Here is a 72,089-nt window from a genome sequence, read left to right on the forward strand (position 1 = left end):
GGGAGATACTGGATCTGACCGCTGTATGGGGAGACAAATCTGTTCTATCAGCACTCCGTTACAGAAGACGAAATGCCAAAGCATTTGAAAAAAATCTCCAGGCTATGATACAGAGTCCACAGCACAGTGCTTTGTGACAAGTGTAACGGAAAGCCAAAGAATCAAATGGACGCTCATAGAGGGAGGGAGGAGGTACTGAGGACTCCAGCTATCCCACAGTCCCCAGCAGTCTCCGAAAAGTATTTGCATTCTTGGCTGAGCTCCCAATGCCTGTAAGGTCAAACACATTGTCCGGGATGGTTCAGGGTATAGCTTGTTAATTTACCCCCCTCCTCCCCCATGAAAGAAAAGGGAAAAAAAATTTTTCTTGACTTTTTTCAATGTCACCCTATGTCTACTGTATGCTGCTGGCAGACGCAATGCTGTAGCAGTGAACAGCAGTATCCTCTCCCCTCCCCTCCCCGGTGGCAGATGGTACAGTGCAGTAGGACTAGTAGAAGTCCTCGTCATCATCCCGTGAGTGCTCCTGGCTGACCTCAGGTGAGGTCGGCCGGGGGCGCCTGGGTAAAAATAGGAATGATTCCCGGTCATTCCCAGTAGATGGTACAGAATGGCTGGTAACTATCTTCATCATAGCAAATGGTGGCTGAACTCCATCAGCCCCCTCCCTTTCATGTGTAAAGAAAAGATTCTGTACTGCCTGGACTATAATAGCAGCAGGCTCCTGGGCTCCTCTCCCCCGCACTGTTTAATGTCCCACCTGGACTATCATAGCAGCTGGAGGCTGCCTCCCCCTCATTTTATCTCACTAAGTCAGTGTTTCTTATTCCTGCATTCTTTATTACTTCATCACACAAATAGGGGGACACTGCAACGGTAGCCCAGGAGGGTTGGGGAGCAACTGGTGGGGTTGTTGCAGGGGCACCCCCTAGAATGGCACATAGCTCATCATTTCTGCGGGATCTGACACGGAGCAGCTGTGCTCTCTGGTTCTCTGGTACACTGGTTCTCTAGTACACTTGCCCCATATTCTAGGCAGGACTGACTCTATTTTTAGGTACCATAAAGGAGGGATTGACTCAGGGAATCATTCCCATTTTTGTCTTTGCGCCCTCAGCTGACCTCACCCAGGAGCACCCATGACAGCAGCAGACGGTACAGAACGACTGATAACCGCCATCTCATCACCAATTTATAATGGCATGGCAGCTGGTACAGAACAACTGATAACCGTCTCTGGTATCTTGCAAAGGCAAACGAATGCTGCTGTGTAGCGCTGCAGTACCATGTCTGTTAGCAACATCCAGTAGACATACGGTGACAGTAAAAAAAAGCTGAACGAGCTCCATGGTTGCCGTGCTATGGCGTCTCCCAGTGCAATCCAGGGGAAAAGGGCACGAAATGATTGTCTGCCGTTGCTTTCGTGGAGGAAGGAATGAGTGACGACATTTACCCAGAATCACCCACGACACTGTTTTTGCACCATCATGCATTGGGGTCTCAACCCAGAATTCCAATGGGCGGGGGAGACTGCGGGAACTATGGGATAGCTATGGGATAGCTACTCACAGTGCAACACTCCAGAAATCGACGCTAGCCTCGGACCATGGATGCACACCACCGAATTAATGTGCTTAGTGTGGCCGTGTGCACTCCACTTTATACAATCTGTTTTACAAAACTGGTTTATGTAAAATCGGAATAATCCCATAGTGTAGACATACCCAGAGAAGCAGGAACTGCTGAAAGTACTTGATTAACCATGAGAATGAACCTGCCTCAGCATCTTTTTTGTTTAACACTACTAAAGAACAAGTTTTCAGTCCTTAGAAACAGAAACAAGATGTTTTGTTAATAAACCTGTGAACTGATTAGCAGCAAATTGCAAATGATTCTCAAAACTATTTTTCCAATATCCTTGAAAGCTTAGTGATCCTCCTGCAGTCCCCTCATGGGCAAAACTTCCAAAGAGCTGAATTAGGTGTCTTTCCTATATAACAGGGGTTCTCAAACTGGGGGTTGGGACCCCTCAGGGAGTCATGAGGTTATTACATGGGGGGTCACGAGCTGTCAACCTCCACTCCAAACCCCACTTTACCTCCAGCATTTATAATGGTGTTAAATATATTAAAAGTGTTTTTAATTTATAAGGGGGGTCTCACTCAGAGGCTTGCTATGTGAAAGGGGTCACCAGTAAAAAAGTTTGAAAGCCACTGCTTTATAAGGAATAGTGGACTGAGGCATTAACGGGTAAAATGCCTGCCAAGTATCATGGATGTGATAAGTGACATGGAGTCTCTACAGGGAATTACAAGTCTCATCTTGTAACCTGCTCTGATTACATTGAGTCTATTATGCTCCTCTGCTTCTGCACAGGAAGAAGAGTAGTTTATTTTAAATGTCCGGAAAGAAAAAATATGATTTAAATGTTTTGCTTTAATTTCATTCTTATATTATTGTCAAAAAGGTAGACAGATACTAGAGAACAGTGAACAAGACACTCAACAAGAAAATTAAAAAAAAGAGACATATGCAGTGCCTGATGGGTAAGAGGGTCTGATAGTATAGGGCTTTTTAAAATGACTAAATAGAACAATTTTTAAAATAAGCTATGGGAATAAAACAGCAGAAAAAAGTCAAGCCCTCTCTGAAGGTTGATAGGTCATATTTTTTACTACCTTTTAAACAAGTAAAATCCATTTATTTATGCCTGAATACTAGTGACACCATAACAAAATTTTCAAAAGCCTTCTCAATCCATCACTAACTTCAAGCACTCAGCAGCTGATCTCCCAGTGATTTGCAGCATTCAATTTAACCATTTCCTCACTGGTCAACCTCTATTACAAAGACCTTCCACCATTCCTTCCATGATAACTTTCTCAATGTTATTTTCATCTCTATCCTTGATGTGACTAAAGTACCTAAGTTTACGTCTGTTGGTTTCTGAAAGCAGGGTCTGCTTCTCTGCAATCATATTTCTAATATAAGCATTTGTCTTCTTTTCCATCCAGAACATACACAAAAATCTTTGCCAGCCCACCTCTCAAAGGCTTCAATTTTCTTCTTGTCAAAGCAGCATTAATTTCCCATGATTCACATTCATAAATCACTATGGAAAAATCAGGCTTTTCACCAATTGAACCTTTGTACATTTCAAGATGCCATGGCTTTTCCAAACATTCATAAGGGATGCCATGGCAGAGCAACCCATTCCTAGTCTTCTGGTTTCTTAGGAACACTTTCTTGGGTTAGATATATATGACCCCAGATAACTGAATTCATCTACTGTCTTTACAACTTGACCATTAATTGTGATGTCCAATTGCATTTTAACTGTGAAGTGTTTGAGCTTGCAAAAAAACACAAAGAGAAAGACAATGGTTTGGCAGCTGAAGAATATGGGAGAGCATAAAAGAAACTGAAGAGACAGATCCAAAGGCAGACTAGAAGAGACAAGACTTTATAAGGACAAAATGAATGGTACTTGAGAATTACAAAGACAATAATAATACAAAAGGTATGTTTACAGTGGTCAGACTTCTTACAAAAAATGTTTTCCCTGTGATAATGAGGTGTCTTTGGGCTTTGTAGTTCCCAATGGAAAGCCCTGTGGGGTCCCACTACACCCTACCCAGGAGCAGTGAAGATGGGTTCTCCAAGCATGCCTAGAGAAGCCTCACAGAAGCAGTCAAACACAGCCCAGCAGGCTCAGCTAAAAGGAGCTGCAGGCTTTTAGCAGCTCAGTTCCCATCTAGGACCAGAGGGGAAAGGAAGGGCATGTGGGCGCTTGAGGGATAACCACAGTTGGTTCTGGGTGTATTTGTTTAAGCTGGGTTTCCAGAGACAAAGAGGACTTACAAACCTTAACCTCAAGGTAAGGATGAACCTAAAATAGGCCAGGTAGAAAAAGGCCAAGGGAAGAAGCAGAAATATACTGGTGTACCTTCTGTTTTTAGGGTCCCTGAGTTAGAACCTGTAGTAGTGGGCAGGCCTAGGTTACCCTGCAAGCCACAGTGGCAAAAATCCCAACAAGGGGACAACCCTGAAGAACCTAGCGAGGATGACGGGATTGTCAATTTATTTAACTCTTTGCTACCTCTAGAAGGGGTACCACCCTACCTGAAAGGAAGGATTACTATCCTGGCAGCCACCAAGGAGCACATTCTGTCTCCCACCCAAGGGAGACTGTGGAGGAGACCTGTGAGCCTCCAGCAACTGAGGAGGTGAGGGGGAGACGTTGTGGGGTTTGGCTTCAGCAAACTCATGGCTGCCCTGCGCAAAGAACCCTGGGACTGCAGCAGGACGCTGCCCAAAATCCACGAGAGGGCACCACAGGAAGCAAGCTACCCCAGCAAATTGGACTATAGCGGCCACACCTCAAACTGAAGGGACGCCAAGGCAGTGGATTCAGACTCCCTACTTGGAGTTCCCCCCATTCAGGATCAACTCAGAGGGCACTGGGCTCAGTGGAGTGGGCAGTCCTAGGTCCCCCTGCTCCCACTGCCTGAAAGACTGAGGCACCTTGACCAGAAAAACAAAGGGCTGGCAGGCAGGCGCACCAACCACTAGCCCACCTGGTCCTCCAAGCAGGGCCGTAGCAACAAAGAATGTGGCCCCCTCCGAACATATGTCCGGGGCCCCTTACAATGCAGAAATGATAAAAAACTAAACAACTAAATTAATAACATTTATCCGCCGACCGCCATTATGAACGCAAATACACATTCTTTGAATGGGTCCAACTAAAATTCGAAACTGACCGACAAACAACTGATGTAGCCAATAGCATTATGATGTATCATAATGACTTCACGGTTTTGTCAGTAAAAGCGACATGGATTGTGCAATAGCGTCAATAAATGTCACTTACCTAGTTATACCTTACATTTTTTTTTGCCACTTTTAGGGGCCCCCCTTCCTTTCAGGCCCCCTCCGGTCGGAGGGTACGGAGGGCGCTCGCTACGCCTCTGCCTCCAAGCACCCTGTTACCGACCTATAATACAGGATGTCAGAGAGTATGGAATCAGAGCCATCAATCCTGTGAGAGCAGGTGGTGCATGCTATTATGAAAATGAAACCTGGGAAAGCACCAGCAATAGATAACATATCAGCAAAATACTTAAAAGTGTTTGGTGACCAAGGTCTACATTTTGATTCATCCCAAACCATTTTTCAGTGACTTAAAAAAAAAAAAAGTCACAAGTTTAGCACTTGTATTAAGAAGGAAAATCCATTCATATAGCTTTTGTCTCCAAAATTAAGTAATACTATTTGCACTGGGTAAGAATTGCTTTTCCTAGGTCAGCAAGAACACTAACATATTAAACTACCAGGAATTTCAAAATTCTGCCAAGTTAGGCCTCAAAAGCTCACTGAGCTAAAGCAAACAGATGTTCTATTATGCAGATTGGCTACTGTAAGTATTTTTAACTTTCCTCATGGTGAAATAATTTGGCAGTTCTTGGGGTTGTCCAACTGGATGCTTTTGTCAACATTGCATTAAGAAGCAAAGCCGTGTTAATACACGAGGAAGACAAAACAAAATTCAACAAGGTAACAGATTTCACTTTAAAGTCCTCTGGAGCATACTTGAAATCAAAATAAGTAAATGATTATAAAAGACATTGTGCATGAGCTTTTGTTTCTATATGCATTATATATAAAATTTCTTAGGATAATCATTAAAAGCACTGAGTTCTTTTGCATCAGTTTTATTAAACTAATAACTATAGACAAGTCAAACTGAGATCAAAATGCTGTTGAGCATTCTCAGTTTTCAACTACCCTGTTCTATTTGCTCCCTGTGAAGCATCTGACAGGATACTGGACTGGATGGACCATTGGTCTGACCTACTATGGCCATTCTTTTGTTCTTACAGTCTAAATAGACAGACAAAACAAGTTCAGAGACCCAGACAAAAGCTCCATCTTATTAAGTGTTACTAAAATAAAAAGAGCCTTTAACTGTAATGGATCAGTGTTGTGGACCTCACAGAAGCAAATAAAGAGTAGGCAGAAAGAACAGCTGCCTTGTGCGGTGGGATTGGGAAAGAGTTACGAGTGTGGGTATGGCATCAAAGGACACATGAAAATGAGAGATAAAGAACGAGACAAAGTGAAAAGTGGGATCCCATAAATTTGCTTCTGCTTAATTTCAGTGAGTCCCTCCCTATTTCTTGTAATATTGGTGAAGGGGAACAACCCTTAAAGAAACATTATAGAGATTGTTAGATCTCAGTTAAGATCATTAGCCCAAGTCTTTCACCTGTGATCATATGTAAACATTCCCAAACTTCCTGATGCATCCAAAAGCTCCAATCTATAGGGCCCATCCTGCAAAGACTTAAACCAGGCTTACCTTTACATAGGGTCAGTAACTCGACTGAAGTCAATAAAATTACTCACGGTGCATAAAATTAAGCATGCAAACAAGTCTGTGCAGGATTGGGGTCTAAATCTAAAGCAAGAGATGGGGTTTGAGGACTGACAAACAGGAGCTCGAGTTCTAGTCTCTGCTCTCATGAAGGCTCTCTATGGTATGTCACTTCTCTTCCTCAGTGTCATCAGAGTGCTGTAGTTTGGGAATATTAGATGTTTGTAAAGCACTTTGAAAATAAAAGGCTTTATCCAGGAGTCCTTACTCAGGCAGAACTTCACTTCAAGTCACTATACATTCTGCCTAAACACTTCAAGATTTGGCCCAAAACATAATAAGTAAGCATAATTATTTAATAATCACAATACCAGTAGTTAAGGATAATTAAAAGGCTAGTTTTATCGCCTCCGAATGAGTCATGAGAAGATCACTGAAATAAAGTGGCCTTTGTTTACATACTGCCTTTAAAGTTAAAAACCATTCTCAAATGTTTTGATCAAGAGCTCTAAATCAAGCAATATTTCAGGGGTTCTCAAACTGGGGGTCGGGACCCCTCAGGGGGTTGTGAGATTATTACATGGGGGGGCATGAGCTGTGAGCCTCCACCCCAAACCCCACTTTGCCTCCAGCATTTATAATAGTGTTAAATATATTTTAAAATGTTTTTAATTTATAAGGGGGGTCACACTCAGAGGCTTGCTATGTGAAAGGGATCACCGCTAGAGAAGTTTGAGAACCACTGCAATATTTTGTTCGTGTCTCCTTCTAGTGGCAGAATATGAAATAAGTCACTCAAATGCACTTTTGTTATTTCTTAAAACCTTGCAGAATACTGCAGTTCTATTGTCACCTGTGCTGAGGGGGGGTGACTTGCTCTTATATCAAATTATTGATTCAGAGAAAAAAACCAATAACACTTGGAATTGAAGAGGCCCATGCACTCTGCTCCCCACCTACCACCCACAGAGTTAGAATTCATGTTGTTCATAATCTGCCTTCTATTCCTGGAATAAAGGCAAAAGTGCTCCAGAATCTTTTCTGCATTTGGGGCTGCTCCTCTCCATGAGTCTAACTGCTCATTCACTAGTAGCTCTGGGTAACTGCTCCATGAACTGATTGACTGATTACGGGCCATGGTTGGTAAATCTCCTGTCTCTGGCAGCCATCACCTACATTTTCAGTTCAGCCTATGAAAATGAAGCACTCTGGCTGTAAACCCCTGGTGAGCTGGGTTCCCATTTCAGCTTCTATAGCAGGGGTATGCAACCAGCACGTGTGCTGAAGGCAGCACGCAAGCTCATTTTCAGTGGCACTCACGCTGCCCGGGTCCTAGCCACTGGTCCAGGGGGCTCTGCATTTTAATTTTAAATTAAGTGTCTTAAACATTTTAAAAACCTTATTTATTTTACATACAACAATAGTTTAGTTACATATTACAGACTTATAGAAAGAGACCTTCTAAAAATGTTAAAATGTATTATTGGCACCAGGGCCGGCGCTACCCTTTAGGCGACCTAGGCAATGGCCTAGGGCACCAGAATTTTGGGGGGGGGGCGCTATTTTGCCCGGGGGGCGGCACGCAGGTCCGGTGGACCTACCGCAGTCACGCCGACGGACGGTCCGCTGCTGGAAAGGCTCCAGTGGAGCTGCCGCAGTCATTTCGGCGGACGGTGCGCTGGTCTAAAGGCTCCGGTGGACCTACTGCAGTCATGCCTGCGGCAGGTCCACCGGAGCCTTTAGACCAGCGGACCACCCGCCGGCATCACTGCGGCAGCTCCACTGGAGCCTTTCCAGCAGCGGACCGTCCACCAGCATGACTGCGGTAGGTCCACTGGAGCCTTTCCAGCAGCAGACCGTCTGCCGGCATGACAGCGGTAGGTCCACCGGACCCGCGGGGAGCGGTGAAATGGCCGTCCGCCTAGGGCGTCAGAAACCCTGGCGCCGCTCCTAACTGGCGCACACAACCTTAAATGAGAGTGAATAAATCAAGACTCAGCACAGCACTTCTGAAAGGCTGCTGACCCTTCTTCTATACTAACCCAGCTCACGTGGCCCCCAGCCAGGAGCAGAGGTAGGAGGCTACTAGGAGTTCTCAAGAGACATGGGCTGTGTGGCTGCAGGACTAGGGACACAAAGCTGGGCAGCAGTGGCTCTGCAGACATATCACGTTAAGATCACTGGGCACCAACTGTGCTGAGGTCTGGGATGGCCCCCAGGCCTCGGGGAGGCAGCTCACAGCCTAGGACCAGCCCCCCAGTAAGTCTGTGTCTCCCGCTGTCCCCCTGCTGTGGAAAGAGCCCTGGGGCCACATCGCCCTGATGCCGGCTGACTGCCCCGCCCCTCGCCTGCGCATGCCGGCTCTCCCTCCCTCCTTCCAACCACCGCTCGCCTGGCACTCAAGAACGCCCCTCTCCTGCCGGCCAGGCCCAGCCCCTCCGCCCAGAGGGCCGCCCGGGCCCGGGACTGCCAAGCGCTAACCGGGGCCAGTTCGGCCTGGTGGCAGCTAGGAGACACTTGGAGTCTCCCCGCAGGCGGCCCTGGGGCCGGATGAAACCTCCAGCAAACCGCCTCCCCGCGCCCTGCGGGCTGCAGCCCGTTCCCTGCCCTAGCAAGTGGCTGGAGCAGGACTTCGCTGCTCCGGGCCCCCCTCCCGCCGGGAAGGATCGGACCTGAGCCTGTGGAGGCGGGACCTTCCCGCATCTAAGATGGCGGCGGCAGGGTCACGTGGTACGCGCTGAGGCTCTGGCTGGCGGCCGGGTGCGGGACATGGCGGCGGTGGCGAGAGCGGAGGAGGAGGAGGTGGGTAGGAGTCCCCAACAACGGTGCAGGTATCAAGTGTCTGCGTCTGTGCTCCGGCTTCTCGCTGCTGCCCGGCCTGATGAGTGGCGGCGGCGGTGGTGTTTGGCTGCCCCTCCTGCCGGGGGCTCGCCTCGGGCAGCCTGAGGCTGCGGTCCCGGCGCTTCTTCGCCTTGCTGCACCCTGTATAGCACCAGAGCCCCGGGCGGGGCTGGCGCCGGAGGGTGTCTGGCCAGGCGGGAAGCGGCGCTGGGCACGGCGGGACAGTGAGGTGTCAATGACAGAGGGTGAGCGGGAGCCCTCACTCCTATTTTCCCGCAATATTTACACCAGATTAGGCATCAGCGCTGCCTGCGTCCCCGCGCAGCCCTGTGGCTGTGCCCCCACCCTAGGGCAAGGCGGCAGTCATGCTCCCCGCGCTTCAGTCTTTGCTTTCTCTGGGCTGGCCTGCAGAGCGTATTGGAATCGAGACTGAACGCTGCTGGGAGCAGGTGTGGTGATCGCAGACATGCTGCTGCTGTGTGAAAATGATAGCGAGACAGTACATTGCTTTGATGTCATACTGCCTGTTCCCTCTTGGGTTAGCTGGTACAAAGCTGGGCTTGGTTGAGCCTGCTTCAAACTCACTGCTACCACCTGTTACTCCTGGGGGAATTCTATGCCACTGCATGTGTACAGAATTAATTTTCCCCACAGATTTCTTTCAGAAAAGGGAAGCTACAAGAGCAGTCAGGCCACTCCCTAGTAGCACAGGGACATTGTTTCAGTCACCTGGAGTAGCTGGCAGAGAGGTAAAGCACTGCAGGGGTGGGAACACCCCAGCCAGTGGCTCTTACCCTAAGCAAGGATCACCTGCTAGTCCTGTCTGGGCTGGAGGCAGGAGAGGATGGGACTTCCTCTTCTCCTGCAAGGAGTGGCTGAGGCTGTGTCAGACCCACCCCTAGAAACCTCCCCCAGCTGTAAGAAGCTCAGCATCCTCCCCTGCTTACTGCCCCCATCACTCCTTAGCTTAGGGGGAGGGGCCACTGTATGGGGAGCTGTTTGCTCATCCACCCAACCCCTGTGCATCCAGACCTCCCATATCCAGACACATGCAGTACATCTAGAACTCCTCTAGCCCTCCATACCCAAAAACAGCCCCACTGAACCTCAGTTCCTACATCTGGAGTCCACTTGGACCCAGACCCTTTGCCTCCGGACACCTGCACCTAGACCACTGTCCACTGGGCTGCCTGCTCCCACCCCCACCCACCTGATGCCCTGCATCACCTGAACCCCCAGATTCAGACCCCCACACCACTGACCCCAACTAGCTGTACCCAGACCCCCACACCCCAGCTTCCAGATCTCTCTGCTGAGCTCCAGCCACCTTCACCTCAAAGCCCTTGTAGAGTCCTGTTGCCCCTACACCTGGAACAACCCCACTCCCAAACGAGCCTCTGTGAGCCAGATCCCCCCATACCTAGACCCCCCCACTGAGCTGCCTGCACCCAGATTGTCCCACACACAACCCTCTCACTCCACACCTGGATCCCCTCACACTGAGATCCTGTCTGCCCACAACTAGTGCACTTGGCACAAAAGAGCAGGGCCCTTGGGTGTTTCTGGGCAGACCTGGTCTTGTGCTGTGTCAGGGTCAGGTGTAGCCTCACTGCTGAGGCCATGTCTTGGGAGCGTGGGATGCTGCAGGTGGTCTCCCAGCTTCGTGCAGCCAATGGCCTGTGCTCCCTCTGCCATGCTGGAGCCTCTGCATTTATTTATTAACAAATAAAGCTTAAAGAATTTTAAAATATTACGCACATAATTTTTATTTTTTTGGCGCAGAATGCCCTCAGGAATAACCTATGGATCTGCTACCTTGTCAAGTTAGCACAGACTCATAGAAATGTTGGGCTGGAAGGGACCTCAAGAGGTCATCTAGTCCAGTGGTTGTCAACCAGGGGTTTGTGAGCCCTTTCAAGGGAGCCTTGGAGCCCTGCAGTTGAAGATCCGATCCCTGGTGCCTCACCGGTTTCCCCCACAGGGCTGAAGCTGGGAGGCATGGGGCTGAATCCTGGAGCCCTGGTACTCCCGGTGCGGCAGAAGCCCTGAGCCCATGGGCGGAGTTGGGGACATGGAGAGCATTGTTCCCCTCCTGCCAAAAAAAACCTGCAGCACAAGAGCACAGCAGCCCTGGGGCAGCCCCCCGCCCATCTCCTCTCCCTGGCCAGGTCGGAGGTGGGAAGCTGGAGCCAGGCAGTGTGAGGCAGCTGCTGCTGCTCTCGCTGGTGCCATGGAGCAGGCAGGGGCAGCGTTCCCTCCGCTCCTTCTGGTTCCCCAGGTTGAAGCTGCTCCTCAGCTCTCAGCCCCTTTTGCTCCTGCAGAGGCAGCTGGTAAGAGCCCACCCAGGTGGGGAGACCTGGCTCTATGGCTGGCAGACCTCTCCGGGAACAAGGATCATAGGGGAGTCCTCACAGCAAACAGCCCTTAATACCCCTCTCACTACACCCTGAGCTACCCCCTGCCTGCACACCACCCCTAGCACCCCTCTCCCTGCACTGAGCTTATTCCTCTGCTTACACACACAGTTCCAACTACCCCTCTCCCTGTACCCTAAGCTATCCCCTCCCTGCACCTAGCCACCCCATGTGTGCATAGGCATTGACTTCCCCTCTTCCCGGTGGGTGCTCAACCCCGTCCCTGCACTGCCCTCACCCTGCCCCCATTTCACCCTCTTCCCCCAAGTCCCTGCCCCTGCGCTGCCTCTTCTCCTCCTCCAGCACACTGTGTCCCTGTCAAACCTTAGTCCCAGATTTGGACCTTAGCGTCCAAAATATGGGGGTTAGCATGAAAACCTCCAAGCTTAGTTACCAGCTTGGACCTGGTACTTGCTGCCACCACCCAAAAAATTAGAGTGTTTTGGGGCACTCTGGTCCCCCTGAAAAACCTTCCCTGGGGACCCCAAGACCCAAATCCCTTGAGTCTCACAACAAAGGGAAATAATCCTTTTTCCCTTCCCCCCTCCAGGTGCTCCTGGAGAGATACACAGACACAAGCTCTGTGAATCCAAAGAGAGTGACCCCCCCTCTCCGTTCCCAGTCCTGGAAATAAAAGCACTTTCCTCTTCACCCAGAGTTGAAAAAATCCGGTTTCCTGATTGGTCCTCTGGTCAGGTGCTTCAGGTGAAAGAGACATTAACCCTTAGCTATCTGTTTATGACAGTCCCCACTCCTCCCCCTCCCTCCTGGAAAGTCCTAAACACCATTAAGCAGCTGTTAGGCGGCAGGGTGATGGGAAGCACTGGCGTTGCATGTGGGGGGTGGAGAAGGGGGCTTGGAGGGGGGAGCTTGGCTGCCGGTGGGTGCAGAGCACCCAGTAGTTTTTCCCTGTGGGTGCTCCAGCCCCAGAGCACCCACAGAGTCAGCGCCTATGCCTATGTGCATACAGCACCAGCTACACCCTCCCTGCATCTTGAGCTACACTGTCTGCACGCAGCCCCTAGCCACTCCCTCCCTGCACCCTAAGCTGTTTTCAAACTTTTTGAGCTAAGCCCTCCGCCTTTGAATTATAGTTTTTGGTTGTCTGTTCCCCTCCCCTCCAACCCGGACAGGCTGGGTGGCCTGCTGAGATGAGTCAAGGGGTGGAGAGAGGTGGCACTCCCTCCCTGTTCCCCAATAGAAGTCAAACTACACGTATGCCTAAGGCCCCTGCCCTGAGACCTCCCCTGCCACTGCTGGGCCCTGAAGTTCTATAGCAGTAAAGGGGGGCCTCAGAAAGAAAAATGTTGAGAATCCCTGACCTAGTCCCGCCCCCAGGGCTAAGATAGGATCAAGTAAACCTAGACCTTCCCTCACAGATGTTTGTCTAACTTTTTCTTAAAAGCCTCTGCTGATGGGGATTTCACAGCCTCCTCTGGAAGCCTATTCTAGAAGTTAACTAGTCTTGTCATTAGAAAGTTTTTCCTATTAGCTAACCTACATCTCGTTTGCTGTTAATTAAGCCCATTATTTCTTACCTTACCTTAAGTGGACATGGAGAACAATCCATCACTGTCCTCTTGTAACCGCCCTTTGCATATTAGAAACTGTTATCAGGATTCCCCACCCTACTTTTTTCTAGAGTAAACATGCTCAGGTTTTTTTAACCTTTCCTCATAGGTCAAGTTTTCTAAACCTTTTAGATTGTTGTTGCTTTCACCTTGACTCTCTCCAGTTTATCCACATCTTTGTTGAAGTGCGGTGCCCAGAACTGGATACAATACTCCAGCTGAGGCCAGGTCACTAGTGCCAAGTAGAAAGAGACAGTTATCTCCTGTCCCTCTCATGTGAAACTCCTGTTAATACACCTCAGAATATTAGCCTTTTTTGCAACTGCAACACGTAGTTGGCTCTCATTCAGTTTGTGATCCATTGTAACCCCGAAACCATTTTCAGCAGAACTACTACTATTTCCCATTTTGTAGTTATGCATTTGATTTTTCCTTCCTAAGTGCAATATTTTTCACTTGTCTTTATTTAATTTCATCTTACTGATTTCAGACTAATTCTGCAATTTGTCAAGGTAATTTTGAATTCTCATCCTTGTCATAAACAGATAGCTAAGGGTTAATGTCTCTTTCACCTATAAAAGGGTTAACAAACAATAACCTGAAACACCTGACCAGAGGACCAATCAGGAAACAAGACTTTTTCAAATCTAGGTGGAGGGAAGTTTTGGGTGTGAGTTCTTTGTCTTGTGTCTGTCCCCTCTCGGCTCTGAGAGTGATTTTTCTATCTCCAGGCTTTCTAATATTCTGTTTCCAAGTTGTAAGTACAAGGATAGTAAGACAATAGGTTTATATTGTTTTTTTGTATTTACATGTGTGTAGTTGCTGGAATGTTTTAAATTGTATTCTTTTGGAATAAGGCTGTTTATTCTCTTTTTTTCTTAAGCAATTGACCCTGTATATTGTCATCTTATACAGAGACTATATTTTATGTCCTTTTTCATTCTTTTTATATAAAGCTTTCTTTTTAAGACCTGTTGGAGTTTTTCTTTAGTGGGGACTCCAGGGAATTGGTGGGAGGAAGAAGTCAGGGGGAAAATCTCTTTGTGTTAGATTTACTAAGCCTGACTTTGCATACCCTCTGGGTGAGGGGGAAGAGAGATTAGCTCTCTCTCGGTACTGGTTTTTCCAGGACTTGAAACAGGGAGGGTAAAATCCCTTTGTTTAGATTCACAGAGCTTGCTTCTGTATATCTCTCCAGGAACCCAGGGAGGGAACACTTGGAGGGGAGGAGGGGGAAGGGAAATGGTTTATTCCCCTTTGTTGTGAGACTCAAAGAATCTGAGTCTTGGGGTCCCCCAGGGAAGGTTTTGGGGAGACCATAGTGAGCTAGGCACTGTATAATTCCTGGCTGGTGGCAGCAATTACCAGGTCCAAGCTGGTAACTAAGCTTGGAGGTTTTCATGCTAACACCCATATTTTGGACGCTAAGGTCTAGCCTAGCCTATTCTCCAAAGTAATTGCAAGCCCTCCCAGCTTGGTGTCATCTGCAAATTTTATAAGCATACTTTTGATGGTTTACAAATGGTAACATTTTATAGTGTAGAGCAGCAAGCCTTTGAGGCCCTAGAAGAATGCAGGTTATGATAGTGGCTTTTATAATGTGGACACCAGTCAGCTAGGAAATGGACTGACACCAGTTCATTTCACACAGGATACTGGAACTAGTGTTATTTGTATTACGATAATACCTAGAGTGCACAACTGAGATCAGGTCCCAGTTGTGGTAGGCACTGTACAAATGTACGAGATGGTCTCTCCCCCGAAAAGCTTACACAAGATACTCCAAGAGTGGAATGGGGAAACCGAGGTACAGGGAGGCGAAATGACTGCCCAAGGTCACAGAAAGTTAGTGGTAGAGAGCGAAGTAGAACTCAAGTCTCCCAAGTCTATTTGGTACTTTATCCATTGCACTGCATTGCCTCTCCAATGGAGTCATGTTTTAAAAATTTTCCAGTTATAACAAAGTTGATTTTTATTTGAGATGTTTATTTTTGTGATAGTAGAGAACTGTGATGGCAAAGCCAGATTGTTACATGTAGACAACTGAAACTGGAAAAAATACTTTGTTATATAGGAGGAAGAACTTTGAAAATAATACTGATACTGTCACATTATTTTACCATAACCTTTTAAAAAAGTGTCATAGCTACTCATAAGCTGTAAAATCAAACTTGCAATATTTCCTTTGCCGCACTTTTAAATTAAATTGTGTGTTCATTGATCATTATTGTAAAATTTGTCATGAAAATTGGTCATCTATCTTTTATCTTCAGAAAAAGACCCGCAAGGATCAGTCAACACCATTTTCTCCTCCTATACTGCCTGTCCCCTCAAAGTAGGGAATTACAAGAACAAATTAAATGGAGAGGCAACACACTGTAAACAGATAGAAGGGAAACAAATTAAACTTTATAATTAACCTATAAAATTCACTGCTACAGTATATAATGTTGAAGCAGTGTAAGATTTAATTAAAAATATGAATAAGTATAAAATGTGCTGTTACACTAGCTAGCATAAAATTATAAGGGCTGTCAGTCTTTATTCTTCCAGGTACAAACTGAACACTATCTGAGGTCGAATACAAACAACCTTCAAATTCAGTTGCAGTTTTGGTGACATGGACAGAATGTATACTAGTTGGATATTATTTTGCTCTAGTATAGCAATGTCTTTGTGGTGTTTTGCAAACAAAAATGTAGGTCAAATTTTGGTTCTACAGTTCTAGTTTTGAGGGTGATCTGTTTTAATAGCAAAGTAATAGACACATTTGTGTTCATGTTAGAGTTCGTTTATTTAGTGTTCTAAATATACGATGCGTGAGCTTTATACGTTTATTTTGCAGGAGCAGCTGGTCATGGTGGAATTATCTGGAATTATTGATTCAGACTTCCTAGAAAAATGTGAAAACAAATGCAAGATTTTGGTGAGTTTGACTACAACATATTAGCAAAGAGGCAAGTTTTATTTTCGTGAACTAGAAGAAATTTTAGGGCCTCATTGAACTCAGTGGGCTTTGGATCAAATCCTTAGTGCAGAAATATGCAGACTATATGGGCGATAAGCTGCCCGTGGTCTGTGCACAGATCAATTAACATTAGTGGACAATGTGAATGCATATCAAAAGTTCCCTTTGGCCTGTGAATATCCCCTTAGGCAAAATTTAGGGTAAAATTTCCAAAAACACCCAAGTGACTTAAGGGCCTAAATCAGAGGTGGCTAAGGCTTGTGAGTCACTTATGCCCAGACCCATAAAGGGATTTAGAGGTTGAACTCCTAACCTTTGCATGTGTAGCCACGCAGTGGAATCCACAAAGTACAGGTTAGGTACGTAGGTTCCCTATAAAATTCATTAAGGGAGAGATGCCTAAGAATGGGATCCACACAAACCAGCACACTTAGTGGGAACTTGCCTAAACTAGCTAGTGTGAGATGCTCAGGGAAGGGGTGTTTCCTACAAACTGAGGATTGTGATTCTGTATGAAGAATAAGCAGGAAGAGCCAATAACCTGTTAGATTATAAATCTTGTCCCTATGCCCTGTATAGTTGGAAGTGCTCAGAGCCAGCACAACTTATGAGGTTCTGTTGCAGAAAGGAGGGCAGGGTTTTGGAACCTCATGCAAGGGTCCCAACCTCTGTGCTGCAAGGCTATGTTCAGTGGGGACTTCCAGCATCCCTGCATGCAACTGGGCTTTGGGAAGGCATATACTCAGTAGATCCTCTGGCTGTCTCTGCCCTCCCCCTTCAAACCATGCCTCCCCAGGCCCCAACCCAAAGAAAACACACTCCCAAAATGAATGCACAGGAGCCACAGAAGCTATTGTAAACCTGAAGTTGCATTAATGGCAATGAAATAGATTTTGTACTGAACTGCAGCCAGAATAAGGATTTGTTCCACCCTCTTGTCCACACACAAATCCCCCAGCATGCAGCCCGGAAACTAGATAAAGGTTTTGTCCCTTAGAGATTAATTTATTTTCCATGCAAGTAAACTTAGTAATATAAAACTCTGAGTTAAAATACTGTTTCCCTGAGGCAATTACATACAGTACTTTTTAAAAGCTGTTAATAAATGGGAGATTGAATACAGGTTAGTTTATGCTCCTTTGGACTTCTGGCAACTGCCTCTTGCCTCTACATGCTATAGCCTTTTTCAGGTCAAAGACTTTTTAAAAGGATTCAGTCAGTGGGACACCATTAACTGAAAAATAGTGTTTGCTTTACAATCATGTACCGAGTATAATTAATATAACATCTAAAGTTACTATGATTGAAAGAAGTTGTCACCCCAAAATATTCATTTGTTTACTTCGTTTCACAGCATTTTGTGTTTAGTCCGGTTCACTATTTTGTTTGTATAGTCACTTCCCTGTTGATTGTGAGACACTCTCACAGAAATGAGAGGAGAAAAACACTTTAAAAATAGGGGAAAGTGATTGTAAAACCACAAAAACTTGTAGAAGGAAACAGAAGCAGGACTAGTGCTGGAAACCACTTTTAACTCACTTTTAGAAATTTACTTGATGTTAAGTTGACAGTGTCCCTTTATTTTCAGAGATCTGCTGGTTGCATATAAATAATAGCTTCCTATCACTGCTATTGGACTGGTAATGTGTCTGCGTGCTGTTTAGGTGTTGGTGTACTGTGCAACCTTTTTTCTCCTGCACACCTTTCTCATTTGCTTACCTAATTGTCTGAGATATACTGTATATCTGTTTCATCTAAATCTCAGAGTTTAGGAAGATTTGAGTCTATAAACTGAAAATAAAGTTTGCTTTGCATATGAGATTAGTATAGTGAGAAAAATAAACAGTGTGATAGAATAGACTTGATTTACTATTGCTAGTTTGCATTCCATGTTCCTTTTTTGTCTTGTACTGCATATACCATTTCAGGGAATCTGTATATAATGTTGGCTTTACTGTACTTGTCATACCAATTTACCAATTGTTTTCTCTAGTCTTGGTGCCTTGCCTTGTCTAGCTGAAGCATGACTTCAATGTAATTTCTGTCTATCCTTGTTCATAGGGAATAGACACAGAGAGGCCCATTTTGCAAGTGGACAGATATGTCTTTGCTGGGGAGTATGAAGGTAGGATAAGATTATATGGATGAAACCTCTCATTTTCAGTGTGACATGCAGGACCCAATCATGAGAGATACTGATCCAGCACTCAGCTTTTTGAAGTACTGGGCCCTTGGCAAATAACCTCTGTTATTTCTCAGCTAAATATCCTTTGTTCTCCATAGATACCCTTGGAACCTGCGTGGTGTTTGAAGAAAATGCAGAGCATGGTAAGTGATATATCTTATATGTTCTGGCTTGTAACTGAGCTGAAGCTGTAAGGTTCAGATAATTTTCATGTTTCAGATGATGTGGATGTTCACTAAAATGAATCAATTAATTTATTTATAGTGGACGCAGAAGGAAACCAAAAACTACAGCTGAAATACAAGTGCCACACGGTGAAGAAGCTGAATATGACACGGACGCTTCTGACTGAAAAGAAGGAAGGAGAAGAGAGCGTAGGTTAGTGCACCTGGTCTTATACGTGGGAAGATGTGAGATCATACTGGGACTAAACCTTATCTTTGATACCAAGCTGGAGACAGAAATTAGTTTGACCATTTAGTGCCAGTAAGCATCCAGGGCATTAAAGGATACAAGCTTTCCATTCTTAAACAACAGATGATATATAAACAAATTAACTGAACTAAGAATTAATTTTAGCTCTTTGTAAAGCTTCCTGTGATTTTGGCCAAACTACTTTCCATTTTGATATGCCATCTGTAGGCAAATGAAGTTCTGGTGCACTTGCTTCAATGGTGTCGTACCATTTCACAATAAGATTAAATTTTGCCTTTTATCTCTAGGCCGGAAGTCAATGCTGTTTCTGTATTTAGATATTTACAGCAATACTGCTCCTAGCAATGTCTTATTCTGCTCATACACAGGGTTAAGAATAAAGAGCCATTTTATGCTAAATTTATACATATTCAACTGGAAGATTACATTTTATGGTATTAAAACGTCATCTTGTGAGCGATCTAGATGTGAAGATCTGATCACAGATGGGGGATGACTTTTACCCATAAGATGTAACATTTCCTCTCCCTACCTAATACTACCTATTGATTTATTAAGAAATCATTCATTTTAAAAGTTAGTGTAATATAGTTGCTTAATTAAAACAAAGCCACTGTAGGAAATGTTCTAATTGAATTCTCAAGCTTCCTCACAAGCAATTCAATGCTTGCACATGACAAACACTTAGTACTCATGCATTCGCCACTTGACACATTTTGATTACTGTATTGAGAATGTGTGACTTCTGAAGAGCATACGTACATGAGGGAAGAAATACGAGTCCCATTAGTAACCTGTGTTTGCAGTACTTGTTTTTAATAAACTGGTCTACAGACCTGCTGTACCACTTTTCATTAGTAGTCATTCTTAGACATTCTCAGATGCCATGTTCCATCAAAAGTTATTTGATATTCTAAACTTAAATTAACAAATCTTCATTCTGCATCAGTAAAATATATTCTCAGCATCTTGAATCATATGGAAACAGTTTTGGAACTTGCATAGGTGCTGTGTGGCACCTAGATACAACAGTGTTGGCACAGTACAAAATAATACCAAAGAATGGTAAACTATGTCTGTGTGATCCACTATTTTGCTGGTATTATAAATAATTGGAAAACCAACCTTTGAATTAAAAGGATTTCCCCCTCCTGGTATTTATAATGCAAGTGGGATTTTCTGTCATCATAAATGCACTAATTCTAAGATAAATAGGAACTGGAAAAGGATTATCCTGCTAAATAATAGTTTTTAGTTATCCCAGACATACTTAGACATAGTTAACCAAGACACAGCCCTAACTTTCAGGGAACCTTCAACAACCACAAAAACTAGTGGCCTCAACTCCTGAATGTATGGTGAGACTCAGCTCAAAGATAAAGATCTATATTCTTGAAAAATGTTATTCCTATCCCAGTCATTCTTTTGGATTAGGCAAGGAAATGTTGACCTTTACAACTTTGTACCATTTATTTTTATGTATCACTGCTGTGGAAGAATGGAAAGCTGTTAGATAAACAAACAGAACCAGCATGAGAGAGACACACACAACTCAAATGCCAGTAAATCAACAGAAGGCATCCCCATTAAGGGGGAAATACCATCCCCATTAAGCAGGCCTCATTGCTTTGATGTACTATTGGTTTTAATCTCTTGGAGTGTACTGTAATTGAGTGGCCCCATTTGTGATAGCAATAGGTACCATAAAAATTGATATATTACCAAATTTTAAAAATGTAATGGGCTTAGCTGGTGGTTTTACACAGCACATGGGAGACCATATTTCGATTCTTGGTATCTGTGTAAGTCGAAAATACTCAGGAGTCAGCAGTAGTAGGTGGTGTGTTGGAGGTGGACAGGTGTTGGGTCATCTAATAGGAAACACTGGCTGATGTGAAGAAGCAGTGGAGCCAAGGGCTTATTGGGGGCCCTGCTCAGCTAGGAGAACAATAGTTCTGATATGTAGCTCTCAAATGCAAAACAAATGAAAATGGCTGATTAGAATCATCTGTATGGTGGGGATTCTGAAGACCCTCCCTCAGTTCTTAGAAAAAATTGTTATACTGGAGACAAAAACCAGTATAAGCAAGCAAACAAACCTTCTGCCCCTCAGAGTTTTATGCTGTATTGCTTCAGGACAGTGAAAATTAAGCTGCTATTTGTCTTAACTACGAATTTTTCTCCTCACTTCAGCATATGAGGATCATAGTGAAAACAGCAGTAGGAAGTAAGGACATTTGGGAGAGATTTTGCTGTCTCCAGTTTGGAAAACGGGTCACAGAAGTTTCCTTTCCTTCTCTCAAGTCTTTTTGTAGCAGAAGCTTACGACACACACCACCTCATATGTAATGATGGCTTTCCTCAAACATAACATTACCTTTGTTGCATATTTCTAGTTATTTTTTGAGGCTAAAACAATAAACTCGTGAAACTAAGAAAATATATTGTCTTGCTGTTAAAGTCTCTCCTCTCTTTTTTTTTTTTTTTCTGAGCAGGTGGTGTGGAGTGGTTACAGATTAAAGACAAAGATTTCTCATACAGCAGACCTAATATGATTTGTAGTTTTCTGCACCAAAATGAAGATTCTGAGGAGTCAGCTCAGGCCCAGGACAAATTGGCAGACAAATTGGAGGGAGAGGTCAATGACAAAGGGAACTCTGACCTAAATAACGAACTGGAGAAGCAGAATAGCATGGAAATGGATGACTCTACTCCTCTCATTGATAGCCCTGCCTCTGAAGCAGAGAACTCTTCTTCAGGAAGTGCCCAGGACATTACCGTAGATGATGCTCCTAGGTGATGTCAAGTCTGCAGCGTCCAGAAGTGAGGACTAATGGAGTTAGTTAATATTATGAACCAATTTTTAAAGTCACCTCAACTTGACCTCCACTTTATGTGAGTAATTAACAGTGAGTGCAAAACATGCATTTCAAGCTAGGGTCTTTATTTACCTCTGAGCTGAAGACCAGGAACAAATGACTAAATGAGGAGACACCATTAAAAAACTCTGATGCATTGCACATCCATGAATATCAGTAAAAGTAAATATTTTCTTTGTAAGATATCCGTTGCAAATAAAGCCTTGATATTTTCAGTTATAATTTCAGCTTGGGGTTTCATGTCGTTACGAGGGTGACCAGATGTCCTGATATTTGGGGCTTTTTCTTATATAGGCTCCTATTACCCCCACCCTCTGTCCTGATTTTCACACTTGCTATCTGGTCACCCTAGTCTTTACCCATGTGGACATTCCTTTCAGGAAATGCTATACAAGTGACCGATTTGATAAGATTGGTAGGCACCATATGAAACACATCTGAGTTGTTTTTGATAGCCTATTTTTTTTTCCTCCCTCCACTCCATATGGTCCCCAATAGGAGACCACTTCTGGTCAGGATGTTTCAATCAGTTGAAGTCTGCGAGTGATATAGGTTTTAATCTTGTTCTGTCAACAGAAGGCGAAACTTATTCTTTACTTAATTTTATTGTAACATCTCATTGAGTTTACTAGAACCTCACTTAACCCTGTTTTGTCCAGCTTGCACCTGTCATTCATTGATATAGACTTGACTTTATGTATAGTATTGCTAAAGGGACACTAGTTAGTTTCAAAACCTCCAAGTTGAAAATTAAAAAAAAACAAACTTTAAATCATGTTGTGAATATTTTTGAATAATTCCTTTAAAACACTTTCAGGATTGGTTTTTTTTGCTCCCTTATTTGATTAACCATTATAATGCAAGTTTCTTCCTTGCATACTGTTTGTTTGGGGGAAATAGTGAAACTGCCATTTCATAGCATGTTATGTACAAAGTAAACATTGCATTGTTTTGCCAACTTGTTTCAGACAGTCATAGTAATCTTAGATGTGTTTAACTATAATAAGTACAACATTTTCAAACAAAATGTGACTTTCGCACTGACTCTTTTTTTCTCTAAATTAGTGTGTATTCTCTATGGAAAACTGTTGTGGAACAGAGTGAAGCAATATGGCATTTGTGGTGTCCTCTGTTCTCCGCTAGCCCATTGTGCTCACCTTTCTGTTGTTTTCAGTGTTTAAAGTAACAGCACAAAACAGATTTTTCATTTCTAAATGTTATATAGATATGACATTGGTCATTTTGGCTGCTGCACAGTGGAAATATTGGTGGAAGGTGAACAAAAGATAGGATGGAGAAGTGAGTAAGACTAGCTGGCCCAGCATTAGAGATACAGGGCCAGATCTTGGTCTGGTGTAATTGGAGTAGCTCCATTGACGTCTTCCATCCCAGCCTAGAGTAACTAACAAAAATATTTGTGTCCTGGAATGAATTTATTGTGGAGTTTCTAAATTAGCATTTAGAAAGGTGTTAATCGATTGCCAAGTAGGTGAAGTTACAACAGGATCACAACTCTAATCTAGACATACTTGGTATTTCTTCCCAGAGCATTTCCATTGGGAAAATTGGGCCCTCTAAGAGACTGTCTAAATACACACATTGCCCTGGTTTAAATTACACTGTGTTGGTTAAACTAATGCAATTTCTATATGTGGAGACTTTTATGTAGGTTTAAAACAAGTTTTTGGTTTGGCTTGCACCTCAGTATGCTTACCAACACAAGGTAAATGATATAAACCAGGTTTAAATGGCAATAAATAGCCAAACACACAATAGCACTGGTTTAACGGAGTATAAAATTACATCTTTAGTTAACCTCTGTATGTAGACCAGGTCTAAATCTCCACTGGCAGCAGCAAGAAAATGCAGCTCTACCAATGATAGCAAGAGAACTTTTGCCCTTTCTACACTACAGCTTCCAATATTTCCTAGTGTTAGGCAAGCTTTATGATACTGCCCTTCTGCTGTGAGAACCAGAAAGCATAGATTAATAGTTTTTTAAACATAATTTGGTCTAGTGATCACTACACGTGAAGTACTCAAGGACAATTCAGATATAAATCAGAGTCAGCAATGAAGTTTTGGCTACAAGGGAAAACATAAAAGGAAAAAAAACAGTTCATCTTGTTCCCGAGTAACATGGTTCATGGTAGAAATATCGTAACTTTTTGCTTACATTTAAGATAAACTGTTTTCAATAGTAGCCTCCTAGCATAGCATCCTCCACTTTCTTTTGTTCTCAGCTTTGGTATAAGCACATTTTTATGGTCTACTAGCAAATGTTTTTGATTAGGTATAAATGTGTCTGTGATGAAGAAAGAGGAGTCAAGGTTTTCAAATATTTCCAGGCTCTGCTCTTCCCCCATAGTATTCTCTAATCACTTTCTTAATAGGATTTATGTTATGCTACAATTCCTATTGTATGTAGACAAAGATGTATGTCAGAATACATTATGTTTACCAATAAAATAGGTATTTATTCCTAATACCAGCATAACTATGTAATAATCTAGTCATTATGAAATGTAGGTTGAGTAATTCATCCCCAACTTTCTGAGTACAGCCCAGAGGCTGGGATAGCCAGTCCAATGGGACCTTATTTCCTTATTCACCAACCCCCTGTCTGTTCTTCAATGGGGAAGTAACAATTAGGTCTCCGTAGTTTTTATTCCTCTTTCTGAATTCCTTCCACCTTATGGACTTAGATCTCCTGTTGAAAGGCTAAGCATGGAGGGCTTTAGGGGGAAGCTGTTATTCCTCTGTTCTGGGCTAACTCTGGATGCAGACCCAAAAATGTATAAGTTTATCTGCAAAGCATTATGCCAGCCTAACTTCTGTCTGAATTGTTACTTGTTCTCAGGGGTAAATGTGCTGTAACTGTTGCAATGGGAGCCTCTGCCTTGCACTGGGGCAGCTAGCAGGTTTGGGTCATGATTTAAAATGACAGCTGCACCTTCTGCCGTGGAGACCTAGTTGATGTGCTAAATGTGGCATCAGAAAATGCCTCCTTGTCAGATTTTGTTAGTGGCAGCAAAATCTGACACTGAGTATGTATCATGTATTAGTTCCTCATCAAAAGTTGCTTTCTTTTCTTCTCGTGCACAATATTGACCCTATCAAAATGGGCTTCCTTTCATCTTTCCTCATCCCTCCTTTATTTCAGAAGGGTACAAACAGTTTAAAACATGGAAATAATTTGGCAAATGTGATACGTTTGAATTAATTTGTTAATATATCTTTACCATAAACATTTTTATTTTTCTACATTTAAAAATACTGACCTTATCATAACGATTATTAAACTTCAAGATTGAGTACTTTATTAGATATAATTTTAAATGTTCATTTTTATTATTAAATACACTATTGCAGCAGTACACTCTCCTTAATGTCTAAGGCTTGTCTACACAAATATTAAGTTATTAATCTATTATTTTGGGTGACATTTGACATACCTTGAAAGCTATTAAGAAGTTATATAATTGTTAAAAAAATAGTATTATTTTTAAATAATAAGGTTTTCTTGAGGAAAAACTAATTAAATAAAAAATCTGAACTTTATGGATCACACATCTACATAGGACGAGAACAATCACAAATGAATAGTCGGATTAGATGGACCAAAACGTTTAGGGTCTAATCCAGCCTAAGGGGATCCACCTTTGTCTTGAAGGACTGGGATCTAAATGTTTTCGTTAGTCTTGGCAAATTGACTAATCCTTTTGAGGGCTCTATAGGGGAGGGCATTTGTGCTCGCACACATTCTCTCTCTCACGCACACACACACACACACCACACACACACAATGTTGTTAGGAGAACTTTTCTGTGCTCTGTGTGGCACCCGTCAGCGTCCTCTATTCAGCTGTTGACAGGCTATTGATTTGGGATTTTGATTTTTTGTTTCCTCTAAATTGACGGGATTCTTTAAAACCCTCAAACCATGTAAGTAAAGGTAATAAACGTTAAACTATCATACGGTTCAGCCACTAGGTGGTGATGTGTCATACCGTACCTGAGCATACAATAGCTATACCTCTCAGCAGTGGCTGCACATTAAAGGATCGTATAGTAAATACATCTGGTGTATATTTGAGAAGGAAGCTCTGTAGCCAGTCCATATCTGGTACAGAAGCCTAGCCTACTAGTAGCAGTCCTGCAGTCTACATGTACAAGGAGTACATTATACAGTGTCAGAAGTCAAGGTAGCCCAACTGATGCCAGAGAAGGCAGAAGAACAGAAGGAAAACAGCAATAAAGGTTGCAAACTGAAGGAACAAAGCAACAAAGGTTGCAAGTTTTAAAACATGCTGCCCTTCAGTGCTTCAGGGAACTTCAACTTTGATACACCTTCAGAATGGACAGACTGGAAGCAGTATTTTACAAAATTTTGCATTGCTACAAAACTGCACTAGGAAACTGGAGATATTTAGGAATCTTCTTATTTTATGCTGTGGGGAAGCAAGCAACACATATTTTTAAATCTTTTGCCTTTACTGAAGACGATCACAAAGAGGACTATGAAACGGCTCTGACTGTTGGATGCATACTTTATACCTCAAGAAATGTGATTATGAAAAAGCATGTTTTTACCAGTGAATTCGAGAACCAGAAGAAAATAAGAGCTCTTTATATGAGCTCTTTTATAAGAGCTCTGCATCCTTTGGCTACCACTGTGATTTTTGGGACTGCAAAACATGAAAATATCAGATGCAGGATTGTTATTGGGTAACAGACGAAAGCCTCTCATAGCAACTACAGTTAAAAATCTCTTCACACCTATCCAGATAGCAAAGTTGTCTGTGTGCTGCTGGCAGGCCAGATGCCAGCTCTTGCTCAGACTGCACGCTTAGTTAAGAACTGACAGATTGATAGCTGGAGAACAGACAAGTTCCACCTGTATGTTAGTTTTGCTCAAAATAGGTATTAGTCCTATAAGAATCTATTTAGTGTTTAGACTCTATGAATGCTTGTAAGTTGCTTGCATGCATAATCTCACTTGTAATGCCAGAATTCCATGCTATAAGACAATATGTTAATTTATAACTTTGAAAATGTTAGCTCTGACCTTGTGAACGCATTGCAAGGGAATTGCCACAACCCCGTGCACCATCCAGAAGGAAAATTAGGTGAGCCATTAAGGAATATCACAATACTAAGGATTGATTAATGACCCTAATGCACCAGGAAAATGTTACCTGCAAGGAAGCTCAGCCTGTGGGCTTGGAAACTGAATGAGGGAAATAGAACAAAGCCACAGGAAAATTTCCATATTTTTGACTGTTTGAACTCTGAAGGGCCAGAGAGTCTAAACAGAGGCCAGAGAACCTCAGGGGGCTGCCTCTTGGATTCTGCCCTGAAAGACATTTGAATTGACAGATCAGTATAACTCGTCACTCTTAGGATTTAGATAACTCTGTGTATATGTTTGCTTGCTTTAACCTTTAAATAACTCCTTTTATATCTTTTTCCTTGTTAATAAATCTTTAGGTAGTTTATTACAAGATGGCTACAGAAGTCTCTCTGGTGTGAAACCTAGAGTACCAATTGATCTAGGGTAAGTGACTGGTCTTGTGGGACTCGAAGCAATCTGAATATTTTGTGATTTTTGTGTAAGTGACCATTTATCACTTTATAAATCCAGTTTGGGTGGCAAGATAGACTGGAGAGTCTAAGGCAGTGGTGGGCAACCTGTGGCCTGTCAGGGTAATCCACTGGAGGGTCGTGAGACCAGTTTTGTTACATGACCATCCACAGGCATGGCTGCCTGCAGCTTCCAGCAGGGCTGCATTAACCTTTTGTGGGCCTGACGCCAAACATGTGAGCCCCCCGTGGGAGCGATGGAGCATGGTGTGGGTGGGTCAGTCCCCAGAGTGAGAGGCCAGCCAGGGGCCATGTGGCATGGCAGGGGCAGCCCCCCTCAGGGCAGCCCCCCTCTGCCCAGCCCAGTGCCAAGGCACTATTTACAAACTGGCAGTTGCCAGATGCACAATGGCCCACCCCTTCCCTTCCCTTCAGGGGTGGGCCCATGCGTTGCCACATAGGCCCCTTCCCAATACCAGAACATACATACCCCCGATTCAGTATGGCCAAAGCCCCCCAGACCCTGCCACAAATGCCACAGTGCCTTGCACAACACCACAACTTCCAGCACCCCAAACACAACACCCACTCCCTAGTGCCTCAACACACAGAGCTCTTACCCGCCCCCTCACAGCGCAGCACTCACCCAGGCCCTCCAGAGACCCCTCCCACACAGCCTGCCTTCCGGCCCTACTGGGAGGCGACTGTGTCTGCTGGGCTGAGCTGCCAGTGTAGCTAGGGCTGGTCCCAGGGTGGGGAATCACTCTGGCCCCTCAGGAGTGGCTTGCTCAGCCAGGCCAGGGCCTGCCCCGCCAGGCTCTATCAGGACCCACTTGCCTGGAGGGGCCCAGACAAGCCCCTCATATTGCCCACCCCAACTGGCCAAGACTGGCCAGGCTTCTGCATCAGTCCCAGGCGGCTCAGCTCCAGGGAGACAGGTTGAGTCGCCACTTCCCGCAGCTCCCATTTGTCAGGAATGGCAAACTGCAGCCACTGGGACCTGTAGGTAGCCATGTCTGTGGCTGGTCAATGTAAACAAACTGTCTCGTGGCCCACCAGCAGATTACCCTGACAGGCCGCAGGTGCCCACCTCTGTGTTATTGACTTGGTGAAATCTAATTACGGAACACACCAAAGTTTGGGGTGTCTGCCCTGCTTTTGACTGCCCTGAGGAAGGCATTCACAGTTGTGAGCCACTCCAGACAGTGTGACAGTCTGAACTAGTCAAAACAGAAGAACGCGAAGTGGAGCAATTTGAACTAGCTTACACACTGTAAACAGACACCGTATGAGTGCTAAAAGTATTACCATAATAGTCCTGAGCTCTGAGGGAGTCCCAAGCTAACTACAAAACATTCTAGACTAAATGCACATGATGTGGAAAGTTGCGTAGCTCGTGTGGTGAAATATGTAATAAAAGTGCAAAATACTAAGATGTCATGGAGCTGACTAGAATTACAGTCAAGAGCATTGTTTCTGGGATCTGTCATGTGTGATGGTGCATATCTTGCCTTGAGAGTGAAACTGAAATATTCATTGGAAGACTACTGACTTTAAAATTGACTACGAAGCAGAGGGGCTGTCATCTCAGAAGTGACTTACAATCACCTTGAACTCCTCCAGAGCTGAATCACCCACAGCTCTGACTAGCCCAGAGATATTCTGATTGAATGGGTCAGTTCACCATAGAAACAATTTACAAAGATGAAAGCTTTGAATCAAGCTTTCATGTGATCAAAGAATCAAAGACCAACACTTCTTAGCTGCAGCATGGCAGCCATGATGGGCCTAGTGAGAAAAAGTGGAAGAACTCAATTGAAGATCCAGTACAAATAACCTTCTGAGACAATGCTGAACCATGCAGTGTACCTACACATTGCAGGATTCCTATCCCCTTACTTCATACAGTGGAAACTGAGTTTAAGAGAATGGAACAGATTTGCTCAGCGATTTTCTCGCTATTGCTAACAGGCCAGCGTGTCCCAACGGTACTGGTTGTAGAGAAAAGTGGAAAAATACAAATTTGTGTGGCTCTTAAAAGACTTAATGAAGCAGTTTTGGCAAGATTTTGCTTTCTTAGATTACCTTTTGGGATTACCAGTGCACCTGAATTTTTCCAAAGATGAACAGAACTGTTAATGAACACTAATGGAGCTGGGTTTTCATGGATGATAGTGTGATATATAGTCTTTGATGGAAGAACACAACCCAACCCTCAATTAAGTTCTCAGCCTAACAATTCGATTTGGATTGAAGCTATAACAGGACAAGTGTTTTTTTCTGCCTATTCCAAATCAAGTTGTTTGGGACACAATAAACAAGGATGGAATAAGTCCTAGCCTTGAGAAAGTAAAAGCAATTTCAGAGTTGAATGCACGAGCAAATGTACAAGAATTGAGATGCAGACCTGGGGATGATAAATTACTTTCATCAACAGCTACAAGACCTTTCTACAGTGTCAAAACCACTAAATTAACTATTAAAGTCCAACACCTCTTGGCAGACCTTGGAAGAGACTACTTCAGGTTTATGTGAATTCAGAGGAACATCATTACTTGGCCGTCATGGATTATTTTTCCAAGTATATAGAAATAATGTATTTTAAAGACATAATGACTCACTTAGCAAGAAACTGCAATGCACTTTTGTTCACTTTGGTATTCCAAAACACTAGTGATGCACCATGGATCCAGCTCACAGTCGCAGAATTTAAGTCATGCTGAATGAATTATGAGGTTGGTCATTTTATTTAGCATCTGTATTCCCCCCAAATGACTGGAGTGGCTGAGAGAGGTGTACAGATAGTCAAGAAAATCCTACATCACGAAGAACCATTCCTTGCTTTTCTGAGTTGTGCTTCAGTATTGTTGGCTGTCACTCTGGCATAACCCTCGGTAACTCGGAAAGGTGATAGACCACAAGTGTCAATGAAGCCCTCCTGTTGTAGGCCTCAATGAACCAATGTTCCTCCATGTTAAACACTTTGTGTAACCTAGTGTAACCTAATGTACTAATAGCTGCAAAATGTAGTGTTAGCAGTTAGTTTTCGGTTGTAACAGCCAGTTCTCTGCTGTAATACTTAAAGCTAGGCTAAAGCACGCTCAAGGCCGTTTTTAAGATACTGTATACATGTCTCAGCAGCGGAGAGGGCGGAGGAAGGGGGAGACAAAAGATTGAATGAGAAAAGATACTGCAACTGGATGGGAAAGGAGGGGCAAGTGAGAAATCAGCTCGTCAGCAAGAAAGTTTTGTAGTAAACAACTGGGATATAAAAGGAAGAAACTGCTTGTTGTAGGGGTGCAGGATCTGAGATTGTTATTTCTCCCTTGCACCTTATTTGAGCTCAAATAAATTTGGTTGTTTCTCCACCCTGGTGTGCTTATTGGCGCTTAAGCACTCTGGGCAAGAACCACTGTTGCTTGCCTCTGGCACTGTTGTGTCTGCAACAGTATTGATAACAGCTACTGGCTATAAGCCAGAAATGTTAAGGGCTGTGTCTCTGCAGTGTTGGTGTTACGGTGACCAGACAGCAAATGTGAACAATCGGAACGGGTGTGGAGTAAAAGGAGCTATATAAGAAAAAGAGCCCAAAATTGGGACTGTCCCTATAAAAGTAGGCCATCTGGTTACAGTAGGTGGTGCAGCCCTGTCAGTCCCAGGATATGAGAGAGACAAGGTGGGTTAGGCAACATTTTTTTATTGGACCAACTTCGGTCAGGGAGAGAGACAAGTGCTCGAGCTCTACCCAACTGAAGAAGACGAGCCCGGGTAGCTCAAAAACTTGTTTTCAACCCCAGAAAACTGGTCTAATAACGTTATATTACCTCCCCCACCTTGGCCTGCAAGGCCACTTCCCTGGCTACGGATGCAGTGGAAGGCACGGCCAGGAACGCAACCCCCCTCCCGGCCTCTCATTTTTGAGAATTTTGCCACCTACTCCCTCGCCGTAGCCCTTTCCCCACGTAGTTCCTTTCAACCCCTGTTTCGGTCTGAGGGGGGGGTGACCGCCTCAATTTTCCCTGCGCATGCTCAGTAACAAAAAGGCGCAAGCTCTGTACGGCTCCCGAGTCCCAGTCCCTCTGCCTTGACGCTAGGGTTTCTGTGAGTGGATGTGATGTCATGACGCAGAGGAGGGACGTCCCTTGGCTGGTCCTTTGTGGGTCCCGCGCGCACGTGTGAGCGCGTCAGTTTCTCTTGCCGGCGAGATGGAGGCGCTGGACCGGGTGGTGTAAGTGGCGGCTCCGGGGCGCCGCAAGGGCTGGGGGGGCCCGATAGCGCCGGTTGCTCCCACGCCCGTCGCCGCCTTCGGCTCTAGGCGGAGGCCCGGCTGCCGCCGCGTAGGGGGGGAGTGGTGGGTGGGATGGATGCCTGCGCGGCTCGAGGGCGGCCCCTGCCCAGAAGTTGGGCTCCCGAGCTAGCACAGGAGGGAGAAGAACAGCGTTCCCCTCCCCCCACCGGCCCGGCTACCCCCAGGGAGGCACCGGCTCTGCTCCTTTACGGGGAATTAACAGGGCTCTGCCCGCGGCCGGCCCCCACGAGGAAGCGAGAGGCTCCTTCGCGGGGCCTCCAGACGTGTAAACACGTAGGAGGGAGGAGTTCTCTGTAAGGGGCTGTGTTAGGGTAGGGCTGTGGCTGTGGGGTTTGCTGTTCGGGGGATTCCCTTGCCTTAGTTCGTCCTCCAAAATAACCTCCCTAACCCACCCTGCTGCAACACGCACTGCATGATATTGAAACATTGTGTGATTTAATTATTAACCAATCTAAGTTATTAACAAATCAGGATGTTTTTACTATGTCGTTAACCAAGTGTAGAATACTTGAGCAGTCATTTTGCTGTGAGAATAATATATATAATATAAAATAGTAAATGAAACAATGAATGCACACTGCTGTCTCTTTTGGGCAATGTTGGTCACTAATTTGGCTCCTGAACCAGAAATCTGATTATCACTGATCTAGAGGTAGGCCCCTAATTTCTAGTCCTCTTTAGCATTACAGGAACAAACTGTTCAGTCTTAGTAGATCGTTCTTGTCTAGGTGCAGGCAAAAGTTCACAGATAATCCATAAAGGTGGTGCACGGGTCACTGGTGAAACTGAAATGGAACATCTCTCTTAATAGAGGACAGTATGGTTAATTGCAGGGGAGGGCTAACTACGGCCTACGGGCTGGATCTGGCCAGTCAGGACTTTCAATCCAGCCCTTAGGATTGCCAGCCCCGTGGCATTGCAGGGCTAAGGCAGGCTCCCTACCTCCCCTGGCCACGCACCGCTCCCGGAAATGGCCAGCACCACATCCCTGTGGTCCCAGGGGTGAGGAGCAGAGGGCTCCATGCACTGCCCTTGCCTGCAGGCATCACCCCCCCCCCCAGCTCCCATTGGCAAGGAGCCGGGAGCAGTGCGGGTTCAAGGCAGGCAGGGAGCCTGCTTTAGCCCCGCTGTGCGCCACTGCCACCCTCGAGTCACTCGAGGTAAGCGGTGCCGGGCCAGAGCCTGCACCCCAAACCCCTGCCCTGAGTCCCCTGCTGCACACTGTACCTCTCCTGGGCCCTAGCCCTGAGCCCCTTCCTGCACACCACACCCCACATTCCCTCTAAAGCCCAACCTCTTGCCCCAGCCCTACATTCATGCCCCTGCATACAATTTCCCCATCCAGATATGGCCCTCAGGCCAAAAAGTTTGCCCACTCCTGGTTAATTGTGTTCTAAGGACCCGAATTCAGGTTGGTCATGGTAGCAGTTGTTCGTTGGCAGTTTTTCTTCTAACTCTCTGTATTTGTACATGATGATAGGTCATGAAGTAGCAGAAAATTGCCAAGCATAACTTTGGGCTTTTTAATTTGCCTTTAGGCTGCCATTGATGGGCTCTTAAGGGGATCTTCTCTAGGCCTCATGAGCCATAGTATGTGGGACCATGATGCAGGGTTTTGGTTTGAAGCGAAACCATCAGGACTTCAGCAAGGATGTGGAAATATTGCCACACCTTAAATTTAAAGTCAGCAGAATTCAGGAAATTAAAACTTAAGGCTAAGACTTTACCTTCAATTTCAGTGGGTTTTTTTTGGGGGTGGGGGGGACGGAATGTTTACAAATCAAGTAAAGCATTTTCATTAACTCCTTTGTGGTTATTTTGTATGGTAATTGTTCATATTTTTGTTTTATTGATTTAACATCAACCAGCAGTGATTGTTTCAAGCATAGTCTAATACGTGTGTGTAAGTTAATTTTGTAATTAATTTATCATTGTAGAAAGCCTAAAACAAAGAGGGCCAAAAGGTTTCTTGAGAAGAGAGAACCCAAGCTCACTGAAAATACAAAAAATGCCATCCTCATAAAAGGTGGAAATGCAAACTTAACAGTAACTGAAACACTTAAAGATATTGTAAGTATATTGTTGGAAATACACGTACTGAAATAAATTTTAACATGGGCTGTGTATCAGGAGTAATTTCACACATTTTTAAAATAAATTATCTCTCCAAATCCAATATTACCAGTCTTGGTTGTTTTGTATTCCTCCTGCCCCCAACCAGTGTGTGTGACAGTCAGTATTGCCAACTCTACCAAATTTAGAGAGTCAGGTGACTTTGCCCACTGCCAGAGGACTAGGCTGAAATTACAAAGACTTGTGTTTAAAATGCTGCCTCATAGTACAGAGCTTTCAGCTTCTCCCCAAACCTCAGAATTCTAATGAAGTTTGTCCCCTCAGCCTATTAATTATGCACCTTCTGTGTACTCCCCTCTCCCAAGGGTTATTTACCTCCCTCCCCCTTCCCAGGCTAGTGTTGCAGAGATGGGGAGGAGGCAACCCACTTTTCTCAGGAGAGGAAAGGGAACAGGGAGCACAGCTTCCCTGAGCTGCTGGGCTCTTCCTATTTCCTCCTCCCATCCTGTGAGAGCTGTTCCCTCTCCCCTATCCAAAAACTCCTCTCAGCTCCTGAGGGGTTGGAGGTTGGCAGGCAGAGCTCTCTTCCTGATTGGCTGCCTTCCCTATTTCCCTGCCGCTTGCAGGGAAAGCAGACAATCAGAGGGATTGTACCCTTCTTTCCCACCCCCTCAAGCAGGGCTGAAATTTGTATGACAGCAGGAGTTTCTCAAATCATTGCGAGACTGGCTCCAGCAGAGATCAGAATATGTTTCTCTTAAGGAAATTGAGAGATTTGTCAACACTGCATGTCTATAAGTATGTTTACACTTCACACTCCTTTCAGCAGTGTGTAGGGTACATATACTACATACTCACCGAGCATGGGTATAAATAGCAGTGCAGATGGTGAGGCACTCCATAGGCAAGTAGAGTAAGGACATGCCTGGAACCCTGTGGGTATACCCAGGCATGCACCCTATTCACTGGAGCACTCACTGTAGTGTCCTGCTGCCTTCCTGTTGCTGGAGTCATGCCTAGCCACAGAGAGATTCTCCTGCAGTGGGGAGTTGCTGGAGCTTTTCCTTGCTGCTTACTCTCTGCTGGAGCCTTTCACTTACAGGTGTAGCTATGTACTGGAGTATGGATGCAGTCTGCATTTTACTGAACATATCCTACACACCAGTATCAGTGGTTTGTAGTGTAGACATAGCCTATTGTATGTTGGACCAGAACTGCAGTATCTCTGAGGGGAAACGGGATTTATTGCTAATGTGAAAGATGCCAAATCATAAGGACTAAGTTATAGATTCCAAGGCCAAAAGAAAGCATTGTGATCATCTGCATAGTACAGGCCATAGAACTTCCCCAAAACAATTCCTAGAGCAGATCTTTTAGAAAATTATCCAGTCTTGATTTAAAAATTGTCAGTGGTGGAAAATCCACCACTATCCCTAGTAAATTATTCCAATGGTTAGTTACCCTTACTGTCAAAAATTTGTCTTATTTCTTTTCTTAATTTGTTTAGGTTCAACTTCTAGCGATTGGATTGTTATATTTCTATACTAGATTTAAAAGCTCTTTATTAAATATTTGTTCCCTGTGTTAATACTTTTAGACGGTAATCAAATCATTCCTTATCCTTCTCTTTGTTAAACTAAATAGACTCAAGGAGCTCAATCACTGTAAGGCAGGTTTTCTAGTTCTTTAATCATTCTCATGGCTCTTCTCTGAACCCTCTTCTTGAATTGTGGGCACCAGAACTGGACGCAGTATTCAAGCAGCAGTCGCACCAATCCCAAATATAGATGTAAATAACTTCTCTGCTCTTCAAGAGTCCTCTGTTTATGCATCCCATTATTCACTGAGACATTCTGTAATAATCTGACTGTCTATAGGTCCAGGCTTCTTGAAGAGCTAACCACAAAAAAAAACTTATTAGAAATGTATGTAAAAGATCCTAAATAATTAACAAGGATCAAATACAAATACACTTCAAAATAAAATCTTTTCAGATAAATTGATTGATTTGCCAAAACCTGACTTGGTGTTCAGATATTTTACCTGCAACAGTTAATGCCATCAGACACCTAAAATAGCGCAATAATAATAATGCTGTGATAGGAATGTGTTTAATATCTGCTGTTGTAGGAAAGTGCTAAACTTAGGACTAATTGGATTTAAAATATTGTGTGTATTTAACTTTCCCTAATGTGTATTATTAATATGGGAGTTTAATAATGCTCTGCCTTTCTGTAATGCCTTTCATTTCAAGATCTCAAAGCTGTTTAAAGAAACTATTGTTTTCACTTAGAGGTGTTAAGCTTAGGTTTAATCCCCATTTAACAGATGGAAAACTGATGTATGGAGAGGTGATATGCTTTGCCCAACGTTGCGTAGGTATAATTTGTGTTGCAGTTACACCTAGGAATCCCTGTGTCTGCACTGCAATGTGAGCTCAATGTTAGCACAATTTGAGTTAGCAGTTCCTGAGTTTAACCCAGGTCTTAAGCATCCATACTCATTTGTAACCCCAGGTTAGGAAATGTTGAACCCTGGCTTCCAGCCTGGGGCTCTACCATCTACACTGCATTATGTGGGCCCAAATATAACCACCCATATCCCAGACTTACTAACGCCCTGCCCAAAAGTGGCTGCCTTACCCCTTTTTTATGGCGCAGTGTGGGAAAACTTGACTATTCAGAAGTTTAGGATAAGTATAAAATTAAATAATTGAAGTTAGCTTAAATTTGGTTAAGGAAATATACATGTATTGTAAAGAGAGGTTCTGACTAGCAAGTAGAAGGAAGGCTTCAAAAATAAGTGATAAGGCCAGAAGGAGTAAAGTAGGGATGATGTCTGGTTCAAAGAACAACAAGATAAGGAGAAGTTTCTCAAAAGAAGTCCTCTGACTTCTAGGGATGACTGCAGATGGTTTTAAATAAAACTGAGAGAATCTGTCTTAAAATGAGCCAACGTGGCCCTTCCCCAACCCATATGCCAATGTTAAAGCCTATGTGAACCCAGGTGCAGTGGGAAGACTGTTGGATAGCAAGAAGGAGGAGAGGGAAGGCCTTGCAAAGAGAGGTGGTTGTAAATCTTACTTGGATTAAGACTGGAAATAAGAGTGAACTGTCTCCAGTTGGTTTTTAGCTGAAGTTAGTAATTTGCAATGACATCACTTGTTCATTAAAGGTATAAAAAGTAAACTCTTAAAGAGTTCATTGCTAATACCTGGCTGACCATCTTGGAGCCAACCAGTATGGGTTTAAGCACACTTGGTTGTAAGTATCTTGATCAAATGCTTATGAGTACTTTGTTACTGTATTGGATAGGGCATAAAGATACTTTGGATTTAATAAAGCAATTTAAGGTTAAATTGGTGTCTGGTGATTTCCCATATTAATAATTCTAAATATTATTAATAATTCCAACAAGAGGATAAAGGAGGTCAGTCTGTGGTAGTGTGGAATATCTTTGGTAAACTCCCAGAGCACTAGCGCAGTGGGGCTGTGTCTACGCTGCAAAGCAATAGGGCTTGAACCCTGGATCCTGGCATGACTCAGTCTTGGACCCTCCACCCCCATGGGTCCTGGGACCCTGGGTCAAGGTCTTGGGTTAGCGTGATTTGTGTGAAGATGGAAAGGGGGTTAGGTTTGTGCTTGAGTTCAAACCCTAGGCTTACATTGAAGTGTTGATGTACCCCCAATCATGGACCAGGTCCCCATTATGCTAGGTACTGTTCAATCGGTGTGTCAGGGCCATAATTAGGAATAAAACCATGAATTATTCCAGTGCTCTAACTGCAAGGCAACATTTCCCCTCAATCTGTATAAACATTTTAATAAAATAAAAAATGGTGTAGTTTTCTTTGAAATTTAGTATTTCCAGGACGAATATTGAGATTATTGTGAGTGGGAGCTGGAGGTGTTCTGCTGCCTTGTTCTGGTGTTTCAAGTGTGGTTTTTGGCCTCTGTAAACCTCTCCTCTTTAAAATTAGTAATCCTGTCTTAGATCTCTACTTTCTTGCCCCTTTTGTGAGCATGTCTACATAGTTGATTTCTTTCTGGGATAGATTTCTTTCTGGGCCACTGTGTTTAATTCTCTCGTAATTCATTTATCCTTTTAATGCTGTTTTCATGTAGAATTTTAGAAAGAACAATGTTTAGTATTTTAGTGTGTTAAAAAAACTTCTCCTTAACGTCAAATTCTTTGTTTTACAGTATGCTCTGAAAAAGCCCTTTGCTGTACTGTACAAAAAGTAAGTTACATTTTGCAATTTTAAAATTGTTTGAAAAAGTTAGTCTTAATATTTTCAGAGAGAAACTAGCAAGGTGCTGTGCAGGCCAATAAAGTGGATTTAAAGAAAAAATCTGGCTACATGATAAACTGAGGGTGATTCCAAATGGCAACAGCAACCTGGGGAAAAGCCCGTAGGTGTTTAAATGTCTGAGTTCGGTCCCATTTATCAAAATACATGAAGTAAAAACTTTGCAAAAGGGACAAGTTACTGATCAACTTCACAGATGATCCAAATCTGCATGAATAGCTAATGAGATATGGCAGCAGTTCACTTGGCACAGATAAATTGAAAGAGTAACATTACCTCTATAATAGGTAAAGTTGCAAGTGGTCTCAATAAGGAATACAGTTTTATAATCAAAATATGTTTATACAAAATAGGGAGCTATTAGGTGGAAAGTTGTAATCCTGGTGCTTGGATGTACCTCATGAAAATCTAGGAATATTAAATGTGACATGGATGAAAGGCAAAGACAACTGTAAGATGTATCATGTGATACCTGGAAGGCAAACCTTCATTTTGTGGAGGGCATCTTATTGCACTTCTGGAGTACTGTCTCTATGTTTGTTTGGAATTTGTGCATCGTGATAGCAAGGAAATGTGGAGAAGAGTGCATCTAATGACAGAACGACTTTGACATAGGAACATTAAGGAAGGACTAACAGAATTAATATTGCTTTGGATCTAAGATGGAAATCTACTTCATCTTTAGAAGCTATCTTCTCAGAAGAGCACCAATAACGCAAGTGCCACCAGGGCACCTAGTGTGAAGTCATACAAAAAATCCCAAATCCTTATCTTTTTTTTTTTTCTTTAGAAAAATATTACCAGACCTTTTGAGGATCAAACATCACTGGTAAGTAAAAACCACATTTTATTTAGCTTGCTATGGAACAAGAGAGACTATGTACAAGATACTGTCAGTCATGCAGGGCTGCCATGGAAAGTAGTTCTCCCAGGTTCACTAGAGTTATACCCCAGAAGTTAAGTTATAGGGAATTATTGTGCAATCTGGAATAAGTTGAATATCTGTGTAATTCTAGATCCTGATAGATACTGCTGTTGGTTTTATGTTGCCAGGTTATTTTCTAGTAACACTCATTTGTCTGAAGGCAGAACTCTCGTACTATTATTGTGGAAATAAAAATGTTGCGGTGCTCTTGGAAGTGCATGCGTGTTACTATGAAATTATGACAAAACAGATTTAGGATTATAGAACATGGTTGGAGCTTGTAAAGGAGCTTGTCATGAAGGGAAGAATAATATTTTTACACAGCTCTCTTATAAATTTACATCAACCTCATGTTCATTAAAGTATTGTTTATGTGAATATTCATCTTAGTTTCTTCACAAATAAAAAATTCATAGGGGAAAAAGACTCAGAGAAAAAAATTTAGGGTGTCCTGTCAAAATTGTTTTTCTTAATTACATTTGAGTAGAGGAACAGAAGCACATATTAAGCTGAGTTGCTCTGCCTAACTTCAGCCGTGCAACTCGAAGATCGTGAATTACAAGTTTTATTCCAAAATTCACAGACAAAAAATTAAAATTAAAACAAAAACTTTTCCAGGGTGTGATGGCTGTTATATACATCTGACTAGATTTGGTCTCAGTTCAATGCTTTAAGGTCAAGTTGGTTTCTGAACAGGAAGACAAAAATAGAGGCTAATCCCTGGATTATGCCTCCCATATTTACAGTTTAATCAAAGCATTATCTTAATCCTGGGGCTTGTCTGTTTTAGGGTATGGCTACACTTAGAGCTGCACAGCGCTGCTGCGGGAGCGCTCCCATGGCAGCGCTTTGAAGTGTGAGTGTGTGGTTGTAGCGCCAGTGCTGGGAGAGAGCTCTCCCAGCGCTGCAGGTACTCCACCTCCCCATGGGGATTATTTTACAGCGCTGGGAGCGCTCCCAGTGCTGGGGCACTGTTTACACTGGCGCTTTGCAGCGCTGTAACTTGCTGCGCTTGGGGGGGGGTGGGGGGGGAGGTTCACACCCCTGAATGAGAAAGTTGCAGCGCTGTAAAGCACCAGTGTAGCAAGCCCTTAGAGAGTCATGGAAACAACATACTTTTTAGAGCAAAAACTGCTGGTTTGGTTTCAAGTATCAGAGGGGTAGCCTTATAGACTAACAGACTTATTGGAGCATAAATTTCATGGGTGGAAATTTCCAGAGGCAGGTATAAATATGCAGGCAAGAATCAGTCTAGAGATAACGAGGTTAGTTCAATCAGGAGGATGAGGCCCTCTTCTAGCAGTTGAGGTGTGAACAGCAAGGAAGGAGAAACTGCTTTTGTAGTTGGCTAGCCATTCACAGTCTTTGTTTAATCCTGAGCTGATGGTGTCAAATTTGCAAATGAACTGAAGTTCAGCAGTTTCTCTTTGGAGTCTGGCCCTGAAGTTGTTTTGCTGCAGGATGGCCACCTTTAATCTGCTATTATGTGTCAGGAGGTTGAAGTGTTCTCCTACAGGTTTTTGTATCTTGCCATTCCTACTATCTGCCTTGTGTCCATTTATCCTTTTATGGAGGGACTGTCCAGTTTGGCCGATGTACATAGCAGAGGGGCAGTGCTGGCACATGATGGCATATATTACATTGGTGGACGTGCAGGGAATGAACCAGTGACGATGTGGCTGATCTGGTTGTTCGTAAGAGATGGGAAGTGATAATATACAATCATTGTTTAAGAACAGACCTATTTGAGATGGATTCTTGTAGATATTGACTCAGAATTAATCACACCTTTGCTCTGTCAGGTAAAATGAAATATTAAGGCCTTTTTTTTTAACGTTAAAAATATTGGAGAATTGTACATTTCTTCATATTTTTCGTTGACTGCATTCTAAGACCATATAAACTTTTGGATAAACAGTTCATTTATTGTTAGTCCTCTTTGCACTGGTATACACTGCCAGTTGTCCAGTAAACTATCTATTGTGGTAATTGTGAGAAAATTATCAGTTATGAGTTTCTAGAAATTGCTACAGCGTAATGAGGGAAGAGAATTCAAGTCCCTGTTGCTAAAGCAGCCTTGACAAAGTTGTTGCCATTCCTGGTGCAGCTCTCAGCATCAGCTTTGTTTCCTGGTGCCACATACAGCTCACATCTCTCCTTCTCCTCAGCTACCAGTCTCCTTAATTGTTCTTCCACTGGGAAACATGCCTTGCACCTGTTGAGAGGCGGAGTCTTCCTAGCCCAATATTACACTATTCCTTGCCCTGGTTCAGCGTGGGGCCTGTAGACCCCGTTACAATGACAAATTGCATCATTACTCCATGTAAACGGTAACAGTAATGTATCCACCATTTTTGTCAATCTATGCCAATTGTTAGTATTACTAATATGAGGAGTTAACCACAACAAACAGGCTCAATTCCTGTGGGGAAAAATACTACCGCTTACCTTGTACAAGGCATCAGGCAATAGACTGACAAATCATAGACTCATGTCTGTAAAGTGTTTTGAAGATTAAAAGAACAGTATAACGATGAACTGTTGTTTGTGTCATCCTCATTAAGACTATCTGTTTTGTACTTTGTTTTTGCATTGCTTTCTATAGTGAAGAATTGCTCATCCATATCTACTAACACTGGAGGACCTTTCTTAATGTCCACTTCAAAGTGAAAGGTTCAGTTCATCCATATGATATCAAATGAGTGTGTTCTGTTGACAGGGACTCAGTATCTTCACATAATTAGGACAGCATGCGAGGCCATGTATCTTTTCCTCTGCCAAATTGCTAGCAAGTCAACCGAGCTTACTTTGGAATGTGTCCTTTAGAGCAGGGGTTCCTAAACTGTGATATGTGTACACTGGGGGTACACAGAGAAATTGTGTAATGGTGGATTTTATTTATTGCATTTTCATAATAGGCTACTCATATGAAGCTTTCAACCTCTGTGGGAATTTGTTATATAAAATATGGTAGTTAATTTAGTTCAAGATATACTAATGAGAGCACAGATATGTCACACTAAAACTATATCTGTACATAACAGTGAAATATGGACAAATGGCTGAAGACAGGTAATGTTAAGAAGAACACACAAAATATCAGTGACGAGAAGAGTAGGGGTATGCAGGCAGCTGGTAGATCTGGAAGGGATTATGCAATAAGAAAAGTTTGGGAACTCTGCTTTAGAGGATTTCTCTTTGGTGTCCAGATTTCTAGTTCATGGATTTTCCTCCATCTCTTCTTGCTTAAAAGCAAGGCAGAGTATTTTGATGAATATCCAACATTTGAGTAATTGCAATACTATATTACTTTCCTTTTTGAGAATTAGTAGTGGGAATCCAGACGCAGATGAGTGTCAGTGAACTGCAAGATGATACAATTGGTAAATGGAAGCAGGGGGTTAGCCCCTGTCCTGTGCTCCATGCTCTTGAAATTTCCTTTCAGACAAATGTCCCTTATTCTGTGAAAAGTGCACAGCATTTTCCAGAAGTGCTGTTGGGAACATTTAGACTAAAAATTGAAGTATTGCTACTCCGCCTCCCAAAGCATTCATAAATTACGATCTAGGCTCCAAAAATGATGGCATTTCAGATATATATACCCATGCTAATATGGCTAAAATAGCAGTGTAAATGCAGCATCATGGACTACACAAGCATGTCAGGGATCCTTGGTATCCACTTCCATTGCTAGCCTGTCTAAGCTGCTATTTTTAGCCGTGGGAGTGAGGGTAAGTCTGTGCTGCAATAACACTTTGGATTTCAGTGTAGACATATCCTAAATGAGGAAATATAACTGCTTACAAGTATTTAACAGGATGTTGCATCAAAGAGGGCAGAAGGAGTTCAGGGTGAGCAGTGTAAAAATGTAAAGAACAAGGAGTAATGGGACAAAATTAGGAAATGGAATATTTAGCTCAGTGATACTCGGACTGTGGCTTGCAAGCTGCAAGTGGCTCTTTAATGTGTCTCCTGCGGCTCTTTGTAGCACATGATATTAAAACACTGTGTGATTTAATCATTAACCAGTCAAGATGCTTTTATTATGTTATTAACCAGTTACGGTATTGGCTTGCTCTAAGTTATCAACTTATTTGCTGTGAGAATATGCAATAAATATTTCCCGTCATGCTGTTTAAATATGAATAGTGCTATAGTAAATGAAACCATGAATTCACACTTCTATGGTTCTTTTGGGTAATGTTGATTGTTAATTTGGCTCCTGAAGCACTGAGATTTGAGTATCACTAGTTTAGGTCAAATGCCAGGAAAAAAGGTATCTGGCATGCATATAAAACAATGGATTAACCTCCCAAGCAGGAATGTGTTACAATTTGCAATTTGTAGCGGTTCAGCTGATCTAACGGTGACATTTAACCATCACCAAATCTTTAACGTGTTTGCAAACTGAAGTTTGTGGTCTTTTTTTAATCTTATAGGAGTTCTTTTCTAAGAAGTCGGATTGTTCTTTGTTTCTGTTTGGCTCACATAATAAGAAGCGGCCTAACAATCTAATAATAGGTAAAATGTGTTTGTTGTTTTTTTGTTTTTTTTTTAAATTGGGTCGAAGAAATGTCTCTTGACAATAAAAGTCTAACCCAATTTTTTTTTTTCTTTTGTAGGTCGTATGTTTGATTATCATGTCCTGGATATGATTGAGCTAGGCATTGAGAAATTTGTGTCACTAAAAGATATTAAGGTAAGACAATGCAAAAAGAACAGGAGTGCTTGTGGCACCTTAGAGACTAACAAATTTATTTGAGCATAAGCTTTCATGGGCTACAACCCACTTCATCAGAGGCATGCAGTGGAAAATACAGTAGAAAGATATATATATCTAGATATAGATAATATATCTAGTGACATCTGTTGGTGAGCACTTGTAGTGAATCTAATGTACTTTCAGTAAAGAAAACAAAACCATTTCACTATTGCCTCTTTCAGACTTCCAGGATTAACATATGCATTCACGTCAGAATCTTATTTTTGTGCTTTGTACAAATGTTATTAAAATTTGCTATATGTTTACCAGTGAATTCCTTTGCAGAGTTTTAGTTGGGACCAAACCAAGTCTTCAATTTTTTTAGCTGCAAACAAAAATAATTCAATTTACAAAGCTACTCGGTGGGATTCTGCCCATGAGAGGCCTTCAGTGTTACTGAGGGAAACCATGTATGAGTTTCCAAAGGCAGAATTCATCTCACTGTAGCTCAGGATATTTCTGCTATCAGTGTGAGATACTTCCGAGACTTTCTCAGGCCATCAATTATACACACACCCTGGTTTTCGGGAACTGTATGTGGCTCAGTATGAGGGCCAACATTTTGAATTCTGCAGACTTAAAAACCCCCAAACCTAAGAGCAGACCCACCTTGATGTGATCATTTTAAGTTTTGGTTTTGCCAAAAAATAGGTTAGCTATTTTATATGCCTTCTTACACTATTATAATTAAGAAACTACACAGATTAGCAACTATTTAGTTTGCAGATTCAGAACTAGTAGTATGGATGAAAAAGATTTTTTTTTAGGTAACAAGAAATTTAACTTTGAAAAGTGATTCCTCCCCTTAAGCTTGATAATTTTCACAAGTATTGCACCGTAGGGAGTTGTAGTCAATTGGCTGTGTAAGGGTATATCAGAAGTTGGAAATGGACTGAATGATCTAGCAAGTCTTTTCCATCTCCTTCCCAATTCAAGAAATACAGTATGCTTGCTTGTATTTCATGTAGTCTAGTTCTAAATAGTCTCAAAAAAATGAACTTCCATTATAGGGTCTTTTCCACTGTCTAACACATTTTATTATGAGGAAGCTTTTCCTTATTTAGCCTAAATGAGAACATCACTCAAAACCCAAACACTTCTAAGTACAAGTAACATATATAGATTTCTATTTTTAAAATGCCTTCCTTTTTGTGTTTATCAGAGAACAGAACAGCTCAGAATGGCATGTGCCTGGTCACTTGCGTAAATAATATGCTCTATAACTTAGTTTGATATTTGTCCAATAGAACAGCAAGTGTCCAGAAGGAACAAAGCCCATGTTGATATTTGCTGGTGACACATTTGATTTAAATGAAGAATACAGAAGATTGAAAAGTCTTCTAATTGGTGAGTATTTTGAAACAAGACCTTGTGAGCAGTTAGACTTCATAAATCTGTGGCAGTGCTAATTGTTGAGAAATTTTAGTTTGCCTGTTAATGTTTGTACATGTTCAAGGATGCAAGATAACATTAAGGAAGTGGCATTAGGATTTACTGCATACCATAAAAGTGAAGATAAAGCTGTAATTATCAAGTCTGTTTCCAAGGATGAGAGAAAGTAGATCAGCCTGGGAAAACCATGAAGACTAGAGGTGGTTTAAGTGGGGAAATTGACATTTCAAGAGTTAAAGTAGTCCTGAATCTGAACAAAGTCAATCTCCTGTGAAATGAAAATTCCTCGCAAAACATTTTTTTGAAATATTGAAACAACTTTGTCAAAACACTGCTTTTTTTAATAGTAAACTGTTCAATCAGAGAACTTTCAACCGGTTCTAATCAGGACCTCACTAGGTTGAATTTTGGGGTTCAGCATGTGCAATGAAAATGAGAAATGGTTGTTAAGGCAGAAACATGTACAATTAAATGTGTATGTTAAGTTCAAGCTAGGCACAGATTTCTATTAAACAGAAATGTACAAATTTTTTTGCACGTTGAGGGTGGGAGGCATTGAAATAGGCAGAGAACATGCCGATGATAAATAAGGTTATGGATTTTAATTAGGAGTGCTGAGAGCAACTACAAAAATGAGTGTACTTTCTAGACCAATTATTTTAGACAAAAATAATTGTAATTTTGTTCTATTTGGAGCTTAAAAGTAAAATGGTATTGTAGCATTATTCACAATCTGAGTACTCTTGGGAAGTAAGTTTTAGGAGTGAAACTAGAAGTAGAATGACTGGATATCTGCTCCCTTCTCCTGCACTTCTCTCCCTGCAGCAAGACTTCATTAGAAGAAATGGGTGGGGCTTAACCTGGAATGGGATTTTGGGGGGAAGATGTGGACTATGAAGTGGTGTGTGTGGGAATGTTGGTGGGGCACGAGCAGGGAATGAAAAGGTGAATGAAGGCACGGAGATTCAGATGAGACTTAAACTTCTAAGCTTTACTTATAGTTAAATCCCAAAGAACCATTTTTGCCTATGTTAGTTTAAAAATTGCCACTGCCTTTGGCTTCGTAGCTGCACAGTCTTTCTAAATTGCTACTGGAGATGCTAAAAAAGAAGACTTTCTGTGACTGCTGCATTAATAAATTCATTGCTGCTATTCTTAAGAGCTCATCTATGTATTTTTCAGAGATATAGCCCCAAATAGGATGAATTTTATGGCAAAGCTATTTTTCAATCCGTTCTAGGAGCTGGAGGCCTGTGAATCATTAAATGATTACATCACTGTCCAGATTATATAGGATGCAAACCATAAAAAATTGGGTCTCTGCCACTTTGCCCAAATTTCTGGAAGAGAATCATTACACACCAGTAACCCCGCACATTGTTGTTCTAATGTGCATCCCCTTAAGCATATTTTCACATTGTTGGGGTGATGGATCGAAATGCGTGCACACAATTGAGATTTATGCGAAATACAGGTTTACTGCTGAAATGGATGGTGTTGCCAATCATTAACATACTTGCTAGATGAACTGATAGTCTAGCCCTCTGAATTTTTTTCCCTATCTGAGTAACATATCCCATCCAATTTGTTTGCCTTAAGCTTTTGTTTACACCTAAATTATACATCAGTCAAATACGCATCCATTTTTTTGCTGCAGAACATATGCCGGGTACACACCAGATGTCCTGATGTTCTGTTGACTTCAGTGAAATGTCTAAAGACAAAACTATAGGTGGGTTCCTCAAATTAATAGTGAGGTTCCTCAGATTAAGGATTTAATGAGATGTTGATACCATCAAATAGTTTAGGCTTACAATTTGACCTGCTATGAAATTGCTGTTATATGATAGGGAGCAACTCTTTCCAGTCCTGAGAAAGATAATGTATTTAATCCACCATTTTGTTGCCAAGAAACTTATGAAAGTTTGCTATTCCAAAGACCTTGTTGTTACAGCGCTACTGCCAAGATCCGGGAGGCCCAGTCATCTAATGACCCCTTGTTACTAGACTGTATGACGTTATTGATGATAGTGGTAAACAACTAGGTTTTCATAGGCATGTGGTCCATAAAGACATTCTGTACATTTTTGGGAAGTCCTGTGCCAGCAATTCCACATTATAGAAATCAGTGTGGGTAGAGGGATGAACTTGCATCTTGTATCGTAACCAAATTAAGCTAACCTTTTAAATTCATTTTTTAAAAACTGAGGACATCTCATAATGGTCTGGATATGTAAATAGCAGCTTCTCTTTACCCCTATACATAGACCAACCAGAGAAAGATATGTCACTTTCTTCCCCATCCCTTTCCCTACAAACATTGTCTTAAAATTGTAGTAGTGGTTTTACTGCCTTTGGTTTCTGGTGCCAGTGTTCGTCCCTGTGAGATGTAGTTGCTGCACCCCTGGTTCTAATAGCCTCCTGTGCACACATTTGTGAAACACTTCACCACTCATTCCTTTATTGGACCCACTTGTGTATTAAAAAATGGAAAATGTAGAGTCACTCTTGTTAAAATGCAGGCTTGGACTGAACAGGAGGAGACCTGTTTGTTTTGAGATAGCACTTAAGTTTCTCCAGTTTCTCCTTCATCCTATCACCCTGTTTGCACAAATTATGTGGAGTCCAGTACTTTGATATGGAGGGGTCATTTAGATTCTCTTGAAAAAGAGATGGTAGAGGTGATACGAAGGGGACAAAGCAGCATAAAACAACAGTTCCACATCCTGTTGCACCCATCATGCTGCTGCAAAGTCCATCAGTATTTGTGCTGTTCAGACAAGAACTGTTGCATCTTCCTAATAAATGGGCAAATTATAAATTATTTTGGAACACACACATCAAGTCCTGAAAGACAAAATGGAAGTTCTCAAAAGCTCTTTTGCTGTGGTTACTAAATCACACACATTAAACACATGGAGAAAAACAAGAGGCAAACTGATGGCAGGAATTAAAAAGATAAGGATAATGGTCTCTAATCCAACCACAGTGGACTGTCTCAAAAACTATGAATAAACCAACATTTTCAAATCCATAGAGTTCCAGAGAGGAAATACACTGTCTACAGCTGGTGGATGTCATAGAAACTTACATTCCTGACCACCTGTATTTGGATACAAAGATCATCCTGTGAGTGGAAAGCTATACCACAAGAACATACTGAAGGATAATCTGCCAATAAAAGCAATGTAGATACAATTTCACATGCTAGAAGAGACAGAGTCTTAGCTGCAGCCTGGGAAAATAGACACTAAAATAGAAGAAAATATTGTACCAATGACTTTTCCTCTAGATACGAATCCAGTAACCCAACAAAGGAGGACCCAGCATGTTTTTCTCTCTAAACTCCAGGTAGGGTCCACCAGTAAGACTTTGTTTTCAACATAGCTTCATCACTGATTTTCCCAGAAAAAGGTCACTGAGGAAAACACTAAGAATCTGAAAATGAAACTTAAAGGGAAGCAAGCCATCTCCCCTCCCCGTGTTCAGCAGTTCTGCTTCTGGGTATTAGTCTTTTGTTTTTTATTAACATACCTTGTTCCCTAGGACAAGATCACATCCTTCCTTCACCCTATCTAAAGGGTTGACAGATTTGCATGGTTGTGTGCTCTTTGCTCATATGCTATTTTAATGGTCCTAATATGAGAATTATGTTAAACAATTAAGTGATAATTAACTGGTATCTGAATTTTCTCCCTGTAAAACTGTAAGCACAAACTGTAAGCTTCTTTCTATATGTAACTGACCGTGTTGCATTTGTCTGCTAAATGTGTATATCTACAATAGTGTAAATATTCATTGCAATGCAATAGCAAGTGTTAGCTCATGTAAAAAGAGCAAAGGTGCTCTGTTTGACCACAGACAAAACTGCTTTATAAAGCAATGATGGTCTCAGGTTTCCAAGATGGTATCATAAACAATGGGGAGTAAAAACAATCAAGATAACACTAAACACTATCTCCTTCTTTCTTGGTATATGTTTATCTTGTATTGATCTTGATCACTTATTTATATCTACTCTAACTGCTAACTTTGGTACCAGAGACTTTTAATCCATCAATTTATCCAACAAACTCTTAACCTAGCTAAATGTTATTTCCGTACTGATGTATACTTAGCTAAACATTTTTGAGATGCATTTTCTTTATCTGAGTTCATAGCTGAAAGTTTAGAAGGGTGGATAAACTGAAATAACTATTGCTTTTTGTATTTCACAAAACTGAAGTTACTATTGCTATTGAAGCAATGATAATGTTTGTTTGGTCAGTGTTTTTGGAGTGGGGTGGGGTTGATGTTTAAAATAAGATCTGGAGCTTGTGAAACCATCAGATTTATTTCTGGAAAGCAGATGTCTGTTATGTTCTCTTACAGAGACTTCTGCATTTGCTTAACTTTGCACATGTGATTAGGCTCAGTGGGACTACTCATGTATGTAAAGTTAAGCATGTACATACATGAGTAGTCCCATTGAGCGTACTCACATGCAAAATTAAGCAAGTGCAGTCTTGGATTGGGGCTTGAAGTAGTGAATAATCCTGCATGTGAGTCAGAAAGGGACCCTATTAAGCATTACTGGGGTTGCCTCTAGAAAGGCCAAATCGGAGATTCATCCACTATAACACAGATCTGTTTTCAAATAGACTGGAATCAAAAGTCCTGCTTATCTTAAACCTCCTTTTTGAAAACTTCTTTATTTTAAAAAAGTAAAAGTGCCAGGTTTCTTTACATCCTGAAATATTCTTTCAGATTTCTTTCGAGGTCCTACTGTGCCCACTATTCGCCTGGCAGGATTAGAGTATGTTCTGCATTTCACAGCTATGGATGGCAAAATTTATATGCGAAGCTACAAGTAAGTGTCGTTCCCCCGCCTCCCCCCCAGTCTATCAGGAGCTCAGATTTCATTTCTGTCTGCAGCTATTTTATGCTCTTCCAGGGCCAGATTCAGTCCATGGTTCTGTGCACATGTAAACACCAACAAACTCTGGTCATCGGTGAACGGGATCAAACCTGGGACCTCTGAAGCTTAGTGCATGAGCCTCTACTGCTTGAGCTAAAAGCCACATGGCCCCTACCTAAGGCTGTAGTGCAAACTCATTGATCTCTAAATGGTCTCAATGCCACTTGAGGGGACAGAACACCATACCCAGGAGGTGTGTGGGTTACAGAGGCACAACTGTGTTGAAATCAATGGGAGTTGCACACACATTGAAGATCAGACACTGGCACCTTGGTTCTAAGTTTTCTGAACCAAAAATAAAATTCAACAGCGGCACATGTTTTCTAAAGGCCACGTTCAGTTCTGTGGTCCAGAAAATAAGTAGAAACACAAGTATGAAACGCAGCAAAGATGGACAACATTGTTGTTTCCCCCCCCCCCACTCTCTCTCTCCCGCAGAGTGTTGTTGAAGAAGTCGAGATGTAAAATACCAAGGATTGAACTGGAAGAGATGGGACCTTCATTAGATCTGGTGATGAGGAGAACACATTTGGCTTCAGAAGACCTCTATAAATTATCTCTTAAACAACCTAAAGCCCTCAAGGTACATAATCCTTGTATTTTATACAAAAATCTTTGCTCTTCATCATACATAATCTTTAATACAGAGCCAGTTTTAAAGTAAACTATGCAAAGGCCAAGGGATGAAGGTGTTCTTCTTCAGGTGCTGGTCCCTATGTGGATTCCAAGCATGGGGTGTGCATGTACGCTATGTGCCTTAGCTGGAACTGTGGATAGTAGTGTCCGTTGACCCGCGCTTGTCATGTGTCGATCACGTGGTGTGTCCGAGGCATTAAGAGTCGGCATGGGTTGACACCACTCCAGTTCCCTTTTACCACCGCATGGCCAGAGTTGGAACTCAGTCCCTCCATGCTCTTAGCCACCTGAGAGTACTGCGTTCCACCTTTTTTTCCGCTGTATATGGTTTCTTTATTTACTTAATTAGGTAGTTGTCCGTTTTTCGTCCATAGCTAATTAGGTTACTCGTTGGATCTTTCCCATTCAGGGGCTTCTCTCCCTAGCCTTGGGATTATTGTTGTGTCCACTGCTTTAATGCCGTGATGATCACAGAATATCAGGGTTGGAAGGGACCTCAAGAGGTCACCTAGTCTAAACTTCTGTTCAAAGCAGGACATATCCCCAGACAGATTTTTGCCCCAGATCCCTAAATGGCCCCCTCAAGGATTGAACTCAGAACCCTGGGTTCAGCAGGCCAGTGCTCAAACCACTGAGCTATCCCTCCCCTATCAAGCCAGGATTAAAAACTGTGCCTCATGCTCTCACTCTTCTCGGTAAGCAACGAGCACACCCGCTGCCTGAACTATCTGGGCAAAGCCCACATAGTCTCTCACTGCTCTGTCTGGAGCTCCTTTTCATGGTGGATCCAGGTGGCACACAAGCTTCGGTTCCAAAATTTTCTAATGGCAGAAGCCATGTGCCCATCTGGGCAGCAAGACCCGGCTCCAACAGAACCAACGGAGCGATGCCAGTCACAGATGGTGACCGCCTCACCTGCACCCTCTCGTACAGCACCGCCAACACTGACAAAACCTCACCACGTGCACAAGTAGTATGAGCACAAGGGTGGCTCCCCAATAGGGACCATCTCGAAACGCAGTGTTTCCTCCCCGAGCTGGGATCGGTTGGGGGAGAAGTTGTGTGCAAGAAGTGAAGGTCCAACTTTGACTTCAACGCCGCCTTCCTATAAAGCACACGCAGAACATTGCTCTAAACACTGCCACTCTCCGCCGGCACCGTCGATTCCAACACCAGGACCCTCTGTCACTTCCGGCACCATCGACCCCCCCTAGGTCCATCAAGCTCAGTACTCTCAGTCCCATGCACTTATCTTCTCTTTCACAAAATAGCAGAGCTTACGTTACCCTTTGCTGGTACCCCACCACTTTCCAGACCACCATCAGATCCCAGGCTCCCTACTGTAGACCTCTTGTCCTCTGTCCCGCTCTGACGACAACGGCTGAGCCCCTTCTCCTGGTCGATCATCCTCCGACATTGCCGCTGCTGCCAATACCACCTGCACCATTGATGCCCCCTTTCCCAGAACAGTCTGAGTCCGACTGGTCTTCAGAACTGGACATAGCTCTCACCTTCTTGCTCTTATAGTTCGGACCCTTGGCACCCGTCTGTCCTCCGGACTATGGTCACACCAGTGACCCTCGGTTCCCGGTACCTGTGGTCCCCGCCAATGCATGACAACTCATTGGCCATTTTGGGCCTCATGGGACTCTTACCATCATCGTAATGCACACCACATCTTTCCCACACATACAGCCACTGTCCAGGAGGAACCCTTGGACCCTCTGGGTCCATTGGCACCAGTTGCCCCGATCACACCACCGGAATTGCCCATTCCTACAGGCACTTCATCATCGCTGGATGATGCCCTGATCCCAGCTTTCTTCTCCCCACCGGATGATCACAGACAATATCAGTTGCTATTCCGTCGCATGGCCGCAGCTCTCAGCCTTCCCCTAGAGGATGTTCAGGTCCCCCATGACCAATTCCTGGGCATGCTTCAATCTCAGGGATTCTCCCGCACAGCCATACCCATTCATTCGGCTACTTTACAACCAGCCCAGATGGTGTGGCATACACCAGCCTTTTGTGCCCCATACCAAAGCGAGCGGAAAGCCGCTATTCTGTCCCCTCTAAGGACACAGATTTCCTGTTTCCCCACCTACCACCAAATTTCCTGGTGATCAATGCTGCCACCTCATGTGCCTATCAGCAGCACTTTAAATCAGCAATGCCAACAATAGATCGCAGTGCCAAAAAACTAGACTTGCTGAGTAGAAAAGTTTATTTATTAGTAGGGCTACAATTCTGTATTGCCAGTTATGAGGCCATTCTGGCCAAATACAATTTTCTGTCCTATTCCCAGCTGGCAGACTTCCAGGACTCTTCTTCCTGACCGACAGCAGGACTTCCAACACATGGTAGATGAGGGGAAGATGGTGGCCAAAGTCACACTCTAGGTCACAGTAGATGCTGCAGGCACTGCCTCTCGCTCCTTAATGTCTGGAGTCGTTCTCTGTCATGACTTGTGGCTATAGTCCAGTGGTCTTCCGAAGGAGGTCCAGATGACGGTAAAAGACCGCCACTTTGAAAACAGTAAACTGTTTAGTGACAAGATGGACGAGTCCCCTCACCCCTTAAGGACTCCCAGGCCACCCTTCGGTCCCTGAGCATCTATGCCACAGCCCCCACCCACTGAGAGTAGTGTCCACCTTTCCATCCTTGTCCTCGCACCACTTACCACCCATACCCCCAGTGACCCTTTGAACTGCTTCAGCACCAACCTTGCTCTCAACGATACTGACGCTCCCTCTGCTGCTTCCACTTTTCATTGACCCAGACAATCATTTTGACTCTTATATCAAGACCTGCAAACCTCCCATCATATTCGGGGGTTGTCTGGCACACTATCCACACTTGGAATTCCATACCTGTGACTGCTGGGTGCTAGACATCTGTCCAAGAGACCTGATCAAATTCCTTTCCTTCCCCGCATGCTACCCATCCAGGAGGCACCCCCCCTCAACCCTTCCGAACTCCATCTTCTCCCCCAACAAAACCACTGCCCTTGTCCACAAGGGTGCCCATAGAACCCCTGCCACACCACCACCACGGCTTCTATTCTCCCTATTTCCTTATTCTGAAAAGGTGGGGGAATATGCCCCATTCTGGACCTCCTCACCTTAAACAAATTAAACAAATTAATCTGCACCTTTTGCTTCTGGATGGTCACTCTCCCCCTTACTATCCCTTCCCTCCCCCATGGAGCTTGGTTTGTGGCTCTCATTATGAAAGACGCATACTTTCATGTAGGTATTCACCCTGCTTATCGCAAATAGAGGGGCGCACGGGTAGGGCAGGATAAGGAAGTGATCTGGTGACATATAAGGACAGGAAAATAAATCTGCATGCTCTGGATTTTATCTGTACAATACCATTTTTAGGTGTAGTTATCTTAAATTGTAATGGAAGTTTACTTGTGAATATAGTGACTTGTGATGGCAGATACGCTTGCCTACAGTCACTGAGTGATTGAATATTATTCAGTGCCCAGAAATGTTAACGTTGTTGTTCTTATCTTGCAGCCGAAGAAGAAGAAGAATATCTCTCATGACGTCTTTGGTACGTCATATGGTAGGATCCACATGCAGAAACAGGATCTCAGTAAATTACAGACAAGGAAGATGAAAGGGTTAAAGAAGAGACCTGCAGCAAAGATGACTGAAGAAGATGAAGGGATTAGTCCAAAGAAATTAAAATCAGTCTGATAGGATAAGTTTTGGACTCTTGATATCTTCAGCTTTTGTTGTATTTGTCACAAAATAAATGTGGCAGATGTGGACCAGTCAGTTGCCATTTTTTTTTAAAATGCTGTAGTCCTGTAATTATTTTTTAATGCATAGTCCTACAAAAGTGAACTTCAGAGGTGTTGGGCTGTACACTGACATTATTTCCTCAGTTGTCTGAAGCTCAATATGTTTATTTGGAGAAATCAGGAGAACAAATCATTGAAGAAAGCCAATTATCTAATAGTTTACCAAATGGCCTTCTAGGGTTTTTATCCTGGGGACTCTTGTTAGACTAGTCTTGTCATATAAACTCTTTCGAGGAACTGAGCTGTTAATGTGTAAATGCTGGCCTTGATTTGTTTTCAGCAAATGTTAAAGGTATTTGGATTGTTGCATAACTTTGTGAATACTCATCTCTAACTTAATAAACTTTGGACTATTTTATTAACTATGCATTTCACAAAAGAGAGACTATCAATATTAGTATGTGCTAATGAACTATGTCCTCTTTGTAACTATTGCTTTTAGCATTACATACATTCTGTAGAATTAGGAATGATCTGTCAAGCTGGTTATACTACATTCATCACTAAGGTATCTGAGCATCTGATACTCACCATAGGTACACATGAGACCTTTGAGTCTCTTAAGCACAGAACCTTATGCTTGATTTCCATATGGAGTGCAAGGGACAAGACTAACTTATTCAGTCTACTGTATTTTTTAATATAGGTATTTAGACCATGCTCTTCACTATATTTGAGTGCCATAAAGACACCACTTAAGAAGCAAAACCTTGATTTGTCTTTTCTTTCCTGATTCGGACAAGTTTGCTTTCTTAGAGTATTAAAAGAAAGTTGTAAAAGTTGTCTTGTACTGGGGTCACGCTAGTGAAATCTATTCAGAACTGAATGAGATGGAAAACTTTGGGATCTAAAAGGGAAGATGATTTTAAAGTACAGTAAGATTTATTCATTGTTTCATAGGAAGTAGTTTGTCTTATTACATTTTGGAACATGTAGGAAATCTGTAAATTAGCTATTTTTTCCTCCTCCCAATTTATCTCTTTGTTTAGAAAACCATTCATAGATTATAAGGGTGGAAGCAACCACTGTGATCATCTAGTCTGATCCACTGTGTATCAGTCCATAGGACTTCTCTGAATTAATTCCTGTCTGAACTAAAACAACTTATAGAAGAATATTCTGTCTTGATTTAGAAGTTCCCAGTGATGGAGAACCCACTACGCCCTTCATAAATTATTCCTATCTTTAAAAAATTACACCTCATTTCTAGTCTGGCATTGTCTAGCTTCTAGTCCCAGCCATTTGGCTCTTGCTATACATACCTTTGTCTGCTGGATTGAAGAACCAGTTATCACAAAGTTTTGTTTGTCATATCTAGACACTTACAGACTGATCAAATCACTCCATAACCTTTTGGTTAAGCTAAACCAATCAAGTTCTTGGAATCCGTTGCTATAGGGCAAGTTTTCCAATCCTTGAATCATTCTCATGTCTCATCTCTGAACCTTATTCAATTTGTCAACATCTTTTTTTGAGTTGTGGACACCAGAACTGGACACACTATTCCAGTAGCATTAGAATCAATGCCAAATACAGAGGTAATATAACCTTCCTATTCCTACTGAATATTCCTGTTTTATGGATTGCATTAGGCCTTTTGGCCACCGTATCACCCTGGCAGCTTGTGTTCCAGTTGATTATTCACCATGACCTCTGGGATGATTTGGGGGATCTATCTGTACAATTTATGAGTTTGGTGTGAAATTATGATCTCTGTATTTTTATCAAGCTGCATATTGAATTTGGAATGTGCAGCCCTTTGCCTTCTCTGGGGCCTTTTACTTCCATGTTGGACTGAAGTTCCAAGGAGTGGCCCAGTAGAAGAGTTATTAAGGGTTATAAAATCTTGATGGAACTTTGTTAAAAAAAGAAACATCTTGAGACAAAAGGATGACTCCTACCCTTGAGGAACTGGTTGGGCAAAAGGTTGCCTAGCAACACAGTCACTTGGAGGAGAGTATCTGTGACCACCTGAGGAAACTGATCAGGGAGACAAATACTGGAAAGTTATACAAAGGCAGGAGCTGACCTGATTGGGGTCTTAGGCCATTTTCACCAGCTCAAGCTGGGGGAGCAGCTGCAGAAGCCTGATGAACCTGGGGTGAACCCTGCCTACCTGAATGCAGATAGACTCCTAAACTAGTGTTGAACTAGAAGGAGTTATTGCCTGCAAGATAAATGTTTTTCTAAAAGATCTTTCTTGGGCTATTGGACAAAGAGTAATAGTGTTTTAGACCAGTGGTTCTCAACCAGGGGCCTGGGGTCCCTTAAGGGGCTGCCAAACTAAACCAGAGAGCAGGGCCTCAGTTAAGACTCACGGGGGCCCAGGATAGAAAGCCAAAGCCTGAGACCCGCCGCCAAGAGCTGAAGCTGAAGCTCATGCGCCGCCATCCAGGGCTGAAGCCGAAGCAACTTAGTTTCACAAGGACCCCTTTGGCATGGGATCCTAGGTAATCCTCCTGCTTGCTACCCCTTAATGCCAGACCTGGCTTTTGATCTACTGCATATGCAGAAAAACAGTTGTGGCACCACTGGGCCGTGCAATTTTTACAGTATGTTGGTGAGGCCTCAGAAAGAAAAAGGTTCAGAACCTGTGTCTTAGACCACTTGGCATAGGATTCTGTTTGCTTTCACTACCGCATTCCTCTGAAGAGAAAAGGCTGCCACCTTTGGTAGGATGCTGGGGAACGTGCAAGAGTTGCTGGGGAGGCTGTGGGGGAAGACAGAAGTAGTTTCAGGACCTAGCTGATTGGAGTGGGGCGTGGGCAGGGCCCCTCTAGAAAGAGGCATCAGTTGCATCTGGAGCAAACAAAAAGCAAATGCTGGTCTCAATATCCTTTGTTCTGTCTGTGTGTGAGGGGATGGACTAGATGACTTCAAGGCCTCTTCCAATCCTACATTTCTATGATTCTAAGTCCCATATTAGCCATACCCTTATTTTGCCTGGGGTCTATGACAGACCTGCAATTACTCAGGTTGTCCTGTTTCCCATTTTTAAATATTGGCACGTTAGCTTATTGATATCCCCTGACAGCAATCTGAATGAGAAACGGGCAGAGCTCCTCCAAATCTGTGAAAACCCCTAGTCTTTTTCAGTCATAGTTTCCCAGAATAGTCCCCTATCCTGTAAGTAGGGCTATGTTTTGTCTTCATTGTAGGACCTTATATTTGGCCCTATTAAAACACATTGTTTGCTTGTACCCAGGTTACCAAACTATCCAGATTGCTCTCTATCAGTGACCTGTCCTCTTCATTATTTACCACTCTTGCAATCTTTGTTATCTGTGAACTTTCAGTAATTTTGTTTTCTTCCTGGTTATTGAAAAAAATGTTAAATAGCATAGGGCCAAGAACCATTCTCTGCAGGATCCCACTAGAAACATACCCAGTTGATGATGGTTCCCCTTTTACAATTACACTGAGAACCTGTCAGCCAGTTTTTAATCTATGTAATGTGGCCCTCGTGATTTTTTTGGAACTATTCCAGTTTCTTAATTATAGTGTGGTACCAAGTCAAATGCTATATAAAAATCTAAGTATATAATACCAACACTATTCCTTTTATCAACCAAACTTGTAATCTCATCAGAAAAAGAGTTTGATAAGACCTGTATTCCGTAAAGGCAAGTCAATTGGTATTATATTACCTTCCTGTACTACTTTATTAATTGGGGGAAATATGGTCTACATAAAATTACAATAAGGTGGGAGCACAACTAGTTGAAAGAGGGAATTCAAAGACTAGTTATCAATGGTTCACTCAGGGAAGGTGTATTTAAGGGGTTCCTTCAGTGGTCTCCCTGGGGTCCAATATTATTAAATACTTTCAGTAATGACTTGAATAATATGGTGGAGATTATGCTTACAACATTTGTAGAGAACACCAAGATGGGAACGGTTGCGAGTACTGTGGAGCACAGGTTTGGAATTCAAAATGATCTTGATAAATTGGAGAATAGGTCTGAAATCAAGAAGATACAATTCAATTAAAAAGTGCAAAGTACTTCATTTAAGAAGGGAAAAAAAATCAAATGTACAACTACAAGATGAACAATCACCATTGTGGTTGTAGTACTGCTGAAAAGGAGATCAGGCATTCTGGGGGAAAGAAACTGACTAGATGACAGATAGTGGGAAGGGGAAATTTGGGAAAAGGAAATGAGAGAAAGGAGGCAGATATTGTTGGGTGCCCACATTACCCAGTTTTCTGGGATTCATGTGTGTTGGGGCCCTGTCCTGGATATGTTTACTGAAGCCTGGTACATTCCCAGTTTTAATGGCATCCCAGATCAAGGTCAGAAAGTTCACTCTGTTGACTAAGGATGATTTGCTAGGGGAATGGAAGGTGTGTGGATGGTATATGTAGCAAAAAAAATAAGTGGCTTTTTTCTATATTTCCTGGATTTTGTGGCTTTTAGTTTTTTATTGTTCCTTAGCAACCTTTCCTTTTGTTCACAAGGTGTTTCTATGTTTGAATGTAATGGTTTACTCCTCGCCCCTACTAGCTGGGTTGCAGATAGGTGGAGCTAGAGAGGAGCTGGAGAATTGGAAAGTAACTGTGAAAGGCAGCTTGGGTGTAGTGTTGGCTGTAGCTAGCCCCAGGGAAGACAGGCACTTCTGTGTCAGGGCTTTGGCTGCATTAAATAGCTTTAAAGACAATGCGGCCTTGGTGCATTCATTCAAATTCTCCAAGTGCTGCGATCTATAGAACAGAAATGGAAAAGTAGAGTGTATGAAAGGTAAATAAAAGCTCTAATAAATTAGCATTTCAAACATGATTAAATAGAGATTAATGGAAAGCATTAGATATATAGTACAAAATACGTATTAGTATGTGCTTGTGTACATGTGCATAATATATAATGGACGGAAGGATGATTTGCCTGTCTCCAATGGGTCTTATCTCCTTGTTCAGATACTGCTAAATATCTCAACCAATGCTAATTTATCCCTGTATCCCAAAGATATTTCTGAAGAGAAGGGGTTTGTATCAAAAGTCAGGTCTTTGGGAAAGAAATCCTGGAGATATTTTGTCCTTGCTCACTTTGTGTCAGCTACTCCACCACTGAAAATAGCTTAGCTGTGCCCCTGCAACAGCCTAAGCAAGACTGAAGGAGGGGGGTGAATTTTTTTGACTCGAATGTATATTTTGAAGAAGATTATTAAGGAATCTGTGGACTCAATAAATTGAGAACCGTGTAATTAGAGCAAGCAGTGAGCATTGTAGAACAGGTCCAGGCTCATCCAGAAATTAGTACATCAACCATTCTTTGTTCACTCCTGTTTTCTTTAACTTTCAGTGATATTCTATCAGCCTTTGAGCATTGATTTCATTACTTTTCCACCAGCCAAGAGGTAGATTTGCAAAATAACAACTCAGAAAATGGAGGTAAAATCCTGACCAGAACTTAATAGAAAAACAACAAAATTATGGTTGATTATAATTTTCCCAAATTCAGAGTACATCCTCCACTCCCAACACTCTCTGTCACTACTTATGCTACCACCATTCTTCTGATCAATCAGTCCCATAACCTGGGAGTTGCATTTGGTGACTCCCTCTCTCTCTCACATCACTCATCTAGGATATGTCCAAATCTTGTTGCTTCTTCCTCCATAACATTTCTAAGGTCCAGCCTTTTTTTTGGTCCACAATGCTAAAACTTTTTGATAGGTCCTCATCATCTCCTGTCTTGATTACTGCAATCTTTTCTTCTGTGATCTCCCTACCTTCCACATCATTCATCTCCAATCTGTACCAAATGCAGCTGCAAAATATCACATTTAGCCTACCGCACTCAACACATCACCTCTACCCTTCAATGCTCTTAACATTTCTGCCTCACCTTACTTATTTCATTGCTCCGACTCTTCCACTTTACCCACGATGCCAGCCTGGAATGAGAATTTCTTCAGAAATGTCTTTATGCTTTCTTCCACATGTTCCCTTGTTTACTGAATGCCTTCCTTCAAGGGATCGGTAATACTACAGCCTTCTCCTTCCAGATCTTTATTCAATTCCTATTTTTGCCATGATACCTACAGAGAAACAGACAGTGTACAGCAGCTAGGCTGGTGGACAGTCTTTCTTTAGTTACGTAATTACAAAACAAACAATATTAAATGTCTATATAGTGTAGATGTAAGCAGAGTCAGGATGAGCTCTACCCTGACATCTGGTGGTGAATTATGGCAAGAGTGGAAAAGAATTTCAGAGGCTGATCGTGTTTGCATAGGCACACCCACTCCGCCTAGCATAGCCCACGGCAGCCTAAAATGGTCACTTTCACAGCTGTGGGATCCCCAATTTCTTTGTTGTTGAGGCAGGAGGGATAAAGTGTTGTCACCTGATTAAGTAAATGAGGAACTACAAAACTGTTTTATGATAAAGAGTTTCACTATCAACTAAATAGCACTTGCTAGACAAGGGACATGGGTTCCAAAACCCAGTGAATTGAGAGAGGCTGGGGATAGGTATCTGTATCTGGCGGTGTAGGCTCCTTGTGTGAGCCAGAAGCACCAGTTCCACCTAGTCCTCTCTCCACTGTGGAATATCAGAGTTGATTTTTGATTCCTTTAAGAATCTAGATACAGGTTACTAAGCTGAACTCACTATGGGCTAATGATGCACTAGCACTGGGGCTCCTCTACTGTGAGCTGAAATCACTAAGAGCTGAAATCACTAAAGAGCTGGAATTGCTGAGCTGAGAGCACTGTGTACTGTGCTAACTAGTGGGGGAGCCTGAAGCTATACTGTGGAGCAGAGCAGCTGGCAGAGCGAAGTGGAGCAGTTTGTGGAGCCACGGAGTGAGTGGAGCCGAGCAGTTTGTGGGGACGGCTGGAGCAGATCACAGGACAGCTGGTGGAGCAGAGCAGCTGGCAGAGCGGAGCAGCTGTGGGATGGGTGGAGCAGCCCACGGAGCGAGCGGAGCCGAACAGTTTGCGGGGACGGCTGGAATGGATCACGGGACGGCTGGTGGAGCAGAGCAGCTGGTGGAGCTGAGCAGAGCAGTTTGTGAGGACGGCTGGAGCGGATCATGGGACAGCTGGTGGAGCAGAGCAGCTGGCAGAGCGGAGCAGCTGTGGGACGGGTGGAGCGGCCCACGGAGTGAGTGGAGCCGAGCAGTTTGTGGGGATGGCTGGAGTGGATCACGGAACAGCTGGTGGAGCAGAGCAGCTGGTGGAGCGGAGCGGAGCAGTTTATGAGAACGGCTGGAGGAGCAGAGTGGAGTGGCTGGTAGAGTGGAGCAGTTCGTGGAGAAGGTGGAAGCAGAACCTCACGGAGAGGCAGGGCAGTTGGCCCCGAACCATGTAAGGTGCCCCTTTCTACCCAGGCTGGGGGGGGGACCTCTGCAGATAGACTCTTGAACTCTGGGGCTGCACTGACCTGGGACAGAGACTTTTGGATTGTGGGATTTTTGGGACTGTGGGTGATCTTTGGGTTCCTGGATTCTAGGGACATTTGGGGTATTGGACTTTGGAGTCTTGGGGTGATTTGGGGGTTGCTGGACTCAAGAGCCCGGAAAAGGACACAGCCCAATTTCCTGGGGTGGGTCTTTGCTCATGGTTTGGTCTATGGACTCTAGTTTTCCCAATGTAATGCTTGTTGTTTATCTTATGTAATTAAACCTTTTCTGCTATACCGAGACTCTGTGCTCATGAGAGGGGAAGTATTGCCTCTTCGAGGCTCCCAGGGGTGTGTGTAAGATTTTACCGGGTCACTGGGTGGAGGCTCGAGCTGGTTTTGCATTACGTTTTAGGGAAGGGACCCCTATGTATTGAACTTGGCCCTTGCTGCTATCAATTTGGCCTGGCAGAAGGGTTACATATATAAAGTGCATGTATGTATTATCTCCCTCTCCTCACCCTTCATATGCTCTATGACTTAGATTATAAACTCTTTGGGGCAGGCACCATGACTTCTACATATGCATAGCACTTAATATAGTGGGGCTATAATTCTGACTGGTTAAATATTAAATTATAACATTACTTCAGGTACTGTACTTTTTTACTAGGGTGTTATTTCAACCATCCTGTCTCCTTGACTCTACTGCCTGAAGTAAATACAGGCTGCTACTGCAGCCCATTTTGTTTGTTTAACAGCAGAATAACATCCTGTGCTTTTTTGCTGCACCTGTGATGCCTTATATTAGCCACAGCTGGGCAGGCTGAGGCCTAGTGACTGCAGTTATCAGGAGGAAATTGATGACAGACTTAGTCTCTTCCTTTATTCACACTGAAGTGATAGGGACTGTTCCTATTTTTGTCCCATCAGGCAAGAATTTCTGCTTTCATAAGGAGAAAAGGGGATGGAATGAGCACGGCTTTCTGTTTTAACTGAGCTGTGTTATTCAATTTCCTTCTTAAGTAAGGGAATAAAACTTTCTTCTCTGGGGAACAATTGAGAAGAGAGTGCTGCAGTGAGTTAGAGGAAAATGCAGGCTAGTTAAGAATGTTGTGCTGTCTATATCATGTTCTCTGATACAAGAGAGAATTCCCAGTGCAACAAGGAATTACAAGGTGGTGTAAGGGAAACAGCCCTGGCATCTTGAGGCTTGATCCTGCAACGTTGTGGAGTCTAGGGAAGTTGAGAGTGCTCAGTACTTTGTAGGGTATGGACTGGAACTGTTATGCTAGTATATCAGTAGATCTGCTCCTGGATGTTCCTATACAAGAGCACCAGCATAGTAAGAATCTTTCTTTTTCTGCCATGCAGTGCCCCTCACAGCCCTTCTTCCCAACATTCGTTTTTTAAAAATTGGGTTAATATAAAGAACCCCTGAAACATTCTGATAAAAGCACAGGCAGTAAGTACACCAAAAAACAGTAATGAGTTTTTAATTCCTACCATCTTGAGCTCAGCCCCTATTAGCTCACTTTGCATACAGTAATAATTCTCCAGTGATGTTAGGAGGACTTTTAACCCTTTAAGGTGACATGCAGAAGAGGACAAAATGAGTTTGTGTGTGTGTGTGTAGGAGGTTGTTTTCTTTGTTTTAAAGAAGACCTGCAAGGTTTATTCCTACTTATTTCTCACATTGAAAATTCAGGGTCTGTCTGTCTTGCTTTCCCGTGACAATACAGTGGATAACTGAAGAGCTAGTAGGCTTAGAACAGTGGAGAAACCGGATTAAGTGAGATGAGGCATGAGTTTTGTTCATGCTGTTTAAAACTTCTTTTTGTTTAGGGGTGGGGTGGGGGAATGTGTTTTGTCAAATCTGCTTAATTCAAATGGGGTATGTCTACACTACAGGATTATTCCAATTTTACATAAACTGGTTTTGTAAAACAGATTGTATAAAGTCGAGTGCACGCAGCCACACAAAGCACAATAATTTGGTGGTGTGCGTCTATGTACCAAGGCTAGCGTCGATTTCTGGAGCATTGCACTGTGGGTATCTATCCCGTAGCTATCCCATAGTTTCCGCAGTCGCCCCCGCCCATTCGAATTCTGGGTTGAGATCCCAATGCATGCTGGTGCAAAAACAGTGTCGCGGGTGATTCTGGGTAAATGTCTTCACTCATTCCTTCCTCTGTGAAAGCAATGGCAGACAATCATTTTGCGCCCTTTTTCCCTAGATTGCACTGGCAGACGCCATAGCATGGTAACCATGGAGCCAGTTTTGTCTTTTGTCACTGTCACTCTATGTGTACTGGATGCCGCTGAAGAGGCGGTACAGCAGCATTCATTTGCCTTTGCAAGGTAGCAGAGATGATTACCAGTCATTCTGTACCATCTGCTGTGCCATTGTAAATTGGCGATGAGATGACGGTTATCAGTCATTCTGTACCATCTGCTGCTGTCATGGGTGCTCCTGGCTGACCTTTGCTGAGGTCGGCCGGGGACTCAAAAACAAAAATTGGAATGACCTCCTGGGTCATTCCCTCCTTTATGTTTTATCTAAAAATAGAGTCAGTCCTGCCTAGAATATGGGGCAAATGTACTAGAGAACCAGTGCATCAGAGAACCAGAGAGCACAGCCGCTCTGTGTCAGATCCAACAGAAATGATGAGCTGCATGCCATTCTAGGGGATGTCCCTACAACAACCCCACCCATTGCTTCCCTCCTCCCTCAACCCTTCTGGGCTACCATTGCAGGGTCCCCCCATTTGTGTGATGAAGTAATAAAGAATGCAGGAATAAGAAACACTGACTTTTTAGTGAGATAAAGTGAGGGGGAGGCAGCCTCCAGCTGCTATGATAGTCCAGGCAGGACATTAAACGGTGGAGGGGAGAGGAATGCAGCATCCCGCTGCTATGATAGTCCAGGCAGTACAGAATCTTTTCTTTAGACCTGAAAGGAGGGGGAGCTGATGGAGTTCAGCCCCCAGTTGCTATGATGAGGACGGTTACCAGCCTTTCTGTACCATCTGCTGGGAATAACCGGGAGTCATTCCTATTTTTACCCAGGCGCTCCCGGCTGACCTCACCTGAGGCCAACCAGGAGCACTCACGGGCTGATGACGAGGACGGCTACCAGTCCTACTGCACTGTACCATCTGCCACCGGGGAAGGGAGGGGAGAGGATGCTGCTGTTCATTGCCCCAGCACCGTATCTACCAGCAGCATGCAGTAGACATACGGTGACATTGAAAAAAGTCAAGAAACAATTTTTTTCCCCTTTTCTTTCACGGGGGGGAGAGGGGGAGTAAATTGACGAGCTATACCCTGAACCACCCCGGACAATGTGTTTGACCCTACAGGCATTGGGAGCTCAGCCAAGAATGCAAATGCTTTTCGGAGACTGCGGGGACTGTGGGATAGCTGGAGTCCTCAGTCCCCCCTCCCTTCCTCCATGAGCATCCATTTGATTCTTTGGCTTTCCATTATGCTTGTCACACAGCACTGTGCTGTGGACTCTGTATCATAACCTGGAGATTTTTTTCAAATGCTTTGGCATTTCATCTTCTGTAACGGAGCTCTAATAGAATAGATTTGTCTCCCCGTACAGCGATCAGATCCAGTGCTGGAGCTCTTTTGGGATTTGGGATTGCATCGCCACCCGTGCTGATCAGAGCTCCGTGCTGGGCAAACAGAAAATGAAATTCAAAAGTTCGCGGGGCTTTTCCTGTCTACCTGGCCAGTGCATCCAAGTTCAGACTGTTTTCTAGAGCGGTCACAATGGTGCACTGTGGGATACCGCCCGGAGGCCAATACCGTTGATTTGCGGCCACACTAACCCCAATCCAATATGGTAATACTGATTTCAGCGCTACTCCTCTCGTCGGGAGGGAGTACAGAAATCAGTTTAAAGAGCCCTTTATATCTATATAAAGGGCCTCACTGTGTGGACGGATGCAGCGTTAAATTGGTTTAACGCTGCTAAAATCGGTATAAACGCGTAGTGTGGAGCAGGCCTGAGAAACACTAGGTGTGAGAGATGCACTTCTGTAGTGGGAATAACCTGTTGGAGGTGGAGAGGGAGCAGGGGCTGTTTCTGTTAAATATTCAAAGCAGGAACTTCTTTAGTTAAGGATGAGAGAACTCACAGGGGAGATTTTCAAAAACGCATGGCAGTTAGGCATCTTTGACTTTTAATGACAGGGAGGTGCCTAACTGCCAGCAGTGCCTTTGAAAATCTACCCCCACACCTGAGACTCCAAGAAGCGCTCTGCAAAACCAGTGAACATCCCAGCAAAAGTAAGCACAGAATAAAATAAAACCTTTCAAACCTTCTCTGTCCATCAGGAAGAAAACAAAAGGACACTTCCCCCTAACCTTTGCAGGGAAAACATTTATTTTTACATAAGAGTGAGGTGGAATATGGGTCTGGGGTTACTATCAATTCTTAAATCCATTCTGGTGAAATTTAGTTAGATATGGCCCTTAACCTCAAAGAGCTAATCAGCACAATTTTTGGTGAGGCAGATTATTATAATCCCCATTTTACAGATGGGATAGTTAAGGCAAAGGCTAAGCGATTTGACCAAGGCCATAGAAGGAATTTGTGTCAGAGTCAAAACTAGAATGCAGTAGTTGCATGTCCTCAAACCTGTGCTTAGTCCACTAGACCAGTGGCTCTCAAACTTCTGTCTGGTTCCCCCATTCACATAGCAAGCCTCTGAGTGCAACCCACCTTATAAATTAAAAACACTTTTTTATATATTTAACACCATTATAAATACTGGAGGCAAAGCGGAGTTTGGGGTAGAGGTTGACAGCTCATGACACCCCCCATGTAATCACCTCATGACCCCCAGTGTGAGAACCTCTGCACTAGACTATGCTGACTTCTCTGCAGCTTCAGCTACACTAGTTACATAACAAAGGCACTGGCTAAACTGGCAGCACCTAGCTGAGACGAAGTTTGTAGCAGCAGAGCTGTCTATTATAGTGCTGTGATCTTTCATCCTCCCAAAAATCTTAGGACCTACAGACTTAATTTTCATAGACCCCTAAATGCAGCCTTGATTGGCAATTAGGGAGACAATAATTAACTGATTATCTCTTTAGGAAGACTCCTGTTTAGTCCCAAGTACTCAATTTATATTTTCAAGGCAAACTTTTAAAAATAAAGTCCTGGAAACTTTCTAAAATATGGAAGCTGAGAGTCACTTTTATTGTTTGGGATGTAGAAGTACATGGAAACCCATAGCTAGAGGCCTCACAGACCTCAAAGGTAAGCTTCCTTCCCCCCTACCTGCGCCCATTATGTGGATTCAGGAAGTACAGACCCGTCTATTACATATGTCTTACTGTTTGAAAAATTATTTGGTTAGAGAACTCTAGCAATATTTATACATTTCTGTCTTTGGAATGTGTTAATTCAGAATAGGCATGGTATAAATCCTTGAAGTTTATTTTAAGCATAGTAGAGCTCTGTCTATTGTATAGGGGTATAACTTTTGAAATTATTCCAGTTTCCATTTGGCAATCCTCTTTTGAGTAATCCTCTTGTGGCTCATACTGTAGTTGAAATTATCTTTTCTCTTATTAAACTTTTTGAATGGAGGTTTTTTTCCTGCTGCTGTAGGTTTACAAAAGGGACACATACAGAGCTTATGAATAAGGCTTTGTAAGCTGAATTGAATCTTCTTATTTAATGAACTTGAATAAAATATTAAGCTATACTTACTATAGACTGAGTATAATCAGATAGTACTAATTGTATTTAGAATCTGAGTGTGATATGTTATGTTTGGAAAGCTAACATTATAGCTTAGGATGCTTCTAAAGTCTGCTGAAGAAAGATTTGTGCTTTTTCCAGTTATGAATAGTATTGTATTTTTTCATTTAATAGAAATGTATTATTTTAAGAGGATAATGGTGGTTCTGGTTTCTCATTATTTTGCTTTTCATTTCTGAATGAAAAAGCTGTTATATAGCTTATTTGATAAAACTATTGAGTAGTAGTTTCAAATAAAGAAACCCACACCGGCTAAAAGAAAAATTTTTAATGATAGGAAAAGGTGAAAGTGATATGCTCTGCCAGCATGAGGGCTGCAAAAAGAATAAGAGAACTATCTTAAATACTGAATCTTGTTCCTAAAGATGGCCTTATTAGATGAAACACTTTATACAGGGTAAACACAGCTCTGTAAAAGGAATATACACTCGTGTGTGTGGGCGGAAGGTTACAATAGCAAACAGTAAGTCTTGGGAAAAAAAGTATGTTAAATGTTAGTATATAAGAAGAAAAGCTTTTTGTCAAACTTTGTACCATGTACAACTATGCCAGAATTTGGTCAGAGCCAACTGTACCAGACTTACAATGGATTCCAGGAGCTAAATTTGAAGGTATTGTTGTTCTATGAAAAAATGGAACAGGATAAACTTTTCAAACTGGTGGGTAGAAATGCTAGTTTCCATATGTCTTAATTCAATCAAGAAAGCAAATCTGAGTGCAAAGAAAGGACACACAAACTGTTAATATGTGACCTTGAGGAGGGTGAGGATGATGTTTAGTTGTTAGAGCAAGGGTCTGTAATTTAGGAGGTCTAGGTTCCATTCCTGACTCTGCCAGTGTGACCTTGAACAAGACACCTCATTTTTCTGATACGTTTTCTCCAGCTTTAAAATGTGGATGATGATTATCTCTGCACAGCACTTTGGGGTCTTAAAAAGGTGCTACATATAGGAAATTAAAAGTATCACTGTTGTTACCAGTGTTCTGCATAGAGCACAACTTTTCAGAAAACAAACAAACAAACAAGAACACTCTGAGAATAGGCCTTTTAGGCCTTCTCTGTATATCATATGCAATATAAAAAGAAGGGCACAGCTGCCCTGCCCTCCGTTTATTGGTCACCTGAGTGGTCCATGCTACAAAAAACATTGTAGCAACACAGTCTTAAGGCATGTTAGTCCTATGATCTTGGGGACCTCATGAGATTTTGAATGTCTATAAAATAACTACCCCTATTTATTTCGCACATAAGGAATTTGCCGCAGAAATTTAATGTCTCAGATGAGGTGCTTCACAGCAAACTTTGTTGTACTTTTAACTTTTGAGTATTCCTGTTTGCTTACCATAGTATATTATAGATGAATGTCCCCATAGAATTTTAGAATGCAGCTCGTTTTAGTAAAATGTGTTTTTTTTTGGTTTTGTTTTGCTCCTGCAGATTCAAATCCCAGTGAAGCTCTTAATGAAAGTAAGTGTGGGAATCATTGCTTCTGTTTACTTAATATAGTCTGTCTCCAGTGTGAAGTGCTCATGTGATAAAGTGGCTTGTTGGTTTAGAGTTATGGTTCATTTGTCAGATATAAGAAATCTAGATCCAGAGAATCCATCTAAGCTCTCTGCCTCAATTGGCTTACTATTGAGGTTTAGTAGGATTCAAAAAAGGATTAGATATTTATATGAATAATAAGAATATCTGCAGTTGCATTAGGTAGGATTATCATTCGTAAGTGATATAAACCCTCTTTCTAAGGACAAAACCTCAGACAGTTAGCAGCTTGTTTACAGTGAAACTGAATCTGGTCAGAAAATGCAATTTCTGTTATACAGGAAATTCCAACATTTTGAAGGTTTGTTTCACTGAATTGAACTGAAAAGCTGAAATTTCCCATGCAATAAAAATTTTGAAAAATGTTGGGACCATCAAAACATTTCATGTTGATATCAAAATATATCAAATATTTTAATATTTTACTATAAGTCAAAACAAAATGAATGAAAATGATAAAGTTGAAATTAAACATTTGGACTCTTTCCCATTGAAAATGTCATCAAAATTGACACTTTCCTGCAAGCTGAAAATTCCCAATAATTTTCTATTCAAAATGCAGTTTTGACGAGCTCTAGATAAAGCTGTTTCAGGGTTGACTGAGTCACCATTGTGACAGAAGCAGCTTTACAGACCAATTGTGAATCACATACCACAGTTTGAAAACAACGCAACTGTGAGGGGTATGGTTCTTGCTTGGTGTGCCAAAGGGTTGTATCTATAGCTCATCCTTTCACATAAGTTTTCCTGAACGTTACAAAAAAACATATTTCATGGCCACCATTTGCAATCTGATCACCATGATCTGACTTTCATCAGTATGAAATTACATACCTAGGCCATGCATGGTGTAATTTCTGAGAGTTACAACAACCCTATATTAACCATCAAAACATATATAAGTATACAGTCAGTAAAAAAGGCCAGAGTTCAAGGATGCCTGTTGGTAGTTCAGGTTGAAAGTGGTGACATGTGGACTGTGAGTAGGGTGACCAGATGAGAGGAAGAAAATATCGGGACACGTGGGGAGGCGGGGTGGTGGGAGGGGTCCGCTGGTGGAGGAAAAAAACTAAACAGCCGAGTGCTGTCAGCGGAGCAAAAAAAAGCAGAGTGCGGCGGGGGGTGAAATATAGGGACAAATGTGTCCCGACCAAATATCGGTTGGGATGCAGGAAAAACACCTAAATATTGGGATGGTCCCGATTTTATTGGACACCCTAACTGTGAGTGGTAGAGGGGACATGGCTGAGGTAAAAATAGGTGCTGAAGTGCAGATGTAGTAGGGGTCTTGAATAATTAAACTGCTAATTTCCTTCCCCTTCATGGTGTGTCTGTAGTTGGGCTATGCAGTCTGGCAACATTAATTCACATTTTGGGCATGTGTTAATATATGCATGCACATATGGATTAGAATATTTTAAATTTATCTGGAATTCTGTGCACAACAGCACCTCTCCTATAGAGATAATGAAAAATCTAGAACTGTGGTGGTATCATACTGTTTTTGGACTATGACAACAAAATGAAAAGGATGCTTCTTTCCACTGAAACAATATGTAATGATATTTCTTTAGCCCCATAAATGTACATTATACTTCACAAACCTGTACTATACATTCTCTGTTTTGAAAAGTTTCTGATCTATGTTGATTGAAACAGAGTGTGAGTTGTAGCAACAGACAGCTGTGGGCAAAATAGAACAAGAGTTAAAACAATAAAATTATGAGGTTGCTTTGATGTGCTGACATCTTGATGATTCCAGCGAATCCAGATTTTTTTTTTATTTTATCTTGGTGCGGGGGAGGGGGGGGAGGGGTGGAAAGCAGTTATTGTAGCCTTGGACAAATCTCTTGTGTACCATCTAGTAACATTTCTTTATCTACCCAAGTTAAAGCATTTTTCAACATTTGATAATTGCCACTGTTTTTACTGTTTCTATAGAAACGTTCTCTTAAGTGTCTTAATGCAAAGAACCTTTCTAAATCTTTCCATTTTGCATGGCTGAAGACTACACTGTTAACAATAAACTGCAACTTAAATGGTGAAACTGAAAGCTCAGGCCACTTTTTGATCCCTAGTCAACATATTTAGGCTACCTATAGGTTAGTCCTGTTACTGGAAGCTAAGGACTTGTCTACATTCGAAAATGTTGTTGTATTTAAACAGACCTGAGAGCATTCAAGTTAACTGACATGATGACCTTTTGCAGTCAGTTTAGACCAGAACAAGCTGTGTTTAGCATCATGTCAGCTAATCTGTGTTCTGTAAACATAATAATGTTTTCTAATGTTGACAAGTCCTAACTGAGGCAAAGGGTATATATGGTAGCTCCTACACCCCTGAAAACTTGGGTTCAAACATAATTTAGGTTGCAGTTGAAATTAATTTACTCCTGCTTCTACCTAGTATTACTGTTATATATTTCAAAAGTACAAAAGTTAAAGTTAATTTCCAGAAGAGAAAAGACAAATCAGTTTCCTATGGCATCAACAAAGAAGTTTTTTTTGTTTTTTATTCATTTTATCTCCTTCAGTGTTGGTGGTTCAGTTGCTTTGAGTCCCATTGTCTTGCCTTTGTGTTGTACCGGGGATGGAGAAGAATTTCATGTTTCCTATAAATAATTCCTTATTCCCTGGGCTGAAGTCGTCATCTAAACTTAACCAGTACATTTAGATACAAAAAAACCCAAAGCAATCTGAGCCAGAAACAACTCCCAGATCTCCCAGCAGATGGCAGTTATTGCTCTTATTATTCAATTTTATGAAAAGGAAAGAGATTTGTGTAGACAGACTTTAAGCCAGGGGTGGGCAAACTCTTTGGCCTGAGGGCCACATCTGGGTATGGAAATTGTATGGCATGTCTTGAATGCTCACAAAATTGGGGGATGGGTGTAGGAGGGGGTAAGGGCTCCAGCTTGTGGTGTGAGCTCTGGGATGGGGCTGCAGGAGGGAGCTCTGGGCTGGGACTAAGGGGTTTTTTTTTGTA

General features: G+C 42.7%; 2 protein-coding genes across 4 annotated transcripts; both read left to right on the forward strand.

Annotated features, from left to right (window-relative positions):
- The first annotated feature begins 8,806 nt into the window (after positions 1-8,806).
- Positions 8,807-21,896, forward strand: GTF3C6 (general transcription factor IIIC subunit 6). 3 transcript variants are annotated; one of them, XM_030556126.1, is made up of 6 exons: positions 8,807-9,178; positions 16,048-16,128; positions 18,232-18,295; positions 18,454-18,498; positions 18,620-18,733; positions 21,286-21,896. In XM_030556126.1, exons 1-6 carry the CDS (start codon positions 9,146-9,148, stop codon positions 21,588-21,590), a joined length of 642 nt encoding a protein of 213 aa, XP_030411986.1. In that variant the 5' UTR covers positions 8,807-9,145; the 3' UTR covers positions 21,591-21,896. The 3 variants fall into 3 exon arrangements, with proteins under 3 accessions (XP_030411986.1, XP_030411987.1, XP_030411988.1); XM_030556127.1 differs by having other exon boundaries at positions 8,808-9,207; XM_030556128.1 differs by having other exon boundaries at positions 8,808-9,106.
- Positions 21,897-31,456: 9,560 nt separating this feature from the next.
- Positions 31,457-54,791, forward strand: RPF2 (ribosome production factor 2 homolog). The gene is made up of 10 exons (XM_030558331.1): positions 31,457-31,479; positions 33,498-33,634; positions 37,836-37,873; positions 38,733-38,771; positions 43,307-43,388; positions 43,490-43,566; positions 44,877-44,976; positions 49,768-49,870; positions 50,417-50,561; positions 54,139-54,791. Exons 1-10 carry the CDS (start codon positions 31,457-31,459, stop codon positions 54,319-54,321), a joined length of 927 nt encoding a protein of 308 aa, XP_030414191.1. The 3' UTR covers positions 54,322-54,791.
- The last annotated feature ends 17,298 nt before the right edge of the window (positions 54,792-72,089 follow it).

This window comes from Gopherus evgoodei, chromosome 3, assembly GCF_007399415.2.
Source record: "Gopherus evgoodei ecotype Sinaloan lineage chromosome 3, rGopEvg1_v1.p, whole genome shotgun sequence".
Lineage (NCBI taxonomy): Eukaryota > Metazoa > Chordata > Testudines > Testudinidae > Gopherus > Gopherus evgoodei.

Bases quoted from the DNA above. Each gene is read 5' to 3' on its own strand.
- GTF3C6 (XM_030556126.1), top strand. From the start codon at position 9,146: ATGGCGGCGGTGGCGAGAGCGGAGGAGGAGGAG. The intron at 16,129-18,231 runs GTGAGTTTGACT...CCTTGTTCATAG, and splicing joins AAAACAAATGCAAGATTTTG to GGAATAGACACAGAGAGGCC. The intron at 18,296-18,453 runs GTAGGATAAGAT...TGTTCTCCATAG, and splicing joins CTTTGCTGGGGAGTATGAAG to ATACCCTTGGAACCTGCGTG.
- RPF2 (XM_030558331.1), top strand. From the start codon at position 31,457: ATGGAGGCGCTGGACCGGGTGGT. The intron at 33,635-37,835 runs GTATATTGTTGG...TTTGTTTTACAG, and splicing joins AACACTTAAAGATATTGTAA to TATGCTCTGAAAAAGCCCTT. The intron at 43,389-43,489 runs GTAAAATGTGTT...TTTCTTTTGTAG, and splicing joins GCCTAACAATCTAATAATAG to GTCGTATGTTTGATTATCAT.